Here is a 72089-nt window from a genome sequence, read left to right on the forward strand (position 1 = left end):
ATTTCTAGAACTTTTCTATGGTCATTAGCTGTCATAGTTTTCATCTCCTTCTTAGCAGCAAACTCATCATTTGGTATTGTACCTGTATAAATAAACAAGCTATAAATTTTAAAAATACAAGACCTTTTGCCATCATGTGATGCTTCAAGCACTAATATTTCATAATGGACTTTCTGGGATTCAGCAAAGTTTCTTGGTTGTGAATCAATTCCTTTGAGTCTCTCCTTCTCCAACAAAGCAATATGTTTTTGTTCAAGTTCTCTCAACTTATTTATCAGCTTGGCATTCCATTTATTTTGCAATAGGTTCCATTTAACCTGTTTCCTCATTCACCATCTGTATATTTGGCCTTCATTCTCTTTCTCTTGTAGCCATTCCTTTAGCATATCGAACTGTGCTCTTATCACTTCAAGACATATCTCATTCTCTTCATTACTCATCTTACCTTTATGGAATTTATTTGAATATTTTCTATGATCCTCCATGATCATTTTTCTCATGAGCTCATCCATGCTCATCTTGGTGATCTACAATTCTCCTTTGCTACTAAATACCCTATCAAGCTTCCTTTCTAAGTTTGATCTCTTCCCGGGTATTCCCTCTTGAACCTTCTATAACTTCATTGCTATTTTGTGCTCAGCGACCTCTCTCCTTTCTTCTAACCTCTAGTTGGATAGTTTCATCATCATCATAATCAAAACTTTATTGTTCTGGCTACAATCATTAAAACATCCTCATACTGTTACTTGTAACGAGTAATTAATCAATAATTGATAAGAAGACCATACCTCACTGTCCAATATTTGTTGCATATGCTACTCCTATAGTTTCCTCTTTTGTTGATTCTACTTTTACTGTTGCAGTCATCAATGCTCTTTATACCTTAGAACAATCTTCTCAATCTATCTTTAAGGAAAATCTGATCTACTTTCTCTAAAAGTAGATTTTCCTTCGATCTCTCTTCACTATTTCTTTAGTATTAAATCATGCAATCATCAGTATTCCAAATTCAATAACAGAACAATATTTACCTCAATCAAATTCCAAATCTGATTCCTCTTCTTCTATGTTTTTCTTCTGGTACACCTATGATTCTCTGAAAGCTTCTTCCTGCTTTGGCCTTTTCAAATGATGCAACCATGAAATCTATATATGCAAGACTCTTCTTGCTCTGATACCAAAATGATGACCTACTAGTTCTATACTCCAAAATCGGTAGCCTTGAATCACTAAGGCTAAACTCCAAGTATTAACAAAGATACTTCAACCCTTCCTATCCCTCTCTCTCTGATTAAAACTTCCCTCATATCAGTATGCATAAACAACGAAGGATTGGTTTTCATAGTTTTGCACTATATGGAATACCAAAGCATGATTAAGGAAACAAATGAGTATGTCTACCCTCTATTGCTCAAAACCCATGTGCTCATTTACCTTTATTGCATCTTGATGTGGGGGAACGTTGAAGGTGAGAACATGAAATCCTAAACGTCGATCAAAGACAATTCAGAATTGGCGCTACGCTTCTGCAATGCTAGTGAAACCCTTCTGAGTCAGGCGCAACCCATGGCATGACCTTTCTATCTCAGGTGAGAAACTTCTGCCTTAGCTCGACCCTTCTACTCCTGGCGTGACCCACAACACAACCTTTCTATCTCAGGTGCGACCTTTCTGTCTCAGCACAACCCTTCTATGATTTATGGTTTTTTTTTTACAAAACTTGGCAAGTCATTGTCAAAATCCTCAACATCATTTGAATTGGATCACTTTCAATCCATCTATGATTGATGGCGGATTTCCTCGCAGGACTTTGCTCACAGTGGAGTCACTTTATTCCTCATTGATTTCCTTCAATTATTTCCAAACATAGCAAGTTGTTTTTTCCTCCAGTCACGTAGTCTCAATTCAATCATGATTTTCAATCACTATAATTCATATAGAATGTTCATTGGTTTTCTTCACTTCCACTATGGAGGGATTCCTTTCCTTTTAATCAATATATGCATTTAAGTACATTAATGTGAATCTGCGACACATTTTCTTGGAAATATGTTGTAAATCACATTCATGCTTTTATATACTTTAATCCTCTTCAATGGAATTTCATATATCTATAAATTGTCTTCAACCCAATGCATTATCAATTCTTGCACTCATATTTCCATCATAGACCACGTATACTTTCTTGGCTATAAGAGAATTAACTTAGCCACTCGTTAACATCTCTACATAAAGAAAGAAATTACTCAATTAAAACAATATGTAATATGCTTTCCTATTAATCAAATTCATATATACAGTAAGTCAGGCCCGCTTTATATTAGCTAGCCTCTTATTAGCTTTTCTAGCTCTACTTAGCCTCACTCTTCTCTCTCTTGCACCTCTAGCTCTGCATGCCCCTTAGGCTTACAATTATAGGAACAATTACATAGTTATGGATCATTCTGGGTCCTAGTTGTTCTCCATAGATCTCTCAACTAGTTCCTAAAATCTCTTAATGATCCCTTGAGGATCTCAACAACAATTATATATCTAAATTCTACCTTTCTGAGAATATTATACCAAATCTCTCAATCCACTTTTATCTCAACTAATTTCCTATTGTAGGATCTCCTAATCTCCAAGATTTTTATGAGATCTTCACAAGTCTAACATCTCTCATATTCTCACATAATTGATAATATTTACATTTAAAACCTCACACACATATTTATCACTCAAATTATTGAAAATATAAAAGATTTCCTATTAAGAAATAAAAAAACATTAGATCCCCTAAGTCAACCAAATATATAATTATTTTCTTGAGCAGGATGCTCCTACTTCAGATGGCAAGGAAATCCCACTCATCATCACCTATGAAAAGCTACCTAGAAAAGGCCACTAAGGATACCACCTATAACAAAAGCCCTGTGGGAATAGTACTAAGTAGATTCACAAACAAGGGTAAGGAAACAAATCCCAAAAGCTTGTAAGAGATTCCTCAAATTGAGTCATCCTCCTCCCAGGTAAGTCTGTGGGCTTAACGATAAAAATGCTAATAACACCCATCGATATGTGTAAACCATTCCAATAAGACCAACGAAGCAGGGTAGATCACTTTGTAGGCCTTAATGTGACCTCATCTGTGACCTCTCATTCGAAAGGATTCCTAGGAAATGTGCAAAAGCAAGTGGATTTTCCCTTCCTAACATAAGATGCTAGGTTCGCTTTTGTGGTCATGGAGTAGTTAACCCCACACCCATATTCCAAAATGCTAGCTTGAACTACTCTTGGTGTGATACCAGTGAAAAAGAAGAAGTATCAGGTATATTTTATTAAGTGATAATTTTAAGGGTTATTTTTTACTCAATAGGCTAGGGGTGTGCAACTGAGATGATGTCAATAGACTCAATACCTAATCCCTAATGCACACTATATGAAAATGAAAAATTCTTCTTTTTTTCAATGCATTCTAACTAGAGAAGGGAAGAGATCCTTTTCCTTTTCAAGTGAAAATATCAACCTCACACAAGCTCAATAATCACTCTTTTCAAATTCACTAATCTTATAACAAAACAAACTAAAAAAACAATCCAAGAAAATAAGTAAAAGGAGTGATCAAAAGACAACGCCAAGCACTCAAAAGATCTAAACTCGTCTTTACAACCAAAACATCATATAAAAAAATTCAAAATGTTATGTAACCAAATAAAAAAATAGAAGAAAATATATATAGATGACTTGAAACTAAGCCTCTTTGAGGGGAAAACGTCCATTTACATCAAAAAAATGAAAAACTCTTGGATGATTCAAATGAAAATACCTTCTTGGTATATATAGGAGTCCAAAGAGTCAAAATATAATTAGCACCTACATAACAATAATAATGTAATGGCTCAAAAATAACATTAGTGGGCATCTATGGGGCAAAAAAATAACAATATGGGGGCTACACTAATATTATAATGAACTAACATGGGCACACCAATAACAATATTGAGGCTCCACTAGTATTAAATGGACCTAAGATGCTCCTCTCTTTCAAAAAAGTGTTGTCCTCAGTGCTTGAGTAGTTTTGGATTCTTCAGTATGAAATTCTCATCCTCCCATGTGGAATCTTTAGCAGGTAAGTTATTCCATTTTATGAGATACTCTGAAATTCATCGATTCCATATTTGTAAGATTATTTCTTCCATGATTTCTTTACGATCCAATATGATTTTTCCTTCCTCATAAAGTTTTGGAAATATAATTTGAACAAGGAGCTTGTCACTTAGAACCTTATTTAATCATGAAAAATGGAAAATTGGGTGTATTCATGAAGAAGCAGGCAACTCCAATTTATATGCCATAGTACAAATATTTTCCAAAACCATATAAGGGCCATAATACTTGGGTGATAATTTATTATATTTCTTAGCTTTCTTGAGAGAAATGTGTTTGTATGGTTGTAGCCATAGAAAGACGAATATCCCACATCAAAACTTCTTTCAATGTAATGCTAATCCACTGGCTGTTTGATTTGATTCTATGACATAGTTAGGTTATCTTTTAAGAGTTGGAGAACTTGTTGTTGATGCTTGATGTAATCTTCCATTGCTTGAACCTAATTTTTTTCTCTTAAAGATAATTTTATGGACAATGGATGATATCCATAAAGTGCCATAAATGGGGTAATTTTTACTACTGTATGGAAGGAAGTGTTATACCACCATTCTGCTAGAGGTAACCACTTGACCAATTGCATTTATTTATCAAATACAAAGTCACAAAGGTATCCCTCCAAATGTTTGTTCACTATCTCAGTTTGCCCGTTAGATTGAGGATGATAAGATAAGATATGAGTTACTTAAGTACCAAGCAAAGAAAATAATTTTGTCAAAAAATTTCAAGTGAAAATAATATATTTGTCACTTACAATAATCTTTGTGTTTCCATGTAGCTTTTGAACTATTTACACAAATGCAGAAGTGAATCTATCAGATTTGAAAGGATGATATAGTGCACAAAAGTGTGCATACATGGTAATTCTATCAACAAACACCATGATGACACTCTTTCCTTTGGACTTGGGTAAACATATGATGAAATCTATTGATATCTCCTTCCAACATTGACTTGGAATGGCTAATCATTGTAAAACACCTGGGTCTTAATCGTCTCCAGTTTTTTTTGTTGGGAAGCCAAACATTCTTCCACAAACTTTTGAATATCAAATTTAAGGCCATCCCCAAAAAAATGTTTCTTGACCCTCTGGTAATTTTCCTTCCAACATTGACTTGGAATGGCTAATCATTGTAAAACACCTGGGTCTTAATTGTCTCCAGTTCTTTTTGTTGGGAAGCCAAACATTCTTCCACAAACTTTTGAATATCAAATTTAAGGCCATCCCCAAAAAAATATTTCTTGACCCTCTGGTAATTTTTTTAAAAATGATGAGTTCCCTCCTATAGGAGAGGTGTGCAATTCCAAAAGAACCTTTTGTTTGTATTGGGAGTTCATACATAGATATAAGGGATCTTTGCAATATATTGAATCACTTTTTGAAATAATTATATCATATGCACTAGGATATTGATACAAATCTTGATTGAGAATCATTACCTCTTTGTTGTTCTTTCATTCATCCCTTGCTTCAGTTATCCGACCAAGTTGGATAGTAGAGGTGGCACATAGCAATGTTTCCAACATAGTGAATCATTTTTATAAATAATTGTATCATATGCATTAGGATATTTCTACAACTCTTTACAACATAGTGAATCATTTTTCTAAATAATTGTATCATATGCACTAGGATATTGCTACAACTCTTGATTGAGAATCAATACCTCTTTGTTGTTCTTTCATTCATCCCTTGCTTCTGTTATCCAATCAAGTTGGATAGTAGAGATGGCACATAGCAATGTTTCCACATCCTCATCCCTTATTGAGAGTGCATCTGTAACAATATTTTGCATCCCTTTTTTGTAGATGATTTCAATGTCATAACCCAACATATTTGTGATCCATTTTTGATACTCTTATTAAGATAATATTTGTTCCAAAAATTATTTAAGACTACCATGATCTTTTTTTACCTTCAAGTGTGTTTCCATCAGGTAAGGGTGCCATTTCTTTAGAGCATGTAGTATTTCCAACATTTCCTTCTCATAAATTGGTTTTTCGAAATACTTTCCCCTCATTGTATGAATTTCAAAAGTAATGGGTCTTCCTTGTTGCATAAAAATAGCACCAATGCCATATTTTGAGGCATCACATTCCATAGTAAAGGTTTTTGTGAAGTCTGGTGTAGCTAAAATTGGAGCTCGACACATTGCCTATTTAATATTTTCAAAGGAATTAGTTTCTTTTGGAGTCCAAAAAAATGCATCTTTCTTTAGTAATGTTGTTAGTGGTGTTGTTACTTTCTAATAATGCTTAACAAAATTGTGATAATACCTTGTCAACCTGAGAAATCCTCGAAGATTCTTTAAGGTTGTGGGGATTTTCCACTCCTTTATGGATTTAATTTTTGTTTGGATCTACCTTAACACCCTCATGAGATAAAACAGGGTTTGAATATTCCACTTCCTGTTTCCAAAAGAAACATTTGGAGCGTTTTACATATAATTGTTTGTCCTCCAATATTTTGAGAACACTATCAACATGTTGATCATGATCTTTTTAGGACTTGTTGTAGATTAGTATATCATAAAAAAATACTAAAACAATTTTTCTAGCGAAGGGTGTGAAAATGGAATTCATAAAAAATTGAAATGTGGAAGGTGCTTTAGTAAGGCCAAAAGGCATGACCAAAAATTCATAATGACCTTCATGAGTTCTAAATGCTATTTTTGGAATGTTTTTGTCTTAATTCTAATTTGATGATATCCTCAAAGAAGATCCAGCTTCATGAAGTAAATTCCTCCAGGTAGTTACTCCAATAATTTATTAATGGCAGGAATGAGAAATTTATTGTTAATAACGATCTTATTGAGCTCTCTATAATATGGAAACATATGCCATGATCCATCCTTCTTGTGCACCAATACTACTAGAGAAGAGAAGGAACTTTGGCTAGGTTGAATTATACTTACCTCTATCATTTTTGCAACCATACATTCAATACCACTTTTCCGGGCATAAGGATATCTATATGGTCTATTTTTTGAGGAATGCTTCTTGAAATCAAGTGAATAACATGATCATGATCACAAAAATGTGGGATACCTTTGGGTCTCAAATTATTTGGAATAATTGTCAAAGAATCTTTGGAGATCTAGCGAAATGGATGACTTAGTCGTTTGAAAATCTAGCAAATATAATTGTGCAATTACATTTTTTGTTATTTCTTCAAAATATTTGTCATGCCATTAGAGCATATTATCTTCCCAAGTTTCCCTATGATACCATTTAATTCAATTTCCTTTCCTTATGAGAAAAAAAATCAAGAATATCTCTTGAAACTTAAAATCTATTGTCCCCAAAGATTGTAACCCTTGGACTCCTAATACAACATCTACACCACCCATTGGAATAACCTACATTGGACTATTCAATACATAGTCCCCCATGGTTAGATTGATATTATGGAGCTTCTCTGAGAAATTTACAATTCCTCCATTGTAACAATCACTTGACACTTTTGTGTTGGATATAAAAAGAAATTCAAATCCTTGGCTATCTTACATTGAATAAAGTTATGAGTACTACCTAAATCAATCAACACTATTACATTTTTATTCTTGATATCAGCTTATATCTTGAGAGTTTGACGAGTGGTAATTCCTACCAACGCATTAGAAGATATGGTTGGATTCATTTAATCCTTTTCAACCCATGGGGTTGTTTCCTGATGTATATATTTTCATTTTGATGTTCCTTGTTACTCTTCTTCCTCCTCTTTACAATCTATGTAGAATAATTTCTTCTCATCACACATGACTTTTAGTGTATTTTCTATCACAACTATAACAAATTCCTTTATCTCTTTTTTCCTCCAGTTGTTTTGGTGTCAACCTTGTAGGTTGTGGGAAACTAGGAGATTCAACGCTTCCAAATTTATAATTGTGAGTGGTAGAACTACTTGTTGCCATGCTTTTGCTTTCAAATTTTATTTCCACACTGCATGCCTTCTCCAATTACCTAGGTTTCCAAAGGTCAACCTCAAGTTGGATATTATCCTTTAAATTCCCTATGAAGACACCAATTAGATGCTCCTTCGTAATATCAATTACCCTGATATTCCATGTTTGGAAGTCCTCATTGTACTGTCAGTCTAAACCCTTTTGTTTGAGATTTATCATTTGGCTAAAGAAGGTATTGATCTTTGTATCCTCATAATGTGATATCAATGCCTTCATTAAAATTGTCCAAATGATAAGTGCTTTATGAGAGTAAAGCCATCGATAACATACAAATTGATTGAGTTCAAAATATAAAGATGTAATGCGTAACTTTTTTGTAGTTCAAAGAACTGCTCCATTTGCAATATCCATGTTACCATAGCCTTTCCATCAAAATTCCTCATATCGATCTTTGGAATGTGGTGGGTCTTAAACCAAATATTTGAGTCTCTAAAATCATAATTCATATTCCTTTTCTCCTTGTCATGATTTTCATGGAGTACCTTGTCACCACTAGCTTCCAACTCATTTTTGGTTACTCTTTGTGAGAGCGAAATTTGTTGCACTTGGTCTCGTAATTTTGACATATCATGTTGCATTTCTTCCTCTTTTTCATGCATCATAGTACATATTTATGTTGGCTTAATAAGTGTATCCATTTATTTTGTTTCTAGGAATTTTCGAACTAAATAATGATATATATGCTTCACCATGCCCTTTGAATCACTTGAGACTATTTTCTCAAATAAAATTTATGAAAATTTAAAAGCTGACATACATTTTCCTACTTTTAAGAGCTCAAACTTGAAACCATTGTATCTCTATAATTTCAACCCTACAAGTTGTGAGATTTTGTCCTGTAGTATGCCACTATGTCGTCTTTCCAACCCAATTATATAGACTAAGATTGGATTATTCAAGGTAATGTTAGACCAAATACTTGAATATGACCTGCTTATGGACTAGTTAAATAGAGTGAACTTGTACGGAATGCCACATATCACTTTTTCAACCTTCAACCATAAAAATGGCACCCAAGAAATTATAGTTCGTTTAAGTTTAGTTTATTTTTATGAGATTCAATTTGGATATACAAAACAAAGTTTATGATGATTTTCCTCGAGTCACCTATTTGATATTAAATTATGGAGCATACAGAAACCCAAACCTTTGTGAACTATATCTCCTCGAATATAGTGAACATGGCTATGAAATTTTTTTGTGATGTTCATCAATATTGCAATTCCACATGGTTGAAATTTTAGCTTCTGAAGCCTTATATAAAAAATGTTATAATGAAAATTCCAAGAAGACCAGTTTGAAGTAGTGAAACCCTAGGATCCAAAGCTTTAATACCAAATGTTATGTAACCAAATCACAAAATCATAAGAAAATATAGATCAATAACTTGCAAATAATCCTCTTCAAGGTGGAAACCTCCTTTTACAACACATAAATGAACAATTCTTGGATGATTCAAATGAATATACCTCCTTGGTATAAATAGGATTCTAAAGGGTCAAAATATAATTAGGGACTGCATAAGAATAATAATGTAAGGGATGTTGGAGAACCTAATCCCAACCACCTGTTCGGTGTAAAAATCGTCGCTCCAAGTGTCTTAGTTCAGTTTCACTGAGTCTAGTTAAGTTGAGTTTAACTCCAGTCATTTATTATTGATATTTCCAATGTAATATTATTTAAGTGATTTGTAATACTAAGAAGAGAAAGTTATGTGCTCCATCGTTTTCTCTCTCCAATTTTTGACATGGTATCAGAGCTTTTCCTGCGTGAGACTCCTTGAGAGTAGTAGAAGAGATGAGTAAGTCCTCTGCTCCATCATTTTGTTCTCTTCAAGTTTTTTCAATGGCTCAAAAATAACGTTAGTGGGTTTCTAAGGGTTACAACAATAATAATACGAGGGCTACAATGATATTATATGGACCTAACATTGGAAAAACAAGAAAAATATGGGGGCTACACTAGTATTATAGGAGCCTAACACAAGATAAAGCTTAGAAACTATAAAGGGAATTGCAAAGTAAATATCAGTTTTGTAGTTCAATTTATAGCAAAATAAAGCATAAATAATGAGCTATAATGATTTTCCTTGAAAGGAATGGAAACTAAAGAGAATGATTTAAATAAAATAAGATGAAAAAACATTCAACAAGACTACTCAGGTCCAATTTTGCACAACCATGTAACAAACCAAAAGAAAAAATACCACTAAAAGCAACCAAATCTAAGCACAAAGCTTCAATGGAAACACCCAAAACTCAAAAAAAGATCGAATACAACAAGAGGTAAGATTCCTAAAGTAAAATTTACATAATATAAACTGAAATAAATAGTATACAAATTGATCCTAGAAATAAATAAATAAAATCTAGAGGACAAGTGCCTCAAAATTAAGTGAAGACAACCTTAGGGAAAACACTCAAATGGGAAAAGAAGCGAACCCAATTCAAAGAAAATGTTATAAGTTAGACACGAAATAGATATGAACTATAAACAATAGTAAGAACACAAAACCAAAACGTGGAAATGAGATCCTGAGGACAAGAGCCCCAAAACCACGAAGCGTAGGTTCACAAGAAACCCTAAAATTGAAAACCAAACAAATCTAATTCAAAACAAAAGATTAAAAATAGCATTGATGAAAATCTAAACTACATGAGAGAGTAAAAATAAACCTTGAAACACAATATTAAAGTTTGAGGTAAAACCCCTTAAGAAGAACTAATTTTCAGGGATTTATGTTGGTTATCAATGAGCATCCAGAGTAATTTATAAAGGGAGATAATGTGTAACCTATGCAAATGTTTTTCTACACACTATATTTAGTTCAAATCCCACGTAGATAGAAACAGTCAAAATTTTAAAAGATAAAATCAAATGAGATCTAACTAGATCTAAGGAAAAGAAGGAAAACAAAAACCAAGGCAAGGTTGTATAGCCACACAAAACATGAAGGAAATAAAAGAAATCCAAAGTTGCAAGTGGAAGGAAATATCCAAACAAAATTAGGGTAGACTCCCTAGTGGAGTCAACAATTCTGTTGTACTTGTAATTACCCAACCAAAAGGATATTTTGCTTTGTGATCCTTTCCCATGGATCACCAAACAAACATGAGTTATATGTGTGTGGTAAGTGTACAACCAGGTTGAAAACAAATCTCTATGTCATACAAACCCTAATATAGATGCAAGAGGAGGACGAAAGGATGCACTTGCCAAGTGCAGATCCACCAATTAGTTTATGCAACCATCTTAGGAGATGTCTCACTTCCTCATCCCCAAGTTCTTGTACATAAGAAAACAACATACAACAATCCAAAAGCTTTCTACAAGATCATATCAGTGTGATGACTTTGACGAAGTAACATTAGAATAACATGAACAACATGTATGCATGATTAACACCAACAACATAATATGAAAGGAATTACTATTGAATTATATAAAAATGAAGTACGTAATCATTATACGTCCACGACACTAGAGTAACCTCTCCTTCAACATAGTATCTTGGTCTCCTCTAGCCTCCCATAAGAACTTTGCTATCTAACTATAATAATGATTATAGATCCCAAATTTTCACTTTTCAATTTACATAAACCTTTGAGGTGAGAACTAGATATAGGCCTTTATTCCTCCCATAAATACTGAATTTGGACACTTAGGGGGAAGAGAAGTTAGGAAACTTCCATAGTAATTCACCCCTAGCCATGTCATAAAGGTAATACATCGACCTACCGCCTTGGGAATAATAAACTCTAGAAGGCCCATAATCTATGTTAGCTTACAAAGACACAATAACATAAGTTACATTAGATATTTACTGAGATTCAAGGTAATTACGTGGGCTACATAAGCAAATCCACCATAAATGTTCAAACATTGTCAAAATGAAGGGTCAAATATATCCAAAAGGGCCAATAGTATAGGAATGAATGCAACTGAATCACATGTGGAAAAAGAGGTTCATAACACACATTGCTTCTAGTAGATGATCCATACAATATATTGAAATATTATACTCTATGTAATGCCTTATTTACCATTTGGTCCCCTTGTTTGACATGATGTGGAGGGGATGACATTAGGCCTCCTCTAGTAGTTAATATCTCCATCATTTCTTAATTTGATTCTTCCCTAGTAGACATCTTTCCAAGAAGAATTAAGTAAATTCTCTTTGGTCCCTTTCATCTTTTCTCGACAATTATTATAAAAGTAAGGCCACCTACCTAAAAGGTAAAGATCCAAATTCCACTTGTAGGTTTTTCCATAATGAGCTCACCAAGATTTAGGGTTTCCTCCTCATCCTCTACAATATCTCCATAAGCTAATGCATAAATGACTTAGAATTGGAGGGAAATTTTCTTTTATAAAAAAACCCATAGTTTTCCACATGGCAATTACAATATCATCTTATGTTCATTTGAGGAGTCGTTAACACTTTTGGAAAGCTATTTTTCATTCCTCTAATGGGACTTCCTCAATTTTTTAAAATTTGATTATTCATTCAGAAGCTACTTCTTCTATGAAGTGTCAAGTAACTTCTTCCTTTTGAAATTGATTTTCTTCAAAAAATTTCTCTTACTATGCCACCTTGTATTTTCACATGTTGAATCATATGTAGAATTTTTTTCTTGAGTAAACCACCTTTACTCATATTTATTCGGTCACATTTTCCTACCGTGAATCAAAAATCACCTTAGGGATACCCATACTATGATAGGTGTGTCAACACATCCATATTTTTCATTTTCCATCTATCAACAGTTCGAGCCTTATTCACATGGGAACTCTAGAAACATTTTAGTTTTTTTGTTTTGGTTCCCATGCACTTCAATTCCTTTTGGATTGGACATATAGTTTGTCTTCATACAAAAGCCACCATCGCTTACATTTCTCATTTTTCATGATGACAACCCATGTGTCCCCAGAATACCCCACTTATAACCTCTTGGTTTGCTTCAAGAGGGCCTTTTTGCACTTGTACTTGGTTCAATTAATGGTAGCATCATGGAGTTAGCCTTTTTTACAGCATCAAATATGAGTCACCATTATGTAACTATATTTAGAATTTTACATTGAGTTTTGTTACTGTTTGTCAACACCTCTGCCTGTTGTATTTGTGCTTTGTTGTTGGCATTTGACCTCTATATGTCTCATAAATTAATTGATATATCTTTGAAAATCCTCTCCCCTAGTGATTAATTATTCCTTGTCAAATGTTTTCAATCACTGCCAAGTCAACATTGTATTATTGCTCTAACAAGGGAAGTTGTAAGTCCAACAATTAAACTATTATTTTCTAACATTGGTGTCAATGTTTATCAGTCACATTATATTATGTACCTCGTTCCTTTTTTGAGGAATTAGAATTGCCTCAGTTGTGGTAGATCTTCCTCTGTCGACTTTAGCACATGCATTCCAAGGGTTGGGTCTAGAAAACTATGTACCTTACATCCATTTTTCCCATTGGTGGGTGCCTTAGATCAAACACAGGGATACCTTAGTGCCCTTTGACCTGGTTATTTCTTGCATGCTCGACTTCAACTCATTATTATATGATTGAGAATCATACACTTCATTGTCCAATTCTTCAACAAATTGTACGATGATTCACTAGGTACGTGTGAGATGTTCCTAGAGGATAGGAGGGGTTTTCATTCAGGTATTCTCCTGCCTGCATGGCCTTTAGAAATTCATGATATATAGCTATATGTTATCCAATAGATGTAACTAGCTTGGTTTCCACTATTCTAACACCCTATAGAATTTGCCTCCTTTATGCTTTCTTATTCATATTTCGAGATCTTCTTTCTCTTTTGCAGTTCTTTTCTAATTGAGATCATCCCCTCCCATCAACGTGGGGGAATTTGGTCCTATGTATCGAGACCAAAATAATTATTTTGTCAGTCCTAGCCCTTTTGTCCTAGGAACATGTACATGGGACTATATATTTTGTTGTATCACTTTTTATCCCAATGATGCTTGTACATTGAAGTACTATACATTATTTTTCTCATATCAACTTTGTTAGGAACATCATTATTCATCGTACTGAATTATCTTAGTGGGTATGGGTATGCCTCACCCTCTTCATTGAGATCAAGTACACCCAACTTAATACTCTTGGTTGGTTAGTGGTAATGACCTCCTCCTACTATGGGGTTACCACCTCCTACTATGGTTTGAATCCTTCTAACAATGACCCTTTATCTCTATCTTCATAACCACCTCTTGCATCTAGTGAAAGAAAACTGCAACACATTTTGTTCATACAATGTGCTCCTAATGCACATATATTGGGGGTTAGTCTATTATCACCAAAAAAATGATCACCTAGCCAAAATCATTAGTTGGATCAAAATATGTCATGTTAGTATGAGTTTTACACATTAATACCCAATTTCACCTATGGAAATAGCCTAAGGAAACACTTTTCCTTAGTTGTCTCCATAATTAACCCATTTACAAGAGAATAACCCAAAAAATCATTAATGCTATGTTGTTCTCATAATTTTACTCATTTAGGTGGAAATAAGTTAATATACTTTCACTCAGATTAATTGTTTCCATAAAAATAATTGAGTAAATCATTCATTTATTGATTATTTCTTAGTATTTTAAACCTTCTCATAGAAATAATTTATTAAACCATTATCTATGAATTATTTCTAACTTATTTTACCCTCTCACCTAGAATTAATTTAATAAACCCATTGTTTGATAATTATTTCTAGCTATTTTACCCAATCTGCATTAATTAACTCAATAAATCATTATTTTTGAGTTAGTTACCAAAATAAAGGTTATTAATCATTATTGTGACATTTTCCTATCACAAATAATATTAAAATACCAAATTATTTAGGTCATGATTTGGTCCAACAAATATTTTATTATATTTTACCTCATCAAGCCTATCTAGAAGTTTATTATAAAAAAATATGTTTTCTCCTCATTTCTCATGATCCATTTTCATCACCAAACATATGATCCTACAACTTTCAAGTATTATCCACTTAAAGTTCTCTAACATTATTCTCTTTCTTTGTTTGTGTATTATTCTTCCCCTTAAAGAGAGGGAATCATACAGTACAAGGATTGTCTATGAACCCTCCTAAGGAGGAGGTATTTTGAGCAAGATTCAAGCGGAGCTATCACCAAGTGTCTAATCAATAAATTCCTCTACATTTGGGTTTATTTGAGTATTTCATACAATATATGATTTCATATTTTTGTCTCTATTTTTTGGTTTTGTTTTGGAAATTTCCACAGATTTCTGAATAGCTATATATGGATTTGTGCCACTCTTATGGTTTAGATAGATATCCTCGTAGATTTATTTTTGGAAGTTACTTGCAAGACATATAATCAGTTTTTTTGTTTACCTGTGTGCAGAAAGGCATCCAATAATTTGGTTACTAGTTTTTTGTTGTTGTGATGAACACATATTTTTATGTTTCACATGCTTGTTAGCCAGTGCCCATGAAGAGGGATGGTTTATTTATTGAAGAAATTCATTTTATGAATATCCTCTTAGGGATTTGCTTTTGGATTATGAATAATCACATTGAAGAAAAGGTATAATACAAAGATGGGTCCATGAAGCTAATTCCCATTGTGCATCATGTATCGAGATTGGAATAGAAATTAACTTGAACCATCCAAATGAATGATGTAGTACAATCTTCTTTGACTGAGGTTCTAGATTGGTCAAATAAGCTATGGTTTGGGCCAATCAGGGTGTTCAATTTGAAGCTTTGCACAAGTTGAACATAAATATCAAGTCATGGGTAGTGCTAGTGTAATGTCAATGGAAAAGGACAACTAAATGACAACATTAAGAAATCAAATGTGATACATTAAAATAAGAGGACTCCTCAAATTTATTTGAATTTCACCAAAGTTCACTGCCTAGATAATGTTATTATTCAACTATAGAAAAAATGAAAATCATCATTAGAAGTAAATTTAGCCAAAACATTTACAAGAAAGAAACAATGAATAAGAGAAAGTGAGTGTACACCAAATAAATCATTAACCTAACTTTTAAATTAGGTATAATCAAATAGGATGAGAAGAGGTTAGTTATCCTCTGCACTCATGATCAATCCTCAAAAGCAGTAAGTTCATATTGTAATGAATATATTATTGTATCATCCTCGAGCCATAGAAAAATGTAGTCTACTTTGGGCACCATCCTTGGAATGAGGGGACATTTCTAGTGAATTTCCTTGAGATATGTATTTCATAAAAAATATATATATCATCAATCTAGACCTAGAATATCAATGTTATATTACTATTATAACCATCTTTTGAAAATGAGGAAATTTACAAAAGTAAGAATGGATTCTCATTAACAACATAATGAAACTAGACATTGAACAAGAACTAAAACATCATGGGAAGAAAACATATGTAATTTTAACGACTGTAAACAAATGAGGGATGCAAAACACTTTCATTTAGAATCCCTCCCTAAAATAAGATAAAATAAAAAAATAGTATATCAAACTAATTTCTATTTCGAAAAATACAAAAAAATGAATTAAAATAAACCTTAAATCTATCTCTAACAAGAGAGACACCAAAAATTATTGAATAGCTAAATGCTTTTTTTAAATGTTTACTAAGTAGTTTGGATTTTTTTTCCACTGGTTACATAATATGTTTAAAACCATTTACATTATTTAATAACGAAAAAACTAAAATTTATTGTGAAATGCTGCTTAATTAAAAGCATATATCAAACGTTATGCTTCTTTTGAAACAGGTTAAAAACCATTCACATTGAACAATAATGAAAAAATCAAATTTAAAAGTAAAAATAAGTATTAACTAACTAACTAGTAGATGGATGAAAAATTATTAGAAAGGCCTATTACAAAGTCCTCCAGCTATCTAGCTAGCTAGCTAGCAGAAGGATGAAAAAGTAATAGAAAGGCCTATTACAAAGTCGTCCAAGCATGCATGTCGTTGTTCCACAATGTGAAGCATAAAAAAAGGTAACATTATTATGGTGATCAAGGCGAGAAGCGTTAAAATTTAGCCATTCAAGTCGAAGAAACTCGAAAAAAAATCAGACTTTTTCTCATTAAAAGAAATATTTGATATTCATATTATATGCACAATAATATCAATTTCTAATTTTCAAATCTCATAAAATAAACAGATCCATTTGCAATTTTTTGAGTGACATAATAATGTTCTCGACGATTCTTCGATTGGTGTGTTTAACAACAAAGTATCTCACAACTTTGTTGTCCCATACATCTAACCCAAATTTATGACACCATGACCATTTGTCCCACTAATTTACTATTCGTCTCATCATGGGTGACTTGGGCTTATGTCATCAACGACCAAAAATATAACATATGTTGACCGGCATCCTATCAAGAAATGGTCATATATGGTGTTTGATAACAGTTGTCCTCCTTTTACATGGTTATCACCTTTTTTTTTTTAATAGAAATGGGACAAGATCTATATCTCAGTGTTCTACACACCAACATTTATCTTAGAGAACACAATCATCATACACTAGTTTCACTAAGTCAAATTGTTGCTTTCATCTAGTCAACCCTCCCATCTTGAGAGATGAATTGATATAATAAACAAGGAGCCACTGCTGTGGCGGTAGTCCCCGCTGGGGTCTGCAGGCACATTGCAAGTTAGCTAACAGCAAATGGATTGCATCAAGAAGGAGCTGGACTGAATTGCAGAACTTGGAAAAGTTGGCCTGGTGGAAATTGTCCCAAGTCTGGAGAGGATGGGAGGCAGAAGTCAAGGAATAAATGGACTGCCATTCAATCCTTTTATTACTTCAATTTGCTTCCTAAAGCTTGGGCATTCAATGCCCGTGATACCAAGCAAGATTGAAAGGGCTATATGTATGCTTTTTTCACCTATGTTGGAGGTGGGGGGCTCCTGCCATTTTCAGACAACATAAACGAAACCATTATGAACTTAAAGAAGCTTTATTTGAATGAAGATGCTAAACAGAAATGCACATAATCATTTAGGAACAAGGTTTTGAGATATAAAGTGATCGAATTCAGCCCTTTCAATAATGCTCAACCACAAATAAACATTCTGTTCAATCTTGACTGAAAAATTAATTGCCTAGACTGAAAAATATCTTTAAATCTTAAAACCAATATTTCATATAAATCGATCTTTAAAACTTAAAACTAGTAATTCATATAAGTCGCTCGAGGAAGGCAGGTACTCTCAGCCGTAAATCATTTCATAATGGATGCAAATATTACATAGTAACAAAATAGCTATGGGGCCAGTTTCTTGACTGGCCTACATGCTGCAGAGTAGCGACCATTTGCATCCATCTGTCCAGGTATGACAAGAACCATTATGAACTTAAAGAAGCTTTATTTGAATGAAGATGCTAAACAGAAATGCACAAAATCATTTAGGAACAGGGTTTGGAGATACAAAGTGATCGAATTCAGCCCTTTCAGCCCTTTCAATAATGCTCAACCACAAATAAACATTCTCGATCTTTAAACCTTAAAACCAGTAATTCATATAAGTCACTCAAGGCAAGCAGGTACTCTCAGCCGTAAATCATTTCACAGTGGATGCAAATATTACTTAGTAACAAAATAGCTATGGGGCCAGTTTCTTGACTGGACTATGTCAGAAGCACTTCCTACTGCATTAGTTGCATCAGCAACACCAATTCCTATGTCTGCCTTCTTTAGTGCAGGCACATCATTAACACTATCGCCAGTCATTCCACATATGTGCTTTCTAGGCTGCATTCATTTAACAATCTCGTACTTATGCTCTGCAATGACCAGTCAAAATCAGGAAGGATATGGAATCAAACACTAATTAAGGAAATGAAAAAATAAAAGTATCTGAGATAAACATTTCCACCTGCAAAATAATAGTTATAATATAAACCATGAAGCATAAAGTTCCATAGCAAAGAGAGAAGGGAGTTGGAAATATAAATAATTGAGTGGGACTCCCAAGAAATAACACAGGAGTAAAAGATAATTGTTGCTCACGAGGGAAAACACCAGCAGAACCATCAGCCTTCTCTATCAGTTCATCTGCTGGCAAAGCTGCAATTGATTCATCTTTTTCCTGACCTAGTAAAGAGGATGATGGATACATGTTTGTACCCATGCCCAGTCGGCGACCTGTCTCCTTGGCAATAGCTAATTGATCTCCTGATGAACATTTGCAAGTAAATAGTTAAATGTCAGCTCGCTGCATTACAAAAACAGTAGGGAAACTGATGACACCATAACCTCACCATACCTGTGATCATTTTGACATTTACACCAATATTAAGAGCCCTTCTGATTGTTCTAGCACTATCATGGCACGGGGGATCAAAAAGAGGCATCAATCGAATAAAATGCCAAGGCCTTCCTGCACTCTCCTTCCTGCCCTCTGGAACTTCCTGCAAACATTTTGAGATAGCTATAAAGATATACATAATCAACAAGAGGAACTTACTGGGAGGATTCAGCCCACGGATAAAGCAAAAGGAGCCATATTATTAACCTGATATGCAACTACAAGAGAGCGAAGTCCTCGTTCAGCAAACTTGTCAACAACTTTATGAACTCGCCGCTCAATTTCTGGCTTATTTTGTGCGAGGTTAAGAATCTAGCAAAAAGTATTTTTTCATTTCAGTTTTAATAGAATGTGTACAAATAAGTTTTGAAGTACTTTCTAAACAATACAGCCCATTACCAAGCCTAATGAAGAAGGTCAAACAACCAAGGAACAATACCTACTCTAGAGCACCTTTACTAACTCGATGCATTTTCCCTTCATTTTCAATATAAGTGAGAGTTGTCCTCTTGTCAGTTGGATTAAAAGGAAGAAAATGGACCTCTTGAATGCATGCCCACGCCTTTTACATCCATGGATATTAAAACCCACAACAAAAAATACAAATCAGTAAAATAAGCATAGGCATGCTTATCAACTAAAATTTAATATGATGACATAAAAAAATACTTGCCTCCTTAGGATCTGCCAGCATCCCAACAATTGCCGCATCAATGGCATCTTGATTCTCTGTTCTGAATGCTCTTGCAGCCATCAATATAATATAATAAAAAAAGGCAAATGTAAATGACATTTGCACGGAAGTTCTGATGTGTTGGCACTGCTATTTACTATTTTTTATTTTCCATGTAATTTTTACAAGTTGTTCTGACCAGAAACTAGGTGGCATCCTCAAGAGCTCGCATTTGTAAGTGGTAATCGACTCTAATTCCCATGATTGAATCAAACTGTCAAACCATTTTCATATTCCCAGACCTCGCATTTGTACGTGGCATTCGACTTTAATTCACATGACAGAATCAACTGCGAAACCATTATATTGATTTGGTTTTTTTCCTGATTTCTAGAGGTGCTCAGGTTGTATTTTAGCCATAGAGATTTCCTCTGACTGCATTTTGGCCATGCAAAATTAGGAGTATAAGCTTAACCATGATTTCTTAGGTGTTGGGCAGACAACTAGCAGATGAAAGATGACAACCAATAGACCGGAAGCAGACCACACCTAGCTAGAACCTGGCTTTCTCCATCAAACCCTTGATCCCGCTAGGCGGTGATGTGAAACTAGGGTTCTTGGTGGGTGAGTAAGTTTCGTGTTTCATGCGTGCACGAGGGGTCTCGTTTCAGAGTGAAGTGGATAGCAACATGCTTTAGAGGCAAAGAGGTTCACTGGGAGATCCCAGCTATCTGAAGAAGAGAATAACTCGATTCATTAACAGAGTAAGTAGTTTATCCCGTGTCAATCTTTTGCATGTCTATGCTTGTTCTATTCCTGGTGGGCTTGAATCAACAATGCCTACTTGAAGATCAGCGTCAGTATTGACAAGGATCTTGGTATCATTTGGGATTACACACCATAAAGAAATAACAACCACATAAAAGTACAATACTTCATGGCATTACGAATCAGTTTATAATAAGGCTTTCTCGTCTTTTGATCCGCTCTAAAGGTCATATTAATTTTACCAAGTAGTAATAATAAGCCCTTTCTTGATTTACAATTAACCATTTTTATAGTAACATTTTATTGTTGTTTACATTTACTAACCATTATAGCTGCACCACAACAAATTTAAGGGAATGCATTGCTTTATGTTAATGCTGCCTTCTTGGCTTGAATTTCGTTCCATAAGCCTGGGGTAATCGCCCTTGGATTCACGGTGAAGCACTTGTAAGCCATGCAGAGATTGTAAGTGACAAAAGTAATGTGGACCCCACATGAAGGCCACGCGCCTTACTATCCAGTTCCCCAAAACAACCATGCAAGACATGGAGGATGCCACGTGACTACGTGACTACTTGGAGTCTCTCGATTTTGAGATGGATTACCTCGGAGGTAAGTAAAATATCCATTACAGAGCTTCGATCTTAATTATATTTGTTAGCCTCTTGCGTGCAAGTCTCATTTTTTTTACCATTCCACGGAGGTATGGTTAATTGCAGGGCAACATTAGTGGTGGTGATAGTCCTGCTATACTGTTTCTTCAAGAAGAAGGCTCTGGCAAACGAAAGGAGGAGAAGCCAAAAGAAACTCCTCTTGGCCAACGGTGGATCCTTCAGAATCCCAATTTTCACAAACAAGGAGCTGGAGAAGGCCACAAAGGGCTTCTCTGAAGAAGAAAGATTGGGAAATGGTGCGTTTGGAACGGTCTATGCCGGGAAACTCAAAGGTGACTGTCCCATGGCCGTAAAAATTATCAGACATATCGACACCCATGGAATCGAAGAGATGATGAACGAAATAAAGTTTCTGTCATCTGTGGAACATCCAAACCTGGTGTGTCTGATGGGCTACTATCTTGAGAATGGAGAGCCCATACTCATCTACGAGTACATGCCCAACGGAACTCTTGCTCAGCACCTACAGCACGGGAGGGGCCCATCCACACCTACTTGGATCGAGTAGCAGCAAAGACTCCTGTCATTGGCAACACAGGTGTTTGGCAATGAGGTGTGGTTCTATTGCGCCAGGCAACAAACGACAAGGCTAAGAAAATGGTGGGAATACACTAGATTTAAAAGAGAATTTGCACAAAATATGGGTATTGGCTACCACAACAGTTTCTCAAAGCTCATGATCTGCTCTTTCCCAGCTGACTTGCATCCGAGGTAAAACAAGAAACATTTCTCAGCGTACTCTGTAACACTTCTTCGATAACAAACACTTCTTCGATAACAAAGTAGCTTATCCCATGTCAATCTTTTGCAAGTATACAGGAAATAAAAACTATAAATATATTTTTTTGCTCTATTTTTATTCTAGATCATTAAATTGTTGAAATTGGAACATATGTTTCACTGTGTGCAGAACGTGAGCAATGTAAAGAAAGGAAGAGCCAAGCGAGACGCATGTACACATTTTGGAATGGGAGAAGCCACAAGTTTCCATTCCTGTAACATAAACCCTAAACATCATATTGGTGTCACAGTGAAAACAGATAGGGTTAACAATTCAAGGATAATACGTCAAAAATACCTCATCAATCAAAAGCCCACCCGGAAAAGAAGCCTGTGCGCACCATGACAGCGATCAGAGGGCAGCAGAATCATGAAGGTCGAAAGAAAGCAGTAAATGTTGAAAGAGTTGCAGAGCATAGGACCGAAGACGTAAGAATTTGAGCTTCTGTTCATAGGCAAAGAGGTTGTCCGTCTGTAATGGAAGGGTAGTATTGTGAGACAATATTGTGTCCAGCATGAGACAGGTGACTACATGCAGCTTGCCACAAAGCTATGCAGTGGACTGCATGGATATGTTATGTCTCCGGCACGAGACAAGTGGCATATCAACCGTACTTTGGATAACATCATATTGCCCCAATATTTTTGCATCGGACAACGTGAAGGCTGTAATAAGACCCCAATTGTTTTCCGAACCAAAACTTTGCTTAAAAGTTTGTTGAATGAAATTCCGAGCATTAAACTTAGGTTAAAATGCCAAAACACTGAAAAAAAAAATGGTCAAACTATAAACTAATGCTCGGTCAGCGATCGATCGATCGCTAGTAGTCCCAGGAAAAGACTAATAATAGGTTTGTTTTCTTATTCTTAGTATGATATTATTTTCTTATACATAATTTTTTAATACAAATTTAAACCAAAATATAATATTTAAACATTATAATATAATATTTTATCACGTCCTTTTTATTATATTAATATGATTAATTTTTTTATAAAATTAAATGTTAAATTATTAAAATTTCGATACGTAATTTAAAATATTAAAATTTAGTTAATTATGTTAAGTAATTAGGCTGATTTGTATTTCAGTTGTCTCAATACCATGCCAAGGGTTAGATATTTTGGGAAATATTAATATGGGTTTTATACTTATATTTATTTTACATTTTCTCAAATATACTGAATAAGCTATCCTAAAGAAATATATCTAAATGTAGATTAAATTAAATTTATTTATACAGATTAATACTAAAATATGTATTTATGTTTAAAAACTATTATAAATATATTTAAACATATTATAAATAATTTTAAATAAAATATGCATTTTTTAATATATTATATATATTTACAATCTAATATTTGTTGAATTGAGGCTTTCGTGATCCATATCAAGTTTATGAGAGATTTTTTGGCATAAATCACACGATATTTCATTTGTTTATGAGTTTCGAACCTACCAATGTGGTTCATCGTCAGGACAAGTTGAAGAATCATCTAACTTGACATGTTGAATAGTCAAAGTAGCTGAAAAGCTTCTCTAGAAGAGAACTAAATAAGTTATTTCAAATTAATACAGAATTACTTTTAAATATCAAGTAAAAAAAGATTCTTTATTTTGCAACTGCTCTTTTTTATATAGTTTGACATAACCATAATATTAAAATTATTATTATTTTTTAATATGTTATTGTTATTATAAATTTTGACTTATATAAAATAGTATAAGATAATATACCATATATAAATAGTAATCGCTAATTTTATAATATATCTAGATTATATTTATATTAAGTTTAGGTTAACTTAAATTGTTTTTCAGTAAAATTGATACCATAGAAGAATGAATCACAATTTTCATTATTTTTAATGTGTACCTTTTCAATTATATTTTTTTCTTTAATCACCTTTTTTATTTGATCTTTATTTGAATTTAAAATGATAACTTTTTAACATTTTTAAAATAGTTTGTGTGAATACCATAATGGAGATATTATATAGAACATGCTATTTTCATTTGGGTGCATAATATTCACTCTTCTACAACATCCTCACATTGACTTTCACACAACATTTTTTATTTTAATAGTTTATCTTAAATAGTAAACAAATATAATTTAGTTCTAATCAACAATAATAATTTCAATTGTTTATTACAATTATTATTGTTATTTAAGGAAAATTTGAAATAATTTATTATTCAAAGTAAAACTTTACTCTCATCAAATATCTTAGTCATTAACTTATTTCTTTACATTAAAAAATTAATATCTTAATTAATTAAAAAAAAATTATAAATATTATTATAAAACTGAAAAATAATTTTAATTTAAATAATATAAAAAAAATTATTATAAGAAAAAACCATAAATCATCTTTATATAAATCATTATAAGAATAAAATATATTAACTATATATAACTATTTATATATATATATATATATATATATATATATATATATATATATTATATTTATATTTATTATAAATATATATATATATATATATATATATATATATATATATATATATATAAAAGTTAGTTATTTGCAGTTCTAAACCAATATGAGACCAAATTTTGTAATCCTAATCCATATTTCATTGAGTAAATCTGGTCACATATCTTTAAACAAAAGCATCTATTTTATAAAATTTTCGATCATACCTAAATAATTTAAAATACCAAATATTTATGTTTCTAAATTAATTTATATTTTATTGTTCCATGGTGGACCTGTTTTTCAAACTCAATATGTTAAACCAAATTTTAATGATGTGATTAATCCGAAAGACATATATCTACTTTATGGATCACAAAAGTCTTAATCCTAACGATGTCATTAACCCGAAAGACATATATATGCAATATATTGAAATCCTAAAAAAGATTTAAATAATTCTTTTGAGTCTGTGAAAGACAAAATCCCTCCGCCGTGATTTCTTTTCAAGCTTAAAAATCAATTTCTCCCTGCCAAGGATTCTATTATGGAAAACAAGGGAGATGAAACATTTTAAATTCTTTCGTTTATTCTATCTCTACATGTTGGGTAGCCAAATAGAACCCAACTTCTATTGATTGCGTTTAATAGTAAATGTATAACCCTTTTTGGCAGCCAAATAGAACCCAAGTTCTATTGATTTTGTTCAATAGTAAATGTATAACAGTTTTTGGTAGAGATAGATCTACCATATGAGCATCCATGCCAAGTGAGATTGAAGGCCTTCCCCGATAAGACAATCCCAGCCTAGCATAAATGATAATGGTAGATTTCCCATTCATGCACCAAATCTGGAGATATGTCTAACTAAACACCATGCATCCAGTGGGTGGATGAGAGTCTAGCAAGCTATGGGAGGTTAATATATACAAGGAATTTACACCCATTCTCTTGTAAAAAGAGGATTAAGGGAGGCGAAACAATATGTACTCCCTCCATTCCAATGATGGTGTCTAGCCCCACAAAAATTCTGCTACCACAACCAACCTTCCACTTGAGGTTTCTCCACAATAATGGACTACTTATCATTAGGATTTTCCATATGAAGGAGGCACCTTTCTTCATCAATGCCCTAGCCAATACCCACTCTTCTAGATTAACATTGTTAAGGTATTTTTCTCTAATGATTTCCTACCAAGTTTCAGGCCCCATTAAAACCCTCCATAAATTCTTAGTAAGTAGTGTCATGTTGAAAACATTTGTGTCTTTAATAGCCCAACCACCTCCCTCCTTTAGTTTGCAAACTAAAGAGAGTTTAGTATGGTGGAATTTTGATTTATTTATAGTCTTAGTCTAGAGGAAACTGGCTAGAATAGAGTTAATCTTGTTAATTACCAACATATGTAGGAGAAAAAGGTACATCCAATATATAGATATTCCTTGGAGAACAACCTTAATCATGACCATCCTGTCTCTTAGTGTTAGCCTTTTTTTCTCCCATATGGTTAGTGTCTTTTGGATTTTCCAAATAATCCACTATCATTCCCTTTTCTCATAGTTGTAGGGCTTTTAGTGGAAACCCAGGTACTTAAAGCAAAAAAACCAAAGACTTGATTCTAATCCAGAATAATTCAGTTATATGTTTGGTCTCTTCATCCTCTTAACAATTTGTAATTAGCTCTAATTTTTCTTTATTTATTATAAGGCTAGAGGCATTACAAAACTTCATAAATACAAAATGGAAGTAGTTCCATTCAAAGATCTTAGCCAGTCCCATGCCTAAGACATCATCGACAAACAATAAATGTCAAAGATACATGTTCGATGTGATTGTGCAACCAATAATGAAATTGATCCTCTTTCCTTCTAGTATTCATCTACTCAACCCATTGATTACCAGAATGAAAATAAGTGGTCAGAGTACATAAGATTTCCTTAAGCCTCTAGAGATCCTAAAGAAATCTATAGGTATCCCATTGATTAGAACCACCATGTTTGTGCCATGATCCAATTAATGTGTCAGGAGGGGATTCCATTTCTATATAATGTCAACCCGAGGAAGTGCAAATCAACTCTATCATATGCATTGGTAAGGTTGATATTCATCAAACAAGATTTTAATTCATGAGATTTTATGGAGTGAATGTATTACTGAGTGATCCCCACCGCATCCTATATCCTCCTATCTACAAGAAAACCAAACTATTCTATAGAGATGTGTTTGGAAAACATCTTTTCGAGTCTGTTAGCGATTAACTTAGAAATCATCTTATATGCAACATTACAAAGAGATATAGGCCTATAATCAGAGAAGTGAGAGGAATGAGAAGTTTTTGGAATAAGAGCAAGAAATGTGGCATTGATTGCACCTAATATATGACCCTGTAATCTATATTTCGCTGCCATTTTGATGAGATCAGAAGCTATAAGGTCAAAGAAAATAGAAATAGCTCCACTGGCCAATCATCTAGTCCCAAACTCTTGTCCTTAGCCAGTTCTTCCAAAACACCATGTAGCTCTTCTACAGAGATAGATATGTCCAAGCATTCAATGACTTCCTCATTGACCATGTGGGGGAATAACTGGGAAAATACAATTTGGTTTTCTATGTTGGCCACTTGTAGCGATGAGAATTGGTTTTTTGAAGTGAAAGACAACTTCCTATGAATGCCCTACAAAGACATAACAATTTGATCTTCTACATCATGAATGTGCCAAAATGTGTTAACACTTCTTCTTTTAGATGCTACCTTGTGGAAATATTTGGTGTTTTTTTCACCACCTTATATCCAAGCCAATCAATATCTTGTGCTTTCGGACCGAGATGTCCAAAATCATCCTCTTTATTTGTTATGAGAAGCAAAGTCGTGGTAAGGGATCCCTCAATCTGGCAATTTCTTTATCTATGTAGACGAGCTCCTAGGTGTGTTTTTTCCTTTGCTTTACTACCCAGGATTTGACCACATGTTTCAAATGCCCAAGCTTATATGTGAGGATATCCATCTTCTTCGGCAGTGCTGCCTTAATTGGTTGTGTCTAAGAATCATGAATCAAGTTTGTTAACTCTTTATCTTCCAGCCACGAATGGAAGAATTTGAAGGGAAGGGATCCAACCTCATGCTCTCCCTCCCATTCTAGAAAAATAGCATCGTGGTCTGAGGTCCCTGGAAAGGAGGATGTAGAAACCAAATTTTTAAGTCTGAAGAACAAGGATCTATGAACAAGATACCTATCTAACCTCTCGGTTATGCCATCACCAACAGTATGCCCATTTAGTCATGTAGGGCATAATGGGCAATGAGATATTTCCATCAACATTTTACATTGGAATAGCTCTTTGAAGAATCTCACTAATGGATCTACCTTATAATTTTGGCCCTAGATCTCTTTCATAGTCAAGTTCAGATCGAGTGGATATATAATATTCCACAGACCTCCAGATTCTCCTAGAAGACCTTCCTATTGTCATTTAGAGAGTACATGATAAGAATATGTAGGCGATAAAGGGCCTACATTTCCCAAGTAGTAGGTCAATGTAGAGTCATGTGGAGCCATAAATAACTCTAACTTATCTCCAAATTTATCTTGGGTAAACATTCTCATCCCAATTAAAACATACCATAACTACCTTTCCAAATTTATTGTAATTAAACATTTTTATAATCTGATTATTCTGAGCTTACTATATAGTTGTTAAATCATTATTTTAAACTTAATATAGATGGTTAAAATTAAATAATCATAATAATAATATTTTAATTTAAGTTTTTATCTGATTTTTTTAATTTTAAAAATTTATTAAAAAAAAAATACTATATATATATATTCTTTTTTATATAACTACTTTTACTTTATATTAATTTAAATTTGACATATAAATATTAATAAATATCCACGTCATTTAGTTAGTTTTACTAGACATGTTGTAATTCTATTATTATTAATTTAATAAGAGAGACTTGCGAGATCTATAGATTTTAACATTATTATAACTATGTTGTAGCTTGGTTGAGTTGTGACTCGTATGAAAGAAGTGGCCATTCATTGACGTAACAAAATGTTCATTCGAAAAAGGAAAAAGAAGTTCAATTTTCAAGGTCCAAAACCTTAAAAAATGTGCATTTAAAGTAAACTATTAAGACTGCAAATTAACAATCTCAACACCAAATCAAACCAAATCAATCCAAATGAAAGTTTACGTGATTGATATTGGTAAACGTCACTGTATCGGAGATAACATAACACCAACTTTGGAGATGACTTACCGCCAACTAAGGACCCAGAAGATACGATACGAGGTTGATAATAACATATGTTAAAGGAAAAATCATGTTGGTAATATCTATCAACATTAAGTTATAAAATTCACCGATATTTTTAAATTGGTTTTTTTATGGGATATATAGATTTAATATCTTAAAAGAATTTTAGGGTAATTTAAATGTGTAGATTTATTTATCAAATTTGTGATTTCAATAAATTCTTGTTCAAATTAGACCAAAAAAATCTATAAAAAAAATTACAAAAACACATTCTGTTACATTAATATATAAATGTTCTTTAAATATTAAAAATTTAAAAACTAATTATTTTTTTCCCTTGAATAAAAAAAACTTATTATTTATATTTAATTTAGCAAGTACAATTCTTACCAATAATATTTTGAACTTGTATTTTTGAATCTCGTATAAACTTATATTTATATTTAATTTAGCAAGCGAATTCTTATAAATAATATTCTGAACTTGTATTTTTGAATCAGTGAAAACTTATAAAATATCTTGTCATGACATATAAGTTAGAAATTTAGATACTTTGCATTGGATTTTCATACTTGTTTATTGGCAGTCAATTACACGGACTAATTGCCATTCTGATCTATTTTGGGATACTAAAAAAGACAATGATAATGTTTGGAAGTTTACTAATATCAGAGAATTTTGGTGCAATGGAAAATCTTAACATGGTATGACTAAGTCGAAATTTTTTTGACTTTTATTTCAAAATCAATGGTATTAATTGTCAGCCGTCATTCTTTCTAATCATAATTGGTGAAGGCTTTTTATTTCAAATTAAGGTAGATGAGGATCGGTTGACTTTCTATGTTTGTTATTTTAATTGAGGACTTAGATTGATTCTAAAGGGAATATGCTCAGCATATGCTTAGTTTTAATGTTTATCAATGGTTGTAATGTGTTGCAGAGTTTGTTAGTTTTCATTGACTTTTAATAAATTTAATAAATTAGATTTTCCAAGTGGCTCCGTGCCCACCAATTTCCTAGGGATTTGAGATTATTCCAATCATAATAAGTTCATATCCTAATTAGATGGGGAAATTGATATAAGAAAATTTTATTTAGCAAAATGGTCGATTTTACAATAAGATGTGTAATTTTTTTTTCTCAAGTTAAATTATATTCATGCAACGTGGCACACCACCCACCAATTTACTAGGGATTTGAGATTATTCCAATTCAAATAAGTTCATATTCTAATTAGATGGGGAAATTAATGGTTCATTGGGCCTAATGGTTAAGAGCATGTGTTTCCTCCTAACAAGTCATAGATTCAAAACCAAAGGGGGTAGAGTATGTATGCCTTGGTAGACTTAGCAGTCAAATCACTGGCAGAGGTGAACATTTTGACTTATCCGTCAAATCAGTGCCCCAAGGTTGGTGGTCAATTTTTTTACTATTTCTCAAATTGTTTATTTTTTTATCTACGTGTCATCCTTGCACAAGGGCCATGCATGCTAATCTTCTCTGTACATTCTAATTTTATCGGATGTCTCTGAAGAAACAACAAAATGGTTCATTTTAAAATAAGATGTGTACTTCCTTTTTTATCGATTTTTATGTCTCATCCTTGCATAGGGGCCATGCTAATCTTCTTTGTATCGTTCTCGATTTTTATGTCTCATCCTTGCATAGGGGTCATGCTAATCTTCTTTGTATCGTTCTAATTTTATGGTATGTCTCCAAACAAAAAACAAAATGGTCAATTTTACAATAAGATGTGTAATTTCTTTTGGTGTAATTTTATAAATTTGGACCATTTCTTGATATTTGTGTGTCATCCTTGCGTAGGGGTGATGCTAATCTTCTATGTATAGGTCCAATTTTATTGGATGTCTCCAAAGAAACAACAAAATGGTTCACTTTACAATAAAATGTATAATTCTTTTTTTTCTCAAGTTAAAATTGGTTGCTCCATAACCTTTTGAGACATAATTAATGACGTAAATGTATGTACTGATAAGACATTTTTTATATTACAATAGTTTTTTTTCTTATATTTCCAGAGCTTTTTACTATATCAACCACATTAATGTGATTATAAACCTATAAATTTATAACATTGAATTGTAATTTTATATGTAAAACTAAATACTTTATACATTACAATGTAGGTTTTTACACACAAAAATACTTATATTCTAGAAAAATTAATATAATTAAATTAACACCGTCTTCGAGATAATTCTTCGTAAACATAAGAGATATGGTTAGCGTGCATGCAATATTATATTGCAAAGAACCGCCCACATTAGTCGGTGCCACAGGACTGAAGTGAAGGAGAGATTGCATTGTCGTGGCGGCACAGCGTAGGGTAGGCTCGATCACGACGCCGTAGATTATCGATTTAATCCACGTGCCTTTTACGACACGTAATTCAGTTGAAGTATATTTACAAAATGGTGGACATCAATGACAAGGTTCATGTCATCTGATTATATTTGTAGAACCTACAGATAGCTGTTTGTTTTAGATTCTAAGTTCCTATATTTAGGTTTAGACACTCTAATTAGGTTAGTAACTTGAAATTTAAGTTATTCTTATGGGGAATTTCAATTTTATCTTATATGTAAAGGTAAAAATTTGAATTTATGGTGTTATTTGGTTTTTTAGGTTATTTATGTAAATTTTTGAAATTTAATTTTTTTTAAGAGAGAGATATAATTTTAAAATTAATTATAAAGTTTAAATGATGAATAAATTAATGTTAAAGAAGGTAAAATATGATAAAAAGATGATTATATTTTTCAAATTAATTTTGATGTCAAAATTTGGTTCTTCATCTTGTCTTAATGATGAACCACACTAGATGGTTAGTAAATTAGCGATTATAATTAATGATATGTAAACCGTTTAAATGTCAAATTTATGGTTTTATTCACACACAGACATCACACACACACACACACATATATAAAGCTAATTGGTTGTTAATGTTTGGGAAAAATGTCACAATCAAATACTTTTAAAAAACAAAAATATTTAATGGAATATCAAATCTAGGACCACTTTCATTAAACTAAAATTTATTCTCTTGTCACACAAATCATTCAGTGCTTTTAGTATAATAAAATATATTGAGTAACATTGAAATGGAAATTTTTTAATAGATATTGTAATCTTAATTTGAATATTATACATCTTTAAATAAACATTTAGAAATATTAAAACCAAATTATATGCTTCATATTTTATAATATCTAATCTCAACTACACTCGAAAAGGAGAGTTAATTATTTGGACGGAATATTAGACACCTACGTAGATTTAATAGCGTCCTAAATAATCAAACTATTAATTAGAGATAAAGCTGTACCTCTCAATGGTCAAACTGATAAAAAAATAACCTTTAGTATCATCAAGCATGTGAGAAGTAGGAGTTTCTCATTCCAACACTCCTCCTTAATGAGTATTTAGCTAAAAATTTGTAAAATTGGGTCTTCCATGAAATTGCCCTTTAAAGTAAGCTTTCCAACATGAATTGAAGAACCTCCTAATCAAGAAAGTATATGTCTAGTCTAGCTTAAAACTTATAACTTGTGTCATTGCTATGTAAGCATCGCTGAAATATACATGGTTACCTAACCATTATAACCCTATTCTAATAGGACGCCTTTCAAGCACATGGTTCATTAAACTTCTAGCTAAAATCCACTCAATTGTAAATAAAACTTATAATTTATAGTTTCACACACACACACATAAAAAGCTAACTTGTTATTAAAGTTTGGGGAAAAATCACAATCAAATACTTATAGAAAATAAGAACATTTTATGGAATATCAAATCTATGTCCACTTTCATTAAACTAAAATTTATTCTCTTGTCACCAAAATCATTTAGTTATTTTAGTATCATAAAAATATATTGTGTAAACTTTGAAATGGAATTTTCTTAATAGATATTTTAATCTTAACTTGAATATTATAAATCTTTAAATAAACATTTAGAAATATTAAAACTAAATCATATGCTTCATGTTTTATAATATCTAATCTCAACTACACTCCAAAAGGAGAGTTAATTATTTGGACAAAATCTTCCACATCTAAGAAGATTTAAGAACGTCCTAAATAATTAAACTATTAATTAGAGATAGAGCTCTACCTCTCAATGGTCAAACTAATAACAAAAACAACCTTTAATATCATCAAACATGTGAGAAGTAGAAATTTCTCATTCCAACGCTCCTCCTTAATGAGTATTTAGCTTAAACTTTGTAAAATTGGGTCTTCCATGAAAATTAAACCCTTTATAGTAAGCTTTCCAACATGAATTGAAGAACTTCCTAATAAAAAAAGTCTATATCTAATCTAACTTGAAACTTATAGCTTCTGTCATTTTTATATAAGCGTCACTAAAATATACATAGTTACCTAACCATTGTAATCCTATTTTAATGGAATGTCTTTCAAGGACATCGTTCATTAAATGTCTAGCTAAAATCCACTCAAATTGTAAATCAAACTTATAATTTCTAGGCTTAATCTGCATTCTACTAGCGTTCTCCACTTATAAAACATCTAGCCAACACAACGCCCATTCCATGTGTTTAACAACTTTAGGATATAAGTTTCTGCACTATAACAAATATAACTAATCCAAATTTTTAGAGATACATAATATAGTGGTATACAAAGTTTATGTCCATCAACGAATGTAGTGATATGCCATATATAGGTTACTTATATATAGATATAAGTACCTATAACGAATATACTGCATGAGAAAGTGAGTATAATATTTTATTATATTTTAATAAAATAAAGGCATATAATTGAGATTTCATAAGTGCAACCAATGTAAGATTTTACTAGATTTTGGGCTTAGTAAAAAAAAATTGGACTATCCACGTTATACAACTTAAAAAACTACTTGATCTTACATCAATACATTATATTCATCCTTATAGCCATGAAATGGGCTACATTTCAAGACTCTCGTAATATATAAATATTGCCAAGTAAAACTAAATTATATCCTTCCAAGATTCTCAAGGTATGTGAATGAGCACTATAAGAAAATAAGGAAAAACTCAACAGAGAGTTAGAAATTATGTGAATGAGCACTATAAGAAAATAAGGAAAAACTCAATAGAGAGTTAGAAATTCCACTGCAAAATGCATTGAATCCTTATATTTTTGGACAAATATTACACCTTCCTCAAACCTAAGCGATTCCTTGGATTATTAATTTAATTTGTGATTGAAATTTTCTCTATATATATGAACAAAAGAAATATCGTCAACCATATCCTTTAAATATACAATTAGCTAAAAAACTATGTTTTTAATTTTTCCTCCCTTTATTCTATTCCACTAGATATTATGAGTACCCAACTCACAAAATTAGAAAATAGATTTTGGATAAATATGAGATGCATATTATTAATATAATATACATATAACTACCCATTATTTTATCCCTTGGTTTCTTATTCCAAGAGGTACTGGACTTCTCATGATTGTTTCTCTTTACTTAAGGCTTTTCACCTTCCACTCAAGTGAATGCAACAAATTTTCATAACAACTAGAATTATGTTCCCAACACCTTATAACCTATCGTCTTCCAACCTATTTTTATATTATTATTTTGAGAAAATTCTAAATCTCACAGAGCGTAGCTGTTTTATTAATGTTTAAAACTACACTACACCTTAATAATAAATAATGAGTGCTACAAAAAAGGAGCAAATCCCTAGCTCCACAGACCCCTTGGGTACCTTGATAAGATCCATTGATGAAGCCTCTAGGATATAATTAATTATCCTATCCTTAGGGATTCCTCGATGGAGCTTATTAAGGTACCTGGGGTGTATATGGAGCTTGCGCTTTATTGCTTTTGGGTAATACTCATTATTTTTTACCAAGGTATCATTTAGGTTTCGGTAGTAACAATAGAGATAATATGTTCTTTGGATATTCGAGTAGCAAGTGAAAAATATGTGAGAAGAATGGAAGTCGAAGGGAACTCAAAGTTTTTAACGGATTGGGAAAATAAGAAAAGACATTTTCAAAAGATCATTATGGAGTAGATTGTGGGAAGGATAATATGTTTAACATACAATATTTTATATCACTATCCATGTGTTGTGTAATATTTCTCCATAGTGCCAACGTATAAGATAAAATTTTCAAGAGTAAATATATAAGATTTCTAAATAACATCATAGACCCGCTATAATACAAATTTTTATTGACATTTTCATATAGTCATCATATTTATTTATTATAATACACAAACATAACCATCTAATATCCACTAAGACCATGGGAATTGTCACCAATATCATTCAAAATAAACTCTAAAGCCTCTCTAACGTATCTATAAGAAAATCTCAATCCTTCCTCCATTAATCTCACCATCCCAAATCAAACTTAAGTGTGAATGATCAACGATTGGATTCTCAAGTGGGAAAAATGTAAATTCTTTGTATATTTAATTACCATGATAATATACTAATGGCTATTCACTAAAGAAAATTTATTTCATCTATAAACCAAAGTGTTCATGATCCTCCATTCACTATAATGACTATCATCTTGAATGATCATACTAGCGAGGCACTGATCATACTTTTAGGGACAACAACAATACTATATAATTTAATTAAACTTATATTGCACTCTACTGTTTAATAGCAGCTGGATATTAATATTGACTAATTGGTCATCCCATCAACATATTTGCATCTAGTCAAACAAATAAGTACCCAACAATGGCTTTTATCAATTATGTATGAAAACATTCTAGACACAAAATGTATCCAAGTGAATATTACATTATTTTCACCTACACATATAAGGACATATGGTCTAACATTCATTGAAAAATTGTTCTTAAGGTGCAATTATAGAAAATAAAACACATTTCTTACTTTCCAACTATACCATGCCATCCCAGGGAGACTCAAAATATTCTTATATTGAATTGGGCATCTTATGGTAAACTATATAGTATTATTAAGGTGCCCAAAGTTTCGGGGGAACACTTCACTCATATTAAACGACAAAAAGCTATATTATAGATATCAAAAGTGTTATACCATGATTAAATAGATGAAGAATCTGAATTTTAGGAGATATAAGGAAATTGTGAAGGATTACGAACCTTTATATCTATATCTATATCTATATATATATGAAAGACAGAGAGTGAAGGTCAAATTAGAATAATAATAATAAGCTATTTGTATATATGTTTTAATTATAGAGAGAAAATTCAAATAGGAATCATCAAAATAATTTTGAATGATTATGAGTGTTATATTTATGACCAAAAATCTAATCTACTTATTTGACTTAAAAAAAAAACACACTTAAAAACTGCACTAAATAATTTAAAGTATAAAATTGAATCAGTTATTAAATAAGTAGATTAGATTTTCTGTCTTAATGGTAAATAACGGTGAAATTTAAATAATAATAATTATAATTCTTTTTGGTCATTATTGAATTTATTTATTATTAGTATTTTATTGTTCCTTTAGAATTATCTTAATTGATTCTTATATATAATTATTAATTATAGTGGGGAAGGGAAATTAAAATAATTAAGAGTAGTTTTTAGGTGTAATTTTTTGGAAAGCTTTTTAGTTTATTTTCCAATCTAATTTGTCTAAAATGTAGCCAGGATTCATTGAAATCGCAAACTTGATAAATGAACCTTTCACAATTGAAATTCTCCGAGGGTTTTTGAGGGTGCTCAATCCATATATGCACTCAAAAGACCACTTTTAATATGGTGAAAATGTGAAGTTGGGTTACACTTTTTACTTTTTTTGAGAAACAAATATCATTTTTAGAAGATCTTCAACTTTTGGCAAGCCAAAACAATTTTTCTGTTTAGAATTTCATTCTACTATAAAAATGAAACTTGTTAGAAATTTTATTAGCTCTCTATTACTTATTATTTGAGTTTTTTTTTTTTTTTTTTTTTATTTACATTTGATATGTCAACTTAACAATTGTTTGATTGTGTATTCTTTAAAAATCAAGGGATTCATAACACGTCATTTTTTAGCGCTAGTGTATTCTTTGTTAACTCGGCCTTTTTGAAAGAAAAAATGTGTTCCAGTAATATAGACAAACCCTACTTCAATATCATTATGTTTAGGAAACCAACTGATGCACATCATAATTACTAGAATTTTTTGAATTGAACCAATATGAAAAAATGTAGATTTTGTAGATGTTTAAGTGAGCGTCAAATTTCTGAACATATTAATTATAAACTAAAAATATAAAAACTATCCATTATAGAAGACGGACCAATGTAATAAACCATAAATCTTTCATATTTTTTTATAGTGTATTTTGCAAGATACAGATTTTTGATTTCACTAAATCATAATGATCTTTAGAAATATTTTACACACTAATTTTTAGGAAATTAATTAAAATTAGCAAATTTCTATGAAATTCTATAAAATTTATATTTACTAAAAGTAGATACAATTCTACAAATTATGGTTTTTGTTCTGACACTAAATTCACCAAATCTGAAAGAGTTTAAGCATTCTGAAATTGGAAAAAGGTGACTAGAGCCGAGTTGTTGCAGAGTTGCAAGTTAAAACAGTTCGGCCAAATTAAAATTATATTCATTCAAATTTGTGTTTGTCGTTGATGTCCGTTAAAATAAATGGAAAAATAATGCGGGTGAAAGACGTTAAAAATTCGACCGAAATTTCTTTTAAAGTTTGGCCGAAATGTGTCGATATTTTGCGTCGGCCACAAAAATGAAATGATGCGACCCTCCGAAAAAAATTCCCCCCCAAACGATATAAATAAGTGGAGCTAAAACTTCATTTTCACATAATTTTCTCATTTGGAATGAACTTTTAAGGTAAATATTCTCGGCTGAATTTTTTGGAGTTAATTTTGAAAGTATGTTTTTTGGAGGAAACTTCTTGGACTTAATTTTGAAAGTAAGTTTTTTGGGATAAATTTTTTAAGTGAGGCTTTTGAGCTTAATTTTTAAAGTACGTCTTTTAGGCTGAATTTTTGAAGTGAGAACTTTTAGCCTAGTTTTTAAAGTAAGTCTTTTGGGTTGAATTTTTTAAGTGAGATTTTTTAGCTTAATTTTTAAAGTAATTCTTTTAGGCTAAATTTTTAAATTGAGATTTTTTAGCTTAATTTTTAAATTATGATTTTTGGGCTTAATTTTTAAAATATATCTTTTACGTTGAATTTTGAAACTGGTTTTTTTTTAAGTAAACTTCTTTCGTTGAATTTTTTTAAAATATCTCTTGTGCTAAATTTTTAAAGTGAATTTGTTGTCTAAATTTTGAAAGTGAATTTTTTTTGTAGGATTTTTTGAAATTGAATTTTTTTGGCTTTCATTTGAAATTTCTACACAAATTGAATTATCATGGAATCAAAGAAATTGCAAGAGAAAATATGATCGAACAAAAGACATTGAGGCTCATAGAGATTACGAGAGAAATTATTACAAAAGAAAGAAGGAAAAATGTGAAAATATTGAAAGGGAAAATCAATCTCAGCTAGAAGTTGAGGTAGGTATGTAAATGTAAATATTATAAATGATATTATAAATTTAACTAGTGTATTGTGAAATTAATTTTTATTTGATGAACTAATTTGAAAAATATTTTGCAATTTAAACAAAGAGAGATATTCTTCATAACATTGATGATGAGATTGAAAATGTTGAAAAACAAAGTGAAAAAAATAATAAACCAATAATTGATGATGTTGTTGAAGATGTTGAAAGAGATTCAAATGAAGAAGTTGAATCAGCATCAAGTATATATATATATATATATATATATATATATATATATATATATATATCATGTGTATTATTGAAATTATACATATTTTTTAATTTCAATTTCAATTCGAACTCTATTTTTTTATTTAATGAATATTTATACCCATTTACATTTAATTTTTATATGTACAAATGAAATCAATATCAAAGATGCTATTTTAGAAAATGTTGGCACTGACATATATGGAGATAAAAAAGCTGACCATATTGTACAATATCTTGTTAAGGTCATTTTTTAGATGTTCTTCAAAGAAAAAAGTGTGACATTTCAAGCTCAAATTTTGAGAGGTCCCTTAACATCAAAGAAATTAAAATATGCTATAACTATATTGGGTATTCTAAAATCAATTAAAGATGAAAAGGTGAAGGAAAATGTGATTCAAAATATAAATAGTGCTCTACAAAAAATTGGAAGATCTAAAAAGAAAAGTGATGCAGCTACACATAGAGAAATACAAATGAGAGTGGTTTCATCAATTACTAAAGAAAATTATTTGGTAAAATCTATGGCAAAAATAATAGGTACCTGATGAAAAAATTTGCAAAAACATAGGAAATTTCAAATACAAATAGATGTAAATGATGAGCTCGATAGTTGGACAATCATTTGTAGGCAAGAATACAACGATAGACTTGGAGAAGATGTTAAAAAAACAATATATGAATATTGGATAAAAAATTCACGTGTTTCATCAAAAGCAAGGGATGTGATGCGGCGAAGAATAACATGAAAGAAGTATGAAGAACATGCAAAACATATATTGGAAACCACTCAGATAGAGTTGTTCAATAAGTTCATAGAAGAGAATAGTGAAATTAATGTCTTAATCAGTAGTTTTATGGAATAAAAACCATGTTACGTTAGGCCTATCACTGTATGTGACACTTTTTGTTGTTGTTATCATGTGAAATTTCAATTATATTATGACACCTTCCTTAATTTTGGTAAAACATTTTGGAAAAATTCACCTCCTCCTTCCACTATCCACAGTTTTATGTACAAAATTCTATGTGAAAGAGAAAGTCATGAATTATTTTACCAAAAGAAATGTGTTGGTGGTAAAAAAATGTGATCGTTGTGAAAATTTGACTTTATTTCACAACAAATATTCTATTGAGATAAATGACCAATCTTTGTCTAACCTAAAAGTGAAGTGGAAGAGATATGAATATATCCATACATCGATTAGTTCAAATAATAGTACAAGTGATAAAAGGTTTGAATTTCAAGAAGAAGAAATGCATGTGATAGAGTTTTTGAATAACTTTGAGACAAAAATTTATAAGTACACCAAAACATTCGCATAGAGCTTGACGACAAGACTTGCAATTCAAAAAATCCTGTGAAATGTTTCCACCGAGGACCATTTTGTCAATAGTTGATTTTGCAGAGAATTGCATATTTGTTGCACAAAATGAAATACAAAGTGAATATTATCATTCTGATCAAGGCTCTATGCTTGTCCATATTCTATATAGACATGCCGAACAAAATGTTGATTATATAGAAAGCACTAGTGAGAATCAACATGCTATTAAAGAATATCACTTTTATATCAATGATGATCGTACACATGATACACATTTTGTACACCATTGTTTTGATAAGATTTATGACTCACTGAAATGTCGTGGAATAAAATTCAATGAACATTGGATGTGGTGAGATGGATGCGTAGGTCAATTCAAATCTTCACAATCAATTTTTTGGTTGTGTCGTCTTCATAAGAAAACCCACATTAAACATCGTTGGAATTTCTTTGAGTCTAGTCATGGAAAAGGAGAACATGATAGTGCATGGGCATGCATAAAATGAGAACTTTGAAGATATCAAATGGACCACTTTGCAGATAGACTTGTCTCAGCTGAACAAGTTGTTCAATGGTGTGATGTTGCACTAAGCTATCCAACTAACCCATCAAGGGAGGTATGAAGGTATGTACATATATGTACAAAGTAACATGTATATAGTTTCAATATATGATCATTTTTATTCATTTTCTAATTTTAAACATTTATAAATTATATACTTTAAATAATATGACAATGATTATCTTCAACATATATAAATTGTATTTTAAATAGCATGTTTAAATTCTTCTTTGAATTTACTATAGGTTTTTTTGACATATTGGAGTTGAAGATTTAGACAGGTCGATTACATATGAAGTTGAAACAGTAAAAGGTACTCAAAAATTGCATTCAATTTAAACAAAGGATTACCAAAATGAATTATGATCTAAATTTACACTTGTTTTATTATGCAGGAGATGTTTTCATTGTAGTTGCACCCACAAACAACATAGAAAATGTCAAGTATTATTTGATGTGGTGCATTGAATGAAAAATGAAGTTATTGGAAGACTATGATGATAACGGTTTTATATATGAAAGAGGGTATATTATATTGAAAGGTTATTTTTTTGCAAGAAACCCACCAAACTAAGAGTAATTTCTACTTTCAAGGTTATCAACCCGATATCTTAATTTGTCCATATAGTCACTTGGTCTACGCAACATGAATAAAGTTGATAGAAGTTCAATTAAAAAAAAATTGAAAGTTAAAAAATGGAGAATGTCAAAATTTGACCATGAACAAATCATTGATGATGTCATTCCATTACAATTTCTTTAATTTAGATTCCCAATAATTTCTTCTACTTGGATTCATCTTTGAGTACATAGAATTCCAGAACATTGTTAGCATTTATTTTTGTGCACTCTTAAGTTGTACATTCTTAAGAATGTGATGATGTGAAAGCGATGCTCATTGGGTTCTATGTTTAGCTACAAAGTTATATGTATAATGCTTGTTATGTATACATGTATTGATGATTTATTTCTCTGTTAATTTGTGATGTATATTGCGTTGTTACTACTCTATTAATTTGTAATTATTGTTGGTGGACGCGAGCGTTGTTACTTCTTTGTTAAATTTTGATTGTGGTTGGTTGAGTCATTTACTAAGAATCATTTACTAAGATTATAGGAATGATTTAATGCAAAATGTACCAACTAAATGAAAATTTACTTTCATTTCTACATATTCATGAGGTTAAATTATATGTAAAAACTTTAGGAGAATCAAACCAATCACATGCATCATGTAAATCGTTATCATTGTTTTGGACATCTACATCGAATTATACTTGATTCATTCAAATATAAAATGCAGACCAAATTTTGTAATTTTTGCAATTTTAATAGATTCATTTTAAATAAGTCAAGACAAAACAACTTTAAACAAAACCAAAGAATCAAGGTTGTTTTACGAGATAAATCAAGGTAGAACAAGTCAACCAAATAACATTATAATTAAAACACCAAAAATAGATGAAAAAGAAATGCCAAAACTGTAATTAGTTTCAATCTCATGCACCCAACAAAATAGAAATGAAAAAGATATACATTTCAAAAAGAAAATACTACTTGAAAAGAGGTACAAGAACCTTCAATTGAGTGTATTCTACCTTATCTTAGGAAGCTAATAGACCCATGTCCCAAGAAAATAGGGAAGTAGAGTGAACTACACGTAATAAAAAATAAGATATAAATGAACATATAACAATAGAAACAAGGAAATTATGTTACCAAGAATCGACAAGGTTGTTCTGCTAGATTAAATCAAGGTAGAACAAGTCAACCTAATAACTTAAAAATTAAAACACCTAAAATAGATGAAAAATAAATTCCAACACTCTATTTAACGTTAATCTCATACACCCAACAAAATAGAAATGAAAAATATGTACATCTCAAAAAGAAACTAGTACTTGAAAATAGCAAGTACAAGAACCTTCAATTGAGTGTATTCTACCTCATCTTAGGAAGCTAGTAGACCCATGTTCTAAGAAAATAGGGAAGCAAAGTGAATTACACATAATGAAAAAGGAAACATAAATTAACATATAACAACAAAAACAAGGAAAGTATGTTACCAAGAAGCATCAAGGTTGTTCTACGAGATAAATCAAGGTATAACAACTCAACCAAATAACTTTAAAATTAAAATACCAAAAATAAATGACAAATCAATTTCAACACTAAATTAGCTTCAATCTCATGCACCCAACAAAATAGAAATGAAAAAGATGCATCTCAAAAAGAAATTACTACTTGAAAAGAGCAAGTGCAAGAACCCTCAATTAAGTGTATATTTCCTCATCTTATGAAGATGATAAGACCCATGTTCCAATCAAATAGGGAATCTTGAAGTGAGATACACATAATGGAAAAGAAAACATATAAATGAACATATAAAAAATGAAGCAAGTAAAGTATGTTAACAAGAATCATCAAGGTTGTTCTACAAGATAAATCGAGGTAGAAGAAGTAAACCCAATTAACATTAAAATTTAAACACCAAAAATGGATAACAAAGCAATTCCAACACTATAATTAGCAACCCAATAGCATTAAATTAAAAATAAGGAGAAGAAGAAGATGAAAAAGCAATGCCAAAACTCTAATTATCTTCAATCTCATGCACCCAACAAAATAGAAATGAAAAATATGTATCTAGAAAGGAAACTACTACTTGAAAAGAACAACTACAAAAAACTTCAATTGAGGAAACATAAATGAACATATAACAAAAGAAACAAGGAAAGTATGTTACCAAGAATCATTAAGGTTCTTCTATGAGATAAATCAAGGTAGAACAAATGAATCCCATAACATTAAAGATAAAACACAAAAATAGATAACAAAGCAATTCCAACACTCTAATTAGCTTTAGTCTCTTGCACTCAACAAAATATAAATTAGCAACATAATAACAATAAAGTTAAAACATACAAAATATGTGACAAAACAATGTCAACACTCTAGTTAGCTTTAATCTCATACACTCAACAAAATAGAAATGAAAAAGATGTATCTCAAAAATAAGCTTACTTGAAAAGAAAAGTACAAGAACATTGAATTAAGTGTATTATGCCTCATCTTAGGAGGCTAATGAGACCCATGTTCCAAGAAAATAGGTAAGAAAAGTGAATTACACATATAATGAAAAAGAACACAGAAATAAACATATAACAAAAGAGGCAAGGAAAGTATGTTACCAAGAAGCATCAAGATTGAACTGTACGACATAAATAAAGGAAAAACAAGTAAACCACATAACATTAAAATTAAACACCAAAAATAAATGACAAAGAAATGGAAACACTCTAATTAGAAACCCAATAACATTAAAATTTAAACACCAAAACTAAATGACAAAGTAATGTCAACACTCTAATTAGCTTAATTTTCATGCACCAAACAAAATGGAAATGAAAAAGATGTATCTAAAAAAATAAACTACTACTTGAAAAGAGAAAGTACAAGAACATTCAATTAAGTGTATTCTGCCTCATCTTAGGAAACTAATAAGACCCATCTTCCAAGAAAATAGGGAAGCAAAGTGAATTACACATAATGAAAAATGAGCATATAACAATAGAAGCAAGGAAAATATGTTAAAAGAAGCGTCAATGTTGTTCTACGAGATAAATAAAGGTAGAACAAGGTCAACCCAATAACTTTAAAATTAAAACACCAAAAATGGATGACAAATAAATGTCAGCACTCTAGTTAACGACCCAATAATATTAAAATTAAAACACAAAAAATAGATGACAAAGTAATGCGAACACTATAATTAGCTTCAATCTCATGCACTCAACAAAATAGAAATTTAAAAGATGCATCTCAAAAAGAAACTACTACTTGAAAAGAGAAAGTACAACAACCTTCATTTAAGTGTATTCTGTCTCATCTTAAGAAGTTAATAAGAGACATGTCCCAAGCAAATATGAAAGCAATGTGAATTACACATAATTAAAAAACAAACATAAATGAACATATAACAACAGAAGCATGGATAATATGTTACCAAGAAGCATCAAGGTTGTTCAATGGCCTTGATATCATCTACTTTTTCATTGGTGTCCTCTCCGTTGACAAAAAAATTAATTTTGTTGATTAAAATGTTATGCATTGAGAAGATGGGGATATGATACTAGCATTATTGATAAGCACATCGTTTCTAGTTCTTTAGAACTACATCCTATGCCCATATTCTCAGCGTAAAACATTTTGATCGAGTAAGGGATCCTAATAATCGTAGGGATTCTCTTTGGAGCGTTTTGGAGCATTTGGGCAATAGTTCTACAAGATAAATCAAGGTAGAACAAGTCAACCCAACAACATTAAAATTAAAACACCAAAAATATATGACAAAGCAATGTCAACACTTTAATTAGAAACCCAATAATATTAAAATCAAAACACCAAAAAAATATGGCAAGGCAATGCCATCACTATAATTAGCTTCAATCTCATACACCCAACAAAATAAAAATAAAAATGGTGTATCTCAAAAATAAACTACTACTTGAAAAGAGAAAGTACAAGAACCTTCAATTATGTCTATTATGCCCCATATTATGAAACTAATAAGACCCATGTTCTAGGTAAATATAGAAGCTTTAAGTGAGTTATACGTAATGAGAAATCAAAAGCGTAAATGAACACATAAAAACAAAAGCAAGAAAAGTATGTTACCAAAAAGCATCAAGGTTGTTCTATGAGATAAATCAAAGTAGAACAAGTCAACCCAATAACATTAAAATTAAAACACCAAAAATAGATGACAAAGCAATGCCAACACTCTAATTAGAAGCCCAATAGTATTAAAATTAAAACATAAAAAAGATGATGGCAAAGCAATACCAACACTCTAATTAGCTTCAATCTCATGCACCAAAAAAAAATAAAAATTAAAAATATGTATTTCAAAAAGAAACTACTATTTGAAAGGAGAAAGTACAAGAACCATCAATTCAGTCTATTCTACCTATTTTATGAAACTAATAGGACTCATGTTCCAAGAAAATAAGGAAGCTTGAAGTGAATTACACATAATTAAAAATGAAACATAAATGAACACATAACAACAAAAGTAAGGAAAGTATGTTACCAAGAAGCATCAAGGAACTGTTCTACGAGATAAATCAAGGTAGAGCAAGTTGACCCAATAACATTAAAATTAAAATACCAAAAATACATGAAAAATCAATGCCAAAACTCTAATTAACAATCCAATAACATTAAAGTTGAAACACCAAAAAATAAATAACAAATAAATGCCAAGACTCTTTCTATACGGCAAGTAACATTAAAATTAAAACACCACAAAAATAAATAACAAAGAAATGCCAACACTCTTTCTATTTAGCAAGTATGGCAATTTTTTATGGCCATAGATTTGGTTGTGTGGTGCCATGGAATACAGTGGAAAACAATTTTATATACGATGATATTATTGTTTTAATCTGTGCTATGTTTTTTTTTTAATTTTATTGTTGCTCACAATGCCTACAAATTTAATATTTTGGAAAAAAAAGTGCAGGGTATGAGACGATTTTTCTTGCTAGAGTTGAATATGGTAGTGGAAACTCTTGAGATCGAGCTACAAATTATTACAACGAGAAATCAAAATGCATATAAATAGAGAGACCATAGCTGCACAAGTTCAAATCTTAATGGAAACAAGGTCTTTAGAATGCTTTGCTTGCACCTCTTTATGCTAGTGAAATGGTTGATTTCATTCCAAATTTTACTTTAAGAGAAAAATGGAAGTATATTTAAAGAAAGCTGGTAGAACATCCCAGAATCACGAGGATAAGTTGGCAATTAGAGTAAATCAAATCCCAAATATTTTGGTACAACTCAAAGTACAACATCCCTTAATTTCAGCAAAGCTATATGTGGCAATAAAATCCCAAATTTTATGGAACAGATCGAAATATAAAGGATTAATTTTGGATTTGAAGGAAGGATATTAGATACATTAGTATTCGAATAAGATCGAGAAAACAATGCACGGTTAGAAACATTAAAAACAAATGACACTTCCACACAATAGGGACTTGAATCTTCTCAAATCCAAATAGATTAACTAATGACACCTAGAGCAACACTTGGTAATTAGAAGATTTTCCCAATACTCAACAACTTGACACATATAGCAACCATTTTATTTTTAGTTTTGTTTAATTTGATTTCTTTCCAGAAAGATAGAAAAAGATTGTTATGTATTTTGTATACTTTTCTATATATACAGTTCTCTTCTAAGAAAACTGGGGTGATGGTACTTATTGAAGTAACTTGTGTAAGCATTGTACTGTCAGATTTTGAATAGAAAGATATATTTTGCCAGTATGACATGGTGTTTCATATGAGATTCATATTCATGACCAGTATAGTCTGTTTCTCAGTTTTTCCTCCTATTTTCAGTTCACAATGAATGTCTTCCATATCTAAAACCAATTGTAAGAATTGGAATTCACATTTTGTGCTCCATTTCTAATGTTTCAGAAGCTTTTTGTTTCTCTCATGAAAATATTTCCATAATTTTGCGTACTAGATATAATTATATGTTTTTGAGTGTTATCCTTTCCTCTTTTCATACTCTAATGCATGATTGTTTATCACATGGTTATGATGCATGCCTTATATGTTAATCATTCTTGTAGATGAAATTGCAAAGATGCCTTATCTTTATGATTGAGTAGAACCATTAGCATTACTTAAACTAGTATCACTTTTATTACTCTATGGTCATACCTTTGCTTTATTCATAGAGATTTCTATCCTAGTTTCTGTCTAGGAGCAGAGTCTTAGGTGTCAAATAAATATAGGCATCCACCCTATAGCAACAAGTTCAAATAGTTTGGCTTCTTGATAGATTGGTTTGCTGCACTCATGCATTGAGCATTCTCTTGTAAGGTTGGCACATCTCACACTATAGACAATATGGAAGTACAATATGGATTTTTTTGTGTAGAACAGAGGAGTGTAGTAGTTGTCAAATCATAGTGGGACAGTTACAACTAGCAAAAATACTTAATACAACAGAACTACACTTCTAATTCTACACTACTGCTAAGGTGAACTACTGCTAATTTTAGAACTCAACAAAAGCAGCTTTTATTTATATACTTATTTTCATTCTTTTATCAATTGTTTTCTATTTTTTTATTTATATGTATATAAACATGCAAGGTGACTTACCTGGGCTAGATGAGAAGGGTAGAAGAGGAGGCCAAGAAAGCTTCCAATGGCAAAGGTGGACGAAAAAGCTAAGAGATCTTCTAGCGACAAGTGAAACCAACAAAAGTTCCTTTGGCGCCACGGTGCAAACAAAAAAAAAACGATACACGATTCATGCAAACATCATCAAAATATCATAAAAAGGATCATAAAAAATAAAAAAATTCATCAAGAAAATTTGTGTGAATTACCTAATCGACTTCGACTTAGTTTCAGTGCTCGGATTCCACTTGGCTAAATAGACGACAGACTATAGCACTCGGCTAGTACTCGGATCAACATACCACATAACAAAAAAATCAATAGAACAGAAAACTCTGCAACATCGTCTGGCTTGTCATATATATAAAAAGAAATTTGGCCGAATAAATAATTCGATTGAAGACGAAATATATTTTTTGCCAACTTTTTCAACTCCGACGAAAATTCCTTTAAATATCGATGTTAGTCTAAATGGGAAAAAATTCAGCCAAATAATATATTCAGTTGAACTAGTTTTTGCCAACCTTTCAACTCTGGTGAAAATTCCATTTAAAAATTGACGTTAGGATAAACAACCAAAAGTTCGGCTGAATGTTTGTATAATAGTTCGGCCGAATAATTTAGGAAATTCGGCCGGAAAAAGAAATTGTTCGGCCAAAAAATTGAGATTGTGAATTTTTCGGGGGTGTTTTTCACCCAATAACACAAATCAAGATTTGGCCACAAATTTTTTCGTAACATTTTTGGTAGAAATCCACCAAAAACTCTAAAAAATGACGCTTAGAAACTACTCTAAATAATTACAACAATAACTTTGAAAGAATTATTAAATAAGTAGATTAGATTTTTGGTCAAAATGGCCATAAATTGATAATGATCTTAATGGGCGGTTAACGTAAATAAACATCAGGAGAATCTCCAAATAATTTATATTATAAGAGGGGGACTATCATAAGAATAATACTATTTAAATAACAAAGAAATAAATTAAATTTTTATGATTTTTTTTAAATTTGGACAAAGTGAGAATAAAATTAAATTTGGTCAAAATGAAAGTATGAACGAAGATAATTCTAAGAGAATGGTAAAATAATAATGATAAGTAAAAGATTTAGGCTAAACTTAAATAGAAAGGGGCAAATTTATGAGAAAAAAATGGAATATTGAAGGAGATAAGGGTTAACTAAATTAATAAAATGTTAAAATATTAAAAGAGAATTCATAAGATAAATAATTAGGGAAAACAAAGGTAAAGTAGAAAAAATAAGGTGAAAGGTGGGGTAAAATATGGTATTAAATTTAAAGAGGATATAGAATAAGAATGTAGAAAAAGATTTAGATTGAAATCCAAAAACTCAAATTGAAGTATGGAATTTAACAAGGACAATAATTGGATAAAGGATGACTTAGAGTAATTAAAGGACTAAACAAAGAGTTTAATATATCAGAAAATAGATTAATTAGAGTAGGATAAATAGGAGAAAGAAGTAGGAATATGATTAGAGACAAACAATGGAACAAGGAGGATAAGTGGGAAGGAATCTAAGGATTTTGGGGTTTCTAACATTAGGGTTTGATTTAGAAGACATAGAATGGATAGTGGGCTTTCGAGAACAGATAAATTTGTATATGTCTTCTCAATTAAATATTTTTGGGTGATTTTTAATTTGAGGATCTTCCCTAATGACACACGTAAAGTGGAATGAGGCAAAGGAAAATATTATGGTATTGAATAAAATGTTGGGCCTTGTGAGAGTATTCAGAGGTGACAGACTTAGAGATTTGATTATGGAAGGTGCTCAAGGGTCAAAAATAAGTTATTCTTATCTTTATGAGATAAAAAGAGATGGATAAGGGTAGTCTAAGGTTTCAATAAGGTTTTGGTGTTCCTTTTTCAAAGGATTTTGGAAATATGATCAACAACTCCCTGAATATAAGGGAGGAAGATTTTGACTAAGGGAGGGTTGTTGGCCAATTTTTTAATATCAGGGTGTACAGTGGAGGAGTTGTAACCATTAGCTTCAAGGGCTTTTGGTGAGGTGGGTTTTTTCGATGGGAAAGGATTGAGAGGAAAAAAACTAGATCGAACGAGAAAGAAGGGTTTTTAGAATAGTAGATTTTTTAGAAGGATAATGGTGAGAGGTTTCATGGGGGTACCTATTGGTACAAGTCTTCTTCCAATAGACTTAAAAAATAAATTGATAAAAAGTATTATTTCCTTATTATTTTAAGACTATTCTTTTTATGACCTCCTTATATTTGCCTATTTTCACACTGCATATAGTTATCTACATAGCAACATAATAATTGAATCTACACATAATGGAGTGAATTATGTTCCAATCATTATTTAGCTCTATATAGAAACACAAGGCCATATGTATCACCTTCAATAGACACACACCACTATTTAAATTGAATTTTTAGTTTACAACAAGCTAATTTTTCTAATGATAAGCAACACGACAGGAACTCGATAACAATTTGGTATAAACAAAATCTATTGATGCTAAATAAATAATATAGTCTCACCTACATAAATCCTACATATGTACAAAATATTACTATTGAAATTCCCTAATCCTGAACCCTTCTAATGAGAGAGTTTTTTTACTTTACATAGATTTTCTTCATACATAGAAAGTATGTCAATTGTTCTATTAAAAAAATGATTTTACATATATAAATCCATAAAAGTGTGTCTCAAGATAAATATAGTATCTTCAAATACTAAGAAATTATTGAGATAATAGTTCAACTACATCTGAAAAGGTAATAAGTAGTTGGAGCGAAATTCTTACATCTAATTAAATCTAACAACCTCCTGAATAATCAAACTATTTAAGCAAGAAAAGGCCATAGCTCATGATGACCAAACTTATAACAAACACAACCTTTTATTGGAGTTAGTAATTTTAACACTCTTATCATATTATTGGCAGATACTAAGAAAATTCAATCCAATTATAATCTTATCATATTATTGAAAGATATTAAGAAAATTCAATCCAATTATAATATTTATGCTATGTTATTTGGTCATTTATAATGTTGGAATTGCTCTTACAAATATTAAAGTGATAATTTGAAAAATAAGTTATTATAAAATGTAAAAAAAATTCTATTTAAAAAATTGAAGTGACAGATTCTCTACTCTCGAAGTTTAGATACATCTTTTCAACTTTAACACTTTGCATAAAACATTACATATATGCAAAAATTTTCTAGTAGGAAATTTGTCAATTCACTACAATGTTGACAGTTATGAGATTAATGTAAACTTTACATACATCTTTTCAACTCTAACACTTTGCATATAACTTTACATATGCAAAATTCAGTGAGAATAAATTTGTCAATTCACTACAATGTTAATAGTTATGAGGTTAGTGCAAAATTTCAAATAAATAATTTATGGGTTTAATATTTTTAACATGTATAAAATATTATAAAATTAAAAATTTTATTTTAAAAAATATTCTTAATAAAATGATTTTCATTTTAATAATATAAAACTGTTCAATGGGAATAAAAAGGATAAAAATAAAAGACAAAATAAAATTATTTTTATTTTTCAAAATTTTATCCAAAATGTTTTAAAAAGATAAAAATCTGATTTTATTCCTCAAAATCTTACCTAAGATGTTGAAATGAAAATTTATTTAGCATAGGCTTAAACATTTCCCAAGAAAAACAATAACTTTAACGTTCCAACCCTACATATAAAATTACATGAAAGTGTAGAAAATGATCATGGCGTTGAATCCATTATCGAGAGTACTCTGGAGATTTCCAACCCCACATATAAGGCTAAGGTTATATGGGAGTGTGGAAAATGATCACGACGTTGAGTTGAATCCGTTATTGAGAGGACTCTCGACATGTCACTAAAGGTCGCCTCAATTCACGGATCTGTTCGGTGGCCCACTGTCTTTTTAACAAGGATGGATATGTACACACTGCGTATACCCTTGCAGGCATTCGCAGGTACCTTCCCTGTTCTGATAATAGAATATATCCCCATTTGAGTTTCTTCGTTTTAGGAATCCTCAGATTGTGCTATTTTTCACACCGTCGACATTAATTCAGTTAAAATTAGGGTTACAGCACTCGGCTTCTTCGGTAGATTCATTATGTAATATGGGTACGAATCTCAGCAGAAGATCAGGGCCGAGAGCTTAGATATGCAAAGGCCAGAAAACATGAGGCCTCCTTGCAGGGTTTGCCCTTCCCGAGTCCAAGATCAGTATGTCGGCAGTTCGAAACCAATGGGGTTTGAATTGCTGTATCGTCAGGGCGAGCCAGAGGATTTTTGCCACGAGTTTTCTTTAACAATAGTTTGGCCCAAGTCGGTCGAAGCGAATTGGGTTAGTAGGTGTGTTGTACCTCTAATGTCTTTTGTTTGTCTTCCTCCTCCATAATTACATATTTATGGAGGTTTGGAATGGATTATTCGCGTATTCAAAGGGCAAGCAAACAAAAGACCAGTTGACAACTGGCATACAGTGAAGACCAGGCATTATTCTCTTATTCATATTACATATTTTTGCGCACATTTTGTTCGTTACATTCATATCATCCCTCTATTTTTGTAATCCTTTATATAAATACCAGTGATCAGTTTTAATATGAGTAGCGTCAGATTCGGTTCTATTTATTTCTGTGTTTTAAATTTCTGATTGACGATGTCTCAAATTATGAGATTCTTGTTAGACTAGAGATACCCATTAAGTTTAATGAGTTGAATATATTTTTTTGGGAGATGTTTAGAATTATCTAGTGTGGGTTATTTTTGGGACAAATGAATAATGAATCGCACTTTATGGTTTGTATGGTTTATTTTTCGAACAAATAAATAATGAATCACAATGAATCACACTTTATGATTTGAGCTGATGTTTGAACCAATCACACCTTATAAATGATAAATCACACTTTATGATTTGAAATGTTTGCAAAAAGACATTAGAAATCACAAAATCCTCGAACTCTGAAATTCTAATTGCATGTATGAGATTTCATGTCTTTTTCTCTGAAATAACAGAGGGGTATTGTGATTTATGATTTGAAATGTTTGCAAAAAAAACATTAGAAATCACAAAATCCTGGAACTCTGAAATTCTAATTGCATGTATGAGATTTCGTGTCTTTTTCTCTAAAATAACAGAGGGGTATTGGGATCATTGAAAACTCACTGAGGAACGAAACTATTTCCAATTTTTTGTTTCTATTTCATATTAATTTACAGTAATATCTGGTACTGGGTAGCTGTTAGAACGCTCGGAAAACAATAGCGAGGTGTATGAGTGACAGAAAAATTCAGCAACCTGTGAAAAATCAGCAAATCAGCAATCAGCAGGCGAGGGAGCGAGAATACGAATGACATAGCTAGGGAGCGAGAATACCAATGACATAGCTAGTAAGAAGATAGCAATCAGCAGGCGAGGGAGCGAGTGTTAAAATGTTAATTTGAACAGCGCGGTGGAGGTTTTCAAAAACCAGCCCGGTCTCCCCGCACCACCATTCGCAGAAGGCGGTATCCGAAGAGGAGGCTCCGAACACCTTCACACTCCGCCACGCGTCCCATGTACGAACGCCCCAAAACCACTTTCCCCGGACGCTAAAGGTCATTTCGTTTGTCGGACCTTGGCGTGCGAATTCCGTCGGATCGGTTCTGCGGGCTCGGATGGGCGCGAAGCTGCACGGAGGTTAATGACCGGGCGTGACGAATGGGGTGGCGACACGTGGCACCGAAGTGACGTCAGCCGACCCCGCCCTCGTCAAATCAATTTTTTTTCATTCTCTTCGTTGACCGCCGTGGAGGAAACGTTGTGATCTTTAATGCTCTACGTAGTTTTGGTGGCGGCTTTTAATGTAGTGATGGGCATACGTCCCATGCCTTTAATACGTTATGGGCATATAGTTAATTTTGGTTATGGGCATTGTCCCATATGCCATACGATTTTTTTTATATGTTTTTTTTATATACGTTGTTATATGTTAAAAGAATATAGCCCGTGTGCTGTAGTTTTGTGTTAAGTTTTTTTATGTAGTGAGTGGAGTGGCTACGCACGAGAGTGCGTTTTTTTTTATTTTGTAATTGCACAGCAGTGCGTTATAGAAATGGAATTGTAATGTTTTGATTTCAGCCATTGAAGAACAGAGAGCTGTTTTTGTAAAATCCACAGCAGTGGTAAATCTGTGAGAGAAGCAGAGTTTTATTTTTTTTTGATTCCCTCTTTGCACAGAGGAAGAAATATGTAACAGAATGCTTGTTTTAAATTAATAGAAATGTGTTGTGACTGTGTAATGGTGTCTTCTGAGTCATTTTGATTTTAAGAGGTTCTTGTCAAAAGATCCTGGACAGAGGAAACAGAGTATTGTCTCTGTGGTGAATTTTATTCTGTTGGTTTTGGTATTTCTCCATTAAAAATATCCAACAGTGGTATCAGAGCAGGCTTAGGCTCTTTGTAGGAGACAAAGAAGCTGAAGGGAGAAGGTTGTTGCTGCAGCAAAACCTCTCAGGCAGTTAGAAGACTCAGACAGCGAAGGATTCAGGTATTCCCCAAAAGCATTTCTCTTGTTATTGCAGAAGACAGTCAGTTTTTAAAAAAAATCACAGTCAAGGATTTAAAACCATAGTTCAAGATGCAAGGAATGGCAAGCACAAGCATGGGTATGTTCAACACCCAGCTCCCACACTTTAATGGGAAGAACTATGACTACTGGTCTATAACCATGAGAGCTTTGTTCATCGCTCAGGATATATGGGAACTAGTAGAATATGGGTTTGAGGAACCAGCAGATGAAACTGAGTTCAATGCATTAACTCAGGGAGAGAAGGATCAGCTGAAGCTCAATAGGAAGAAGGATGCAAAGGCCATTGTCTTGTTGTATCAAGCAGTGGACCAGAGTATATTCCCAAGGATAGCAGCAGCTACAACATCACATGAAGCATGGCAAACTCTCAAGACAGCCTATCAAGGCATGGAGAGAGTGAAGACAGCAAAATTGCAAATGCTGAGAAAGGATTTTGAAAACTTGAAGATGAAGGAGTCAGACAACATTGAATCATTCTTCACTCATGTGATTGGTGTAATCACACAAATGAGAACTCATGGAGAAACAATTGAAGATAGAAGAATAGTGGAGAAAATATTGAGGGTCTTACCCTCAAGGTTTGATGCCATAGTCACCACCATTGAAGAGACAAAGGATCTCTCAAAATATTCAGTTGATGAGCTACATGCATCACTGATAACTCATGAGCAGAGGTTGAGTAGGAATGAAAACTCATCCCTAGAGCAAGCCTTCAAGACCCAGATGTCCTTTGGAAGAGGAAGAGGTCAAGGCAGAGGAAACAAGAGAGGAAGAGGCAGAAGCCAGAACAGAGGTGGAAGGAACAGCACAGCAAATGCACAAGGAAGAGGCAGCAATCCAAATCAGAACCAAGGTCAAGGCAGCAACCAACAAAGAGAACAGTATCAGGCTCAAGGACAAAGGTATGATAAATCTAATGTTCAATGCTATTATTGCAAAAAGTATGGACATTATGCTAGTGATTGTAGAAAGAAACAGCATGATATGAACAGCAGACAAAATGCAAATGTTACAAGAGAAAACAACAGTCAAGAAAATGTCCTGTTAGCTTGTAACATGGCTGAAACACATAGTGAGGACATATGGTTTTTAGACTCAGGTTGCAGCAACCATATGACAGGGAATGTAGCCCTCTTTTCAGCCTTAAATCAAAATTTGAAATCAGAGGTCACTCTAGGAACTGATAGTAAAGTGTCTGTTATGGGAAAAGGGGAGGTAAAAATATTCACAAAACAAGGAGAAAAGAAAACCATAGCAGATGTCTACTATGTCCCCGGAATGAGATGTAACCTATTGAGTGTTGGACAACTTATCCAAAAGGGTTACAATGTTTACTTTGAAAATGATGTGTGCACCATCATGGATATACCACCCAGCAAAAGATGCATTGCTGAAGTGAAGATGACAAGGAACAGAATGTTCCCTCTTAGAATAAGAGCAGACTTGAAGAACAAGAAGGAAATGGCAGCAGTCACCCAAGAGGCCTTCCAAAGTGTGCCAAAGGATGAGAACTGGTTATGGCACTTGAGATTCGGGCATCTAAATTTTGGAGGTCTAAACTTATTGAGCAGAAAAGGAATGGTAAGAGGATTACCATTGATAGAGAAACCGGACAGCCTATGTGAAGGCTGCATATTGGGCAAACAACATAGAGAAAGTTTTCCATCAGGGAAAAGTATAAGGGCAAAGGCACCCTTAGAGATTATCCACTCAGATTTGTGTGGACCAATGCAAGCTCCATCATTAGCTGGCAGCCTATATTTCTTGACATTCATTGATGATTTTACAAGAAAGACTTGGATATATTTCCTCAAGAACAAAAGTGAAGTTTTTGAGAAATTCCAAAACTTCAAAGCACTTGTGGAGAACCAAAGCGGGCTGCACATAAAAGTTTTGAGAACTGATAGAGGAGGTGAGTATATCTCCAATGAATTCCTAAAGTTTTGTAGGGAAAATGGAATTCATAAACAATTCACAACTCGGTACACCCCACAGCAAAATGGAGTTGCTGAAAGGAAGAACAGAACCATCATGGAGATGGCAAGGAGCATGTTGAAGGCAAAGCATTTGCCAAATGAGTATTGGGCTGAAGCTGTACATTGTGCAGTTTATATTTTGAACAGGTGTCCTACAAAAGCAGTCATGAACAAAGTGCCAGAAGAGGCATGGAGTGGGAGAAAGCAAGGAGTCACCCACATGAGAGTTTTTGGGTGTGTGGCCTATGCACACATTCCGGATCAGCTAAGGAGGAAGTTGGACAGCAAAGGGGAGAAGTGTATCTTTATTGGATACAGTGATGAATCCAAAGCCTACAGGCTGTACATTCCATCTACCAAGAAGTTCTTTGTCAGCAGGGATGTTCAATTCATTGAAGAGGAAGCTTGGGATGGAAGCATAGAGAAAACAGTGAACATTAAAAGCTGTTTGCCTCATGATGAAGATGAAGAGGAGGTGGCTGAAATGAATCCCCAAACAGCAGCACCAACACAAGGACAGCAAGGGACACCATTGAGGATCAATGAGAGTGCTTCTCCAAGCACACCACAAGGAGGAAATTCAAGTGCATCTTCAAGCACTTGCACACCAAGTGAAAGAGGTAAGAAGTTTAGAAATCTAAGTGACATTTATGATGAAGGAATGAATTCCTTATTTGCCTTGTTTTGTCATGTTGATGATCCTATTCATTTTGAAGAAGCTATTAAAGATAGGAAATGGATAGAAGCTATGGATGAAGAGATGAATGCCATAGAGAGAAACAAAACATGGGATTTGGTTGAGCTACCGAAAGGCAAAGAAGTCATTGGTGTGAAATGGGTCTACAAGACCAAGAGCAATGCTGAAGGCAAGATTGAAAGGCATAAAGCAAGGCTGGTTGTCAAAGGCTACAAGCAGCAGTATGGGAGAGATTATGAGGAGACTTTCGCCCCGGTTGCAAGAATGGAAACCGTGAGAGCAGTGATGTCCATAGCAGCTCAAAACAAATGGAAAGTCTACCAAATGGATGTGAAATCAGCATTCCTAAATGGAGTGTTAATGGAAGAGGTCTATGTGGAACAGCCTCTCGGATATGAGAAGAAAGGGGAAGAGCACAAAGTGTGCAAATTGAAGAAAGCTCTTTATGGGCTGAAGCAAGCGCCAAGAGCATGGTACAGCAGGATAGATTCATATCTATTGGATAATGAATTTGACAAATGTGAAGGAGAACCCACAGTCTACATCAAGGAAAATGATGGTAAAATTTTAATTGTTGTCTTGTATGTAGATGATGTTATTTTCACTGGAAATGATATTTATCTTATTGAGAATTTTAAATCAGTCATGAAGAATGAATTTGAAATGACTGACATGGGGTTGTTGAGATACTTCTTAGGCATAGAAGTAGATCAAAATGAAAAAGGAATTTTTATATCTCAAGCAAGATATGTAAATCAAGTTTTGGGCAGATTTAAGATGGAAAAATGCAAGGCAGCAATCACTCCCACAGTGATGGGATTAAAGCTCAGCAGAGAGGACAGCAGCAAGGATTTTGATCCTAGCTTGTATAAAAGCATTGTGGGCAGCCTTATGTATTTAACAGCAACTAGGCCTGATTTAATGTATGCTGTTAGTTTGATTTCCAGGTTCATGGAGAGGCCAAAGGAAGCACATTGGCAGGCAGCAAAGAGAATTTTGAGGTATGTGAAAGGTACCAAAATGTTTGGAATTTTATATCATGCCTCAGAACATTCAGATTTGGTTGGGTACACAGATAGCGATTGGGCTGGAAGTGTAGATGATCGGAAGAGCACTTCCGGTTATGTTTTTAATATGGGTTCAGGAGCCATCTCATGGGCTTCTAAGAAGCAGTCCATTGTAGCATTATCTACAGCAGAGGCAGAGTATGTGGCAGCGACAGCAGCAGCATGTCAGGCAGTATGGATGAGAAGGATGTTGAGAAGCTTAGGCCAAGAGCAGGCAAAAGCGACAGTGGTCTTTTGTGACAATAGCTCAGCTATTGCTTTGTCAAAGAATTCAGTGTTTCATAAGAGAACGAAACACATTGACACAAGGTTTCACTACATCAGAGAATTGGTGAGCAATGGAGAAATTGTCCTAGAACATTGCAGGACCCAGGAACAGGTAGCAGACATCTTGACAAAGCCACTGGTTCAGAAGAGTTTCGAATTTTTGAGAAAGTGTTTGGGAATGACTGAACGTGCGGCTGTTAAAATTAAAGGGGAGTGTTAAAATGTTAATTTGAACAGCGCGGTGGAGGTTTTCAAAAACCAGCCCGGTCTCCCCGCACCACCATTCGCAGAAGGCGGTATCCGAAGAGGAGGCTCCGAACACCTTCACACTCCGCCACGCGTCCCATGTACGAACGCCCCAAAACCACTTTCCCCGGACGCTAAAGGTCATTTCGTTTGTCGGACCTTGGCGTGCGAATTCCGTCGGATCGGTTCTGCGGGCTCGGATGGGCGCGAAGCTGCACGGAGGTTAATGACCGGGCGTGACGAATGGGGTGGCGACACGTGGCACCGAAGTGACGTCAGCCGACCCCGCCCTCGTCAAATCAATTTTTTTTCATTCTCTTCGTTGACCGCCGTGGAGGAAACGTTGTGATCTTTAATGCTCTACGTAGTTTTGGTGGCGGCTTTTAATGTAGTGATGGGCATACGTCCCATGCCTTTAATACGTTATGGGCATATAGTTAATTTTGGTTATGGGCATTGTCCCATATGCCATACGATTTTTTTTATATGTTTTTTTTATATACGTTGTTATATGTTAAAAGAATATAGCCCGTGTGCTGTAGTTGTGTGTTAAGTTTTTTTATGTAGTGAGTGGAGTGGCTACGCACGAGAGTGCGTTTTTTTTTATTTTGTAATTGCACAGCAGTGCGTTATAGAAATGGAATTGTAATGTTTTGATTTCAGCCATTGAAGAACAGAGAGCTGTTTTTGTAAAATCCACAGCAGTGGTAAATCTGTGAGAGAAGCAGAGTTTTATTTTTTTTTGATTCCCTCTTTGCACAGAGGAAGAAATATGTAACAGAATGCTTGTTTTAAATTAATAGAAATGTGTTGTGACTGTGTAATGGTGTCTTCTGAGTCATTTTGATTTTAAGAGGTTCTTGTCAAAAGATCCTGGACAGAGGAAACAGAGTATTGTCTCTGTGGTGAATTTTATTCTGTTGGTTTTGGTATTTCTCCATTAAAAATATCCAACAGCGAGAATACCAATGACATAGCTAAGGAGCGAGAATACCAATGACATAGCTAGTAAGAAGATAGATATTAGTGAGTGTTGAGATAGATATTAGTGAGTGTTTATTAATCTCAACGTTAAGAGTATCTTATCTTTAAGCAGATTCCCTAAATATTCAGGAATTTGACGGATACCTATGTCAGTGAGATTTCCAAATATTCTAGGAAACTAGAATCGAGTTAAGTTCACCGCAAGGTTACATGTTTTAGGTTTTTTTTAAAATAAGAATTGCCTTTTGTTTTGTCCCAAAGAAAGTGAATGGATTCGCTGAGTTCACGTGGACTGAATGCGTCCACTCGTGACTCACAAAGAAAATTTGTCGTTTTTCTATATTTAAATGATCTTCCATGAAGCTTTCGGAAACGCATCTCTGTGTTAATGTTATTGATGTGATTGTTTCGACGATTAACATAATAATGGGGCAAAGTGCCGCGTAACTTTTGGGGATGTTTACAATTTATTGACCTTTTTTTTCTTGGTATAGAAAGGTGGTAGTAGGTACGAATGAATTTTACATTTCAAGATTTCGCTTTTGGAAGTTTTATTCTTTCGATCTTTAATCATATAAATTATTAACAAAAAAACCGCTATAATTTAGTATAGATAATTAATGCTGTGTATGGAGGAGAAAAACATAAGAGCCTTCCCTTCAAGTAATTGGTAATAGAATATAATAGCTTATTATATTTATAAAATATGAATTTTTTTCTTAATTAGTATATTTGGATAGAAATATTTGATATTAATGGTCAGAGAATTTATGTTTTATATTAAATATTTTTTTGGATAAAATTATATATAGATTTTAAAGTCCATGTATTTATTTGGAATCAATTATTTTGGTTCATTCTCAAGACATAGTTGGATAGCTGAATTTAATGTTAAGAGAATTTATGTCTTAGTTTGTTAATTTGCATTTATGAACAAACAATTTACATGACAATTGTCCTTATAAAACCATGAAACAAGATATTTATAGTGTAAGGAATGAAGGTATTATCGATACTTTAACTCTAGAAGTACAATTAACCAAATTCTAGCTTGTATGGCTAGATGATGATCTTATTTTAGCTAGTTAGATACAAAAGAAACTCCAAAGATGTGACCAAGAATTTATTTAGTACTAAGTTATTCAAGCTTTGTAGTTCTCAAGAACTAATAATTTGCAGTTGTGTAATCAAGTGACCAAATTCCAACTAGATCAAGTCTATTGAGAGACTTGACAACAATGTCGTGAATTATGTGATATCCCATATCCCACTTTCATACCAAATAGTGAATCTTGACCTCCTAAATGACCATGAGCCTCACTCTAAACATAGACCTTTAACCTTAAATCTAACCTTTTTCATGCCTAACATATCCATGCAAGAGAATTGTGAGAATCAAGGGTACCGCTTTTTGACAAAGATAAAACTTATATCTTCCTGAGTAATTAAATAAGTATTTACACCTTTTAACTTTTAAGGATAATATATAAAACATATATCATAACTTTACTAAACCCCTCTCTCCTTCCATCAACATGTTCTATATGAAGGTGCCATGTAAGAAGAATAATAAAACGACCAAACCTTGGTATGATATTGATTATAAAATTACTAGAAAAACAATTACGGATGCTTTTATTGAATTTTTAAATCTTGATAATTTAAAGACGTAGAAAACTCATTAAAAGGAAGAAAATGTACTATATAACTATTGATGGATATCATAGGAATTTTTGGAGGAAATTTCTAATTTCCAAATTTGCTAAAGCAAAAAAAAAGTTGATTACTTTTAAGGATTGAAATTTCTAGCATAAAAATCCTTATGAATCCCCTAATGCCATGAACACCGTTTTGAATATTCATATAGAGGATGAAATATTTTCCCTAGAAGACATTGTGTCTAGGATTAAGTAGGTTTCAATTGGGAAAGCTAAGGATATTGATGGCTAGCAAGGATTTTTTTTAAATAGGAGGGCTTGTCCTTATCCCTTACATACATAATTTCTTCAATTTGGAATTTAATTGATTCCTCCATAAGAATTGAATGTAAATTCTGGTTACACCTATCTTTAAAAGTAGGGATAAAAACATTCTCTTTGATTATAGGACCATTATGATTAGCCACACTTTAGCTAAGCTATAGTGAATTACTTTTGAATGCAAGATTATCCCATGGTTATAAATCTAGGATAAAAGTTGTTATGAAACCAGCTCACAAAAAGATAGAAAAGAGAGATCCACGACTTAGAATTCAGCCTCTTCGAGGGGGCAACCTCCTTTACATTACATAAATGAACAATTCTTGGATGATACAAATGAAAATACCTCCTTTCTATATATAGGAGTCTAAGTGGTCCCAATACAATCCAAGCCTACATAACAATAATATTGTAGGGCACAACAATAACAATAGTGGGCTTCTATGTGGCACAATAGTAACAATATGGGCACTACATGGGTACATCAATATAAATAAGGGGTATAACTACAATAGTAATGGGGTAATCACTAGTATTATAGGGACCCAACATGCCCCTCTCCTTCAAAAAAGTGTTGTCCTCAACGCTTGAGTAGTTCAGGATACTTCTGCATAAAATTCTCGTCCTCCCATGTGGAATCTTCAGTGGATAAGTTCTTCCACTTGATAAGATACTCTGAAATTGATCGATTTCGTAGCTGTCGAGTTCTTGTTTCTATAACTGCTTCCGGTTCCAATATAATTTTTCCTTCTTCGTCAAGTTCTGGCAATATTGTTTGAACTGGGAGCTTGTCGCCTATAACCTTCTTTAAGCATGAAACATGGAAAACTGGGTGCAATCGAGAAGCTGCAGGAAGCTCCAATTTGTATGCCATAGTACCAATCTTTTGCAACACCTTGTACGGACCATAATACTTTGGTGATAATTTATTATCCTTCTTAGCTTGCTTGAGGGACATTTGCTTATATGGTTGTAGCCGTAGGAATACCCAATCACCTACATCAAAACTTCTTTCACTGCGATGTTGATCTGCCTGTTGTTTCATTCTATTCTGTGCCAACACAAGGTTATCCTTTAAGAGTTGGAGGACTTGTTGTTGATGTTCGATGTGATGTTCCACTGCCTGAACCTTAGAATTTTCTCTTAAATATGATGTGATGGATGGTGGTTGATACCCATAAAGTGCCATAAATGGGGTCATTTTTGTTGCTGTATGAAAGGAAGTGTTATACCACCATTCAGCCAGAGGCAACCATTTGACCCATTGTGTCTGTTTATCAGATACAAAGCAACGAAGATATCCTTCCAAACATTTGTTTACTATCTCAGTTTGCCCATCAGATTGAGGATGATAAGATGAGCTATGAGCTAACTGAGTACCAAGACAAGAAAATAATTCTGTCCAAAAATTTCCAGTGAAAATGGGATCTCTGTCACTTACAATAATCTTTGGGTTTCCATGTAGCTTTTGAATTGTTTCCATAAATGCAGTAGAAACTGTACTGGCTTTAAATGGATGTGATAATGCACAAAAGTGTGCATACTTGGTAAGTCTGTCAACTACCACCATGATGACACTCTTTCCCTCAGACTTGGGTAAACCTGTGATAAAATCCATTGAAACCTCCTCCCAACGTTGGCTTGGAATGGATAAAGGTTGTAATAGACCCGGTGTCTTAATTGTTTCAACTTTATTTTGCTGGCAAACCAAACATTCTGCCACAAACTTTTGAATATCTGATTTAAGGCCATCCCAAAAAAATTCCTTCTTAACCCTGTGGTAAGTTTTTAAAAATCCTGAGTGCCCTCCTAAGGGAGAAGTGTGCAATTCCATAAGAATCTTTTGTTTTAGCTGGGAATTCTTACAGAGGTATAAGCGATCTTTGTACCATAACGAATCATTTTTCCAGCTAAATGTATCAGACGTACTGGAATCTTGTTGTAGCTTTCGAATAAGTGCCCACACTTCTTCGTCATTCTTCCATTCCTTCCTTGCTTCATTTATCCAATCTGGTTGGATGATAGAAATAGCGCACAACAATGCTTCCACATCCTCATCCTTCTTGAGAGTGCATCTGCCACCACATTTTGCTTCCCTTTTTGTAGATGATTTCAAAGTCATAACCCAACATCTTTGTGACCCACTTTTGTTGCTCTTCAGAGGATAATCTTTGTTCTAAAAAGTATTTAAGGCTATCATGATCTGTTTTTACCTTGAAGTGTCTTCCCATTAGGTAGGGTCGCCATTTCTTAAGTGCATGGAGTATTGCCAACATTTCCTTCTCATAAATAGCTTTTCTTAAAAACTTTCCCTTGATTGGACGACTTTCAAAGGCAATGGGTCTTTCATCTTGCATTAGAACAGCACCAATTCCATTTCCTGAAGCATCACATTCCACAATAAAGGTTTTTGTGAAGTCCGGTGTAGCTAAGACCGGTGCTTGGCACATTGCCTCTTTAAGATGTTCAAAGGCCTTTGTTGCTTCCGGAGTCCATGAAAATGCATCTTTCTTCAATAATGTCGTTAGAGGTGCTGCTATTCTCCCATAATTCTTAACAAACTTGCGATAATACCCTGTCAACCCAAGAAATCCGCGCAGATGCTTTATGGATGTGGGGATTTTCCATTCCTTAATGGCTTTAATTTTGCTAGGGTCTACCTTAACTCCTTCATGAGATACAATATGACCCAAATATTCCACCTCCTGGACTCCAAAGAAACATTTGGATCTTTTGGCATATAATTGTTTCTCCTCCAATAGTTGTAGCACCCTGTCAACATGTTCAACATGATCCTTCCAAGACTTGCTGTAGATAAGTATATCATCAAAAAATACTAACACAAATTTTCTAAGGAATGGTTTGAAAATTGAATTCATCAAACCTTGAAATGTTGAAGGTGCATTGGTAAGGCCAAAAGGCATGACCAAAAATTCATAATGACCCTCATGAGTTCTAAATGCTGTTTTCGGAATGTCTTCAATCTTCATTCTGATTTGATGATATCCTGAACGAAGATCCAACTTGGTGAAGTAAATTGATCCATGCAATTCATCCAGTAATTCATCAATGACAGGAATGGGGAACTTATCTTTAATAGTGAGCTTGTTGAGCTCCCTATAATCCGGACACATGCGCCATGATCCATCCTTCTTGTGCACCAATACTACTGGAGCAGAGAAAGAACTTTGACTCGGTTGAATTATACCAGCCTCTAGCATTTCTGCAACCATACGTTCAATTTCACTTTTTTGGACATAGGGATATCTGTACGGCCTGATGTTTGGAGGAACACTTCCTGGAATCAGATGAATAGCATGATCATGATCACGCATAGGTGGGAGACCTTTGGGAGTCTCAAATACCTTGGAATGATTGTCCAGGACTTTTTGGAGATCTGGAGAAATAGATGATTCTAATGTGGAAACATCTAGCGAACATAATTGTGCAATTACACCCCTTTGCTCCTTTTTTAGAAGCTTTGTCATACCATTAGAGCTGATTATCTTTCCTGGTTTCCCTGCAATACCCCTTAATTCAACTTCCTTTCCTTCCACAGAAAATTTCATGAAAAGTTCTTGAAAATTAAAAGCTATTGTACCCAAGGATTGTAGCCATTGGACTCCTAGTACAACATCAGCACCTCCCATTGGAATGGAAAGCATTGGGCTAGTCAATACATATTCTCCCATGGATAGCTTGATATTATGGCACTTTCCAGAGCAATTTATTGTTCCTCCATTTGCAATCATCACTTGACACTCTGGTGCTGGATATAGGAAGCAATTCAATTCTTTTGCTACCCTACAATGAATAAAATTGTGGGTGCTTCCTGAATCAATCAACACTATTACCTTTTTCTTCTTGATTTGTCCTTCTATCTTGATGGTTTGAGGAGTGGTAATTCCTGCCAATGCATTACAAGATATGGTCGGATTTATTTGTTCTTCATATAGGCTTTGTTCCTGGAATATATCCTCTTCTTTTGACCTTTCTTGCTCCTTTTCTTCTTCCTCTTCACAATCTATGTAGAATAATTTCTTCTCAGCACACTTATGACCTTTTGTGTATTTGCTATCACAATTGTAACAAAGCCCTTTTGCTCTTTTTTCTTCCAATTGTTGTGGTGTCAACCTTGTAGGTTGTGGAAGACTATGGGCAACAACACTTCCATCTTTATAGTTGTGAATGGTATGCTTCCTAGTTGCCATAATTTTGCTTTCCATTTTTCTTGCTAACCTGAATGCCTTCTCTAATGAATCAGGTTCCCAAAGGCGCACATCATGTTGGATATTATCCTTTAAAGACCCTATGAACACATCAATCCTATGCTCCTCTGGAATATCTTTTATCCTTATGTTCAATTTTTGGAACTCCTCAATGTGCTCCATTATTGAACCCTTTTGTTTGAGATTATCAATTGGCTAAAAAAAGTGTTGCTTTTTGTATCCTCATAATGTGCTATCAATTCTTCCGTAAAAATTGCCCAAGTGATAAATTGTTTACGAGAACAAAGCCATTGATACCATACAAACTGATTTGGTTCCAAATATAAAGTTGCCATACGTACCTTTTGTGTGTTTTGCACATTATTGAGATCGAAGAATTGCTCCATCTGTAATATCCATGTGGCGGGATCCTTGCCATCAAACTTCCTCACATCGATTTTTGGAACATGGTGAGTCTTCGATCCAACATTAGAGTCTATGGAATCATGATTAACATTTCTTTTATTCTCATCATGAGTTTCCTTTACTACCTTTTCACCATTAGTGACCCTTTCTTGTAGCAACTTCTTCAATTCATCCATCTTATCATCTATGCCATCAATTTTAGCGTCAATCTTAGCTTCCATGCCATCAATTTTAGCATCAATCTTAGCTTCCATGCCATCCATCTTAGCTTCCATTCCCTTTATCTTAGATTCCACGCCATTTACCTTAGATTCCACGCCACTTATCTTAGCTTCTGTTAGCTTTTGTGAGCGTGACATTTGTTGCACTTGTTCTTGTAATTTTGATATATCATGTAGCATTTCTTCCTCTTCTTCATGAGTCATGCTAGAGCTTTCAGGTTCCTTACTAGGTGTTTGCATTTTCTTTCCTCGGGGCATCAGTTACCGATAATAATGCTTTACTATGCCCTTTGAATTCTGTTAAACCAAGCTTACACAAAAATTTAAAAAAAAAACTACACACCTTTTTTCACTTTATAGAAGCCTGATATTGAATCTGATGTATCTCTGTGATTTCGGATCATCCAGTTCTGAAATTGCTATCTGAAGTAGCCTTCTGCGTCCTCTTTCCAATGCCACAAGTCTGAGCCAAATTGGATTCTCCAAGGAAGAGTTATGTGAAATCTCTCACAGTGACTTGCTTTTAGACTGGTTCAGTAGAGCGAACTTGTACGACGTGCCACGAGTCACTGTTTCAACATTTGAATTTGAAACTCACCCACAAGAAACTACAGTCCGTCTTCTTTATGTACCTTTTTACGAAATTTCAATCCAATCCTCAGAGAGAGAGTTATGACGATTTTCCCCAGGTCACCTGTTTTAAATGTAATTCAGGAGTCTGCAAAAAGACCAACTTCCTCAGATAATATCTCCGAAAATATCACGCGAAAAGTTTTGAAATTCAGACCCAAGGTTCAGCGCCAATTCTTCTCAAATGGGTTTTTTTTGTGACTTCTGAAACGTCACAGAAAAAAAGTTATAGCGAAAATGCCACAATGACCTGTTTGGAGCAGCGAAACCCTAGAATCCAAAGCTCTGATACCAAATGTTATGAAACCAGCTCACAAAAAGATAGAAAAGAGAGATCCACGACTTAGAATTCAGCCTCTTCGAGGGGGCAACCTCCTTTACATTACATAAATGAACAATTCTTGGATGATACAAATGAAAATACCTCCTTTCTATATATAGGAGTCTAAGTGGTCCCAATACAATCCAAGCCTACATAACAATAATATTGTAGGGCACAACAATAACAATAGTGGGCTTCTATGTGGCACAATAGTAACAATATGGGCACTACATGGGTACATCAATATAAATAAGGGGTATAACTACAATAGTAATGGGGTAATCACTAGTATTATAGGGACCCAACAAAAGTGTTAAAGGCTAAAATGGGCTTAGGACATAACATGTAAGTAAGGCTTTAGTCAATTATGGGATAACTTATTAACCTTAAGGTCATTGTGGGGGAGTCACAATAATAAAAATGATATTTTTCTATTGTTTCATTTACTTTAGAAACTATTTTGATACCATTCATACAACAAACTTGTGGAAGAGGGTGGAAAACATAGTGAATCCTCTAAAGTGAAGGATTGTTAGAAGTGACAATGTCTTATGAAAATGTTATTTCCATGTTTAATACCACTAAGGGTTCATTAAAAAAAAATTAATTGCAATATAATGATGAAGAGAGGGCGTCCCATATCCCTTACCCTTTTGGGCATATACATTGATAATCTAGAAGAGTGTTTGGAAGATGTAGGCTCTCTTTGCTCCATGCTCACAAGTATAGCCATAACTCTTCCCCTTTATGACAGAGATATTATTCTTTTGGTTACGAGCCATTATAATCTTTGGAAGAAATAGGAATCCTCCAATATTTTTATTGCATGGTTAGTATGACTGTTAATATCGACACAATGAAAGTCGTGATAATTAAATCCAAAAAGATTGCAAGTGACACTTTCATATGAGGAAGTTCCTTATTAAGATATCTTGTAACTCATACACATCACAACCTCAATTAGAATTATAAAATTGTTGAAAGGATAAATGAGGGATGAAAATATTATTGTGGAATTAAAAAAAAAAATCCAAGGGAATAGATATTTGGATATGGGATAAAAGGGTAATCCTCTTTGAGACTCTCATCGATCTTATTATTTTATATGAATATGAGGTTTGGGGTTGTAGTTTGTCCATAAATTCATGGAGGAAGATAGAATATATCTAAAGGAAACAAATAATGTACAATCTCAAGAATAAAGGAAATGTACCCTATCATATCCTCCTAAATCAAAGATCGGATTATTACCGTTAAAAGAGTGCCTATTCCTAGGTATCTTATGTAGAAGTAGAAGTTAAGAAACATTTAATACAAGAGGATTCATTATATTTCTTCTAAGTCTACACAGAATTACCACCTTAGCCTCAAGCACAAATGGCATAAGGATTCCCAATCCTGGATCGACAATTAGGGGATAAAGGAGGGTATAATCTTATACAATAAGGATAATATTAAAAACATTATTACATAAGAATTTAAGGAGGGATTATGGGGTTAAAAAGAGTCATGGAAAAAAAGAAAACTAAGATAATATAAGGAGGTGGTTAACCCAAAACGCAAAAATCAAAATTATCTCTCCACCTTGAGTAGTGTAAAGAAGAAAATAAACATCACTAAATCAGGAACAAATTAGCATCAACTTCATCATCAAATTCAATGGTTTCTCAATTTTTTATTTTTGATAAACCAACTCCTCATTGTCGAAGTGGTAAGTACCTTCTTCAACATGTTGTAGCTATTCTTTTAGTTGCTTTTTCTTTCTCCTTGCCTTATTTAACTCATGAAGAGAATTGAAGAGTTCCCCTTCAAATTGCATTACTCCTACTTCTTCCTATTAAGAGTTGGTAATATTTTGTTTCTTGAGTTCTGCTCCACATGCCATAAGTAAATACTTATATGAATAATCTTTTGCAGAGTTTTCATTATTTGACTCTGGTGCTGAACTAGCCTCTTCAGAGTAGAGCCCCTTTTTCTTATAGAACTTCTCCTTCTAATGTTTTTGAGATTTGTTTCTAAATTTATGATCATATTCCTTTTCTACCCCTTCTTTGTAAGGGCACTTGGACAAAAAATGTCAAAATTTCCCACAGTTAAAGAATTTAAAGGGAAAATTCCCTTTATATTTTCGTAAGCCACGCTTCAGTTTCCTGGAAAATTGATCCATCTCCTTATCAGATTGACAACTCGAGAAATCTTCATGATCATTGTGCTCCTTGGCCTTCTTGGACACTTTCAATTATGCCTCATTGGGTTCAAAATTCTCTCTTCCTACTCTCATCTCATAGGTTGTGAGAGTAACAAGAAATTGATCCATCTTGAGATTCTTTAAATTAGCCATTTCTTCAATTTCATAGACTTTGGTATTAAATCTCATGGGTAGAGATATTAAGAGCTTTTGAACAATTAGATCTTCCTTGATTTATTCACTAATTCCTTAATCATATTGGTTACTTCATCAACTCTCAGGAAGTATTTGGCTACGTTTCCTTCTTCACTCATTTTTAAGCTTTCAAACCTCATTATGAAGGTTTGAAGTTTGGCCTGATTGACTTTGTCATCTCCTTCATGACTTTGATTGAACTTCACCAAAACTTCCTTGGCAGACTTACAGTGCATAACCTTTATGAGTTCAGATTGACTAAGGCCAATGAGAATGGCATTCTTGGCTTTAACATTATTTCCATACAATATTTTACCATCTACATCAATGGGAGGGACATCATAATCTACTAGTACAGAGCTCCAAACATCTACTCCTAGAGACATAAGATATGTTTCCATCCTAACTTACCAAAAAGCATAATTTGTCCCATCAAAGACTAGTATCTTGCTTGAGTAAGCATCTTGAATCTCTTGCCTAGACATAACTCCTTATGGATCTACCTTCTAGTGCTTCAAATATTCTTCAAGGAACTTGGATTTGATACCAATTGTTGGAATAAGGAATTAATAAGGGGGGGTGAATATGTAATAGTCAAGTTATTTCAAATTTTAAGTACAAGTCATCAACTGTTTTCACTCCGGTCAGTTACTTGTGAGCGATTTCATACACAATAAAAGTGACCATCAAGATAGGGCATTCACATGTACATATAATCCATCAGATGAGCACCATACACAAATTGGCACATGCATTTTTACGTGAAAGGAAAAAACCACCAATCTGTTTGTTATTATGATGTAAATTAAGAACCTACTTAATTACATCAATTTGTTTGTGAGCACTCACTTGCAAGAGGCATTGACCCCCTTAAGATAGAAAGCACCTACTTTCCAAGAGGCACCAACCTCTTATGAATGCAGACCACCACTTGCTCTAGCCATTGTTCTACCTTTCATACATTTTTCAAACTAAAAACAAGGCAAAATACAAATACAGAGAAATGTAAATCTAACCCACTATAGTTCTCCTTTGAACTATGCTCCTTCAAATCTTAATCACATTGCTTTGCAACACTCAGCCTCAATTCAAAATTTGGGTCATTTTTTGAACTTTTGCATACTCCACTCCACTCTCTTCAACTTGCACAACAATATTGTTTTCCCTATTTTTCTCAACTGTGCTCCCCTATTTTGTTCCTCTATAGTGCAAGGAACGATGCTTTCTTTGTTGACCATTAACTTGTCATTCATGTTGCCCAAGAGTACTCTTGCATGGTTGTCCATGTTGTTGTTGCATCAATATACCTGATATCTTGAACCACATTAAACATTGGGAATGGGCTCCTGAGAGTTTCCATGCTGGGAAATAAATCCTCAGTCCACCTGCACACTCTAACGAGGCTCTCCATGCTTATTCATGTGATCCCAATGCTCAAAATGTACTCCATCATGGCTCCGTTCTTTCTGTAATCAATCTCCTATCCCTAAGGTTATGATCTTCATTCAATTCAATTAAGCATGGATGGGGAGATGAGAGGTGCTTTACTTCTCACCTCATGGCAGGCTCCATTTAAATTATCCTGCAAAATCGTGGTCCTTTCTACCTTGACCCAACAATCTCTATCCTTGCCTCCATAACTCCAACAACCAACTCTTTTGTACATAGTTACTTCTTAGATATCGATGCATACATCTTTCACACTCCTATGTACTACAACATTGGAGCTCCACATATCATAACTTTTATTATTTTGATGTTATTAAAACATGAAATTATGATCATGTCCTTTATCCCCTTGTGCTTCACCTCTTATTTTTTTTTCCGCCCTGAGATAGAGTGTTGTGACTGGCAGTTCATACACCTTTGTATTTGAATTTTGGAGCTCCCACATATCGTAAAATTTTGTTAGTGTGAGCTTATGATATTACAAGATCATGAAATTTCGAGCCTAGCCTTTAGCCCCTTTTGCTTAGGCCCTTATTACTTTTCACCATATGACCGAGTGTTGTGACCGATGGCATAACACTTAGGTGCTAAGGCCTTCAGGATCATGTCGGGGGTCTATCTCCTTGTGTATTTTCTCTCCATCGTTGGTTCTTTTAGCTTCCACTAGCAAACGCTAACACAACA

The 72089-nt window shown here is 33.1% G+C and overlaps 2 non-coding genes and 3 pseudogenes across 2 annotated transcripts; 1 reads left to right on the forward strand and 4 right to left on the reverse strand.

Annotated features, from left to right (window-relative positions):
• Positions 1-18721: 18721 nt before the first annotated feature.
• On the reverse strand, positions 18722-20238 carry LOC149242147 (plasma membrane ATPase 2-like; annotated as a pseudogene).
• A 1353-nt stretch (positions 20239-21591) lies between these two features.
• Positions 21592-22068, forward strand: LOC149242148 (wall-associated receptor kinase-like 14 pseudogene; annotated as a pseudogene).
• An 8412-nt stretch (positions 22069-30480) lies between these two features.
• On the reverse strand, positions 30481-30582 carry LOC149242149 (U6 spliceosomal RNA). Its single transcript, XR_016246824.1, has one exon. It is a non-coding gene; the product is annotated as a U6 spliceosomal RNA (small nuclear RNA).
• A 107-nt stretch (positions 30583-30689) lies between these two features.
• LOC149242150 (U6 spliceosomal RNA) lies at positions 30690-30772 on the reverse strand (annotated as a pseudogene).
• Positions 30773-30822: 50 nt separating this feature from the next.
• LOC149242151 (U6 spliceosomal RNA) lies at positions 30823-30925 on the reverse strand. The gene has a single exon (XR_016246784.1). It is a non-coding gene; the product is annotated as a U6 spliceosomal RNA (small nuclear RNA).
• Between the last annotated feature and the right edge of the window lie 41164 nt (positions 30926-72089).

Source organism: Pinus tabuliformis, chromosome 8 (assembly GCF_031772625.1).
Source record: "Pinus tabuliformis cultivar Carrire ecotype Pingquan chromosome 8, CPIR1, whole genome shotgun sequence".
In the NCBI taxonomy this organism is placed as follows: domain Eukaryota; kingdom Viridiplantae; phylum Streptophyta; class Pinopsida; order Pinales; family Pinaceae; genus Pinus; species Pinus tabuliformis.